This window comes from Trachemys scripta, chromosome 10 (assembly GCF_013100865.1).
Source record: "Trachemys scripta elegans isolate TJP31775 chromosome 10, CAS_Tse_1.0, whole genome shotgun sequence".
NCBI classification, from domain to species: domain Eukaryota; kingdom Metazoa; phylum Chordata; order Testudines; family Emydidae; genus Trachemys; species Trachemys scripta.
In genome coordinates this window covers 66,524,867-66,596,955 of record NC_048307.1, presented here as the reverse complement: position 1 = coordinate 66,596,955, position 72,089 = coordinate 66,524,867, and the positions used below count along the sequence as shown (strand labels likewise).

At 42.2% G+C, this 72,089-nt stretch overlaps 1 protein-coding gene across 2 annotated transcripts; it reads left to right on the top strand.

The window, feature by feature from the left end:
* The first annotated feature begins 18,158 nt into the window (after positions 1-18,158).
* Positions 18,159-49,253, top strand: SLC30A4 (solute carrier family 30 member 4). Of its 2 annotated transcripts, XM_034784500.1 has the most exons (8): positions 18,159-18,472; positions 18,912-19,433; positions 27,005-27,151; positions 39,234-39,387; positions 39,658-39,859; positions 40,162-40,267; positions 44,913-45,047; positions 46,892-49,253. In XM_034784500.1, exons 2-8 carry the CDS (start codon positions 19,037-19,039, stop codon positions 47,044-47,046), a joined length of 1,296 nt encoding a protein of 431 aa, XP_034640391.1. In that variant the 5' UTR covers positions 18,159-18,472; positions 18,912-19,036; the 3' UTR covers positions 47,047-49,253. The 2 variants fall into 2 exon arrangements, 1 of the variants encoding a protein (XP_034640391.1); XR_004647533.1 differs by lacking the exon at positions 40,162-40,267 and having other exon boundaries at positions 46,892-47,025.
* The last annotated feature ends 22,836 nt before the right edge of the window (positions 49,254-72,089 follow it).

Sequence of the window (72,089 nt, the reverse complement as noted above, 5' to 3'; positions counted from 1 at the left end):
TCTCCCATCCATATAACACTGTCTATGCAGAGGGGTTAGGTCAGTATAACTAGAAGTTATACCGATATAGGTCTATAGTGTAGTCCTGGCCTAAGATTTTTCTCCCAACGCACTATTCTCTTCACAAACTTCTATTTGTAATTACCAAAACAAATGCAAACTAAATTTTGAGATTATTATTTGTAGAAAGCAAATTTGCTTGTTCAAAAAAGTAGTATCAGCAAATTGCTATGTCAGGTACAACCATTATGGAATTTGAATAAAGGAAATGAGGAACAGGTGGCTAAATTCGTGGTTGGCCCCAGGGCTAGCTCCACAAAGGGGACTTAGGTCATGGCTACATGGGAGGGGTGGCTGCTAATCGAAAGCTTTTTGATGCACATCAGGTAACTTGCGATACGAAGTTGCACTAATTGTGTTCCCACTGAATGCTTGTTCCATTTGCAATTTGCATCACTTAAACACAAGGTGTTTGCTGCAAACTGAGGGCATTGTATTCTCCAGGGGCATCCCATTGTCCTTTGCTTCAGTGCTGAGCAGTGTGCATCCTCCTGGGACTGTTTTTGCTTTGAACTGTGCAAAGCTAGGCAGGTTCAAATTGAAAAGAAAAATCCCATATCTCTACCATACTACCCCATACTCTGCCCCATACTTCCTTTTTGGGCTGGCTCATGCTATTTTCAAATTGCTGTCAGCCAGTATGGATCCAACAATGCTCCATGTTGCTATGGTGACAAGTGCAAATATGCTGCTTGGTTGGTACTACAACGCTCAGCACTGGATGAATTCTGCATTGGAGTTGGCCTGTTGTACCACTGAGCAGATGATGTGGGAACAGGAAAATATTCTACAGCAGCAGCTCCTCCTGGACAGCAGGAGGATATGCTGCAGTCCTGGCAGCAGGATGAGGCAGGAAACACTGAGCTGTTGGAACAAGAGGACTGGTTCCTGGATCACATATACACCATTCAGCACAGTTGCTGGACCCAAGAAACCAGTGTGGATTGGTGGGAAAGGATTATTCTGGAGCGCTAGGGTGACCACTAGTGGCAAGAGAACTTCAAGATGGGGAGAGCTACCTTTCCTTGAGATCTGTGGAGAACTGACCCCGGGGTTTCAGTGACAGCATAGCAACCTGTGATGCACTATACGCACAGAAAAATGGGTCGCCATTGCCATCTGGAAGCTTCTCCCTCACCCCAAGAACGTTACCAGTCTGTAGCCAACCAGTTTGGCCTGGGGAGGTCAACTATTGGGGCCATTGTCATGCAGATCTGCTATGCCATTGATAAGATGCTGTCTAACTGGGTCACAAGGCTCAGAAGATTGTTGATGGCTTTGCACGGATGGGATTCCCAAACTGTATTGTGGCAACTGATGGACCCCCCCTGCCTATCATTTTCCCCACATATACAGTCAGGGCACTTAATTTATAAACAGAAAGGGTTATTTCTCCATGGTGCTCCAAAGATGGGTTGACTACCATGGCAGGTTTACAAACAAATGCAGGGTGGTCTGTGAAGGTCCACAATGCTAGGAACTTTCAGGACTCAATACTATTTAAACTAATGCAGAAAGGACTGTTTGCTCGCAGGAGCACTATAGACATTAATGGTATGGAGGTTGGTCCAGTTATACTGGGAGACTTGTCTTATCCCCTGATGCCCTGGCTAATGAAGCCATACACCAGTGTCTTGGACAAAAAGAAGGAACATTGTAACTATCACCTGAATAGCTTCAGAAAGGTAGTTAAGTCATTTGGCCATTTGAAAGGCAAATGGCTCTGTTTATGGAATAGGTTGGAAGCAACAGAAAAAAAATGTTCCAACCATTATAACTGCATGTTGTGTTTGCACAATATTTATGAGCGCAAAAGGGAAAACCTTATCAATGGGTGGGAGGCTAGGGTGACCAGACAGCAAGTGTGAAAAATCGGGACAGGGGGTGGGAGGTAATAGGAGCCTATATAAGAAAAATACCCCAAAATCGGGACTGTCCCTATAAAAATCGGGACAGCTGGTCACCCTATGGGAGGCTGAGGTGTGGAGACTTGCTCAGAGGTTTGAGCAGCCAGCAAAGCTCCCATAAAGAACACAAACACATGGGAATGCTGTCAGGGATACCTACTGTTCATATTTTGATGTTCGCTCATGGGCAGGTGGTTGGCGGTGTTGGGATACAGACTTTGCGAGCACTGCAGTGTTGTGTGTGGGTGGTTGAAATTTAACATTCCCTATGTGCTTCTGCAAAACCCTATGAATGATTTCAGTATTATTTAAAGGATTTTCTGTGTTTAATGCAATGATGACTCATAAAATCATTTGCCATACATCCATTATTATGAAAGAATTAAAAAAAAAAGTTAATTAAACCAAAGGAAAAAAAATCTTTGTATTTGGAAGAACGTTTAACAAACCAGTATTCTTAAGTAACCAGCTATACACAACCCTTCAAAATCAAACACAAATCAAAGTGCAACAGTAAGAACATTTCAAATATAACTTTTGGGGGGGGGCATAAAGTTAAAGGTCGTATATGTGGAAAACCCTGTAGAGCACAGATTAGACTCCTCAGCCATCTTAAGTCTCGTCAATGAACTTTTCCCTGGCAGACATCATCCTTGTATCAAGGGATAACTGACGACAGTACATTAGGCAAAGGGAGACTTGAACCCAGTTCTCCCACATCCTGTGGGACTGGTCTAACTCCTGGGGCATGTACACTGGCACCACCACCAATGGCATTTTACATGTGACCTGATCTGTTAGGCAGCCTCTGAGAATGCCTTACTGGATCAGGCCGTGCAGGAGACAGGTGGGGCAATGCCTAATTTGAGAATCCCATTGGGGTTTAGGTGTGAGCTAGGCATCTGGACTGAGATGGCTGTGCACACGCCCAGCCACAGACTTTGAGGTGTCCTAAGAGACTTTATTAGTGGAAACTTAGGCACCCAGAGAATTTAGGCACTTACAAGTTTAGGCGACACTAAGCAAGTGTTAGATCTGGATTTTGGACTTAGGGGCCTAAAGCGGCCCAGACCTAGCTCTGTATACTCTCTGCACAGGGGACATGTCAGAGTGTGTCAGAAGCAGGCAGAGAGCCTTCCAGGAATGGGATGAGTGTGACCTGGGTGTTCCTGTGCCCCAACTGCCTATTCTCCAGCTGTCACAAGACCCATAGGAAACATAGCAGTCATGCACAAATTAAAACGGCCTTGCCAGCTGTCCCTATTGCTGTCCCAACCAACAGGGGACAAAATGTCTCTCAGCAGCTCCAGCATCAGCAGGGTGCAAGCCTCCTTTATCCACTGCCTCCTCTCCCACCCCCATGCTCTGCACCAACACAAGGATGAATTCCATCCAGGGTCACTTCATGGATTGTTTTCATTAAAAAAAAGTCATCTCATGATTCAGAAATATTCTGAACTGTGACTATTCAATTGATAGTGAGCAAAAGCTGCACTATGCAGTTCAAATGACTACATAAGAAATGAAAACGTTCCATTTAGCCTTTTCACACAGTACATATGAATATCTATGGCAGGAGAGTCTTCCAATTCACATCAGGAGAGGCTTGATTTTTTTCCATATGTTAAGGAACCAATGTTATAACAAAATTTGTAGAAGCTTGATTTAATCTCCTGTGATAAAATCACTGGCAATGAACAGGTAAATTTCTCTCTCTGGCACTTAAAACAGCATATGCTTTTGAGAAATTGATGAATTGCTAATTAGAGATTTCAAGTTGTCATAATAAGGTTGGTGCACTTACAAAGTTTCTTGTGGTTTGAAAGCTATTAGCAGTTTCTGCCACATTCTCCATTTTCTGTAATCTTCAAATGGGCGAATTTTTCAAATTTTTTAAAGCTTGACCAATATACCTTGCATTTATACAACACTTTTCAGCTTCAAAGCACTTTACAGGGGACATGTCAGAGTGTGTCAGGAGCAGGCAGAGAGCCTTCCAGGAGTGGGATGAGTGTGACCTGTCCTCATCAATCTAATCAATCACTTATTGGCTTTGAATACGCTATTTGAAACTACTCCTTCCTAATAAGATCCTAGTGACCTGAAGAGTCCTGCCTCTGGCTCCTTTGGAAGGATTAATTCCTTATATCATCATAAAGGATGATCCCGCTTTCTAGAGCTGTCATGAATCTTATGGCAGTACCACGATATGAGTAAAAGTGATACAAAGTTGTTTAACATCAATGTAGAAAGCTGGGAGGAGTGCACAGAATCCTGTTCAATCTGGAGGGAACACCTGGCACTGGATGCAGTTCAGCCTGAAGCAGCTTTGATCCAGAGGATGAAAGCAAAGTGAGAAAGCAGTGTGCCGTAATCTTGAATTCCAACTCAGACAATATATGGAGCTGTAAAACTTGTAACAATCTGTGTTGGTCTCAAATTGGGCTTCTCAGCCATAAGCAGATTCATCAGGACCTGATTAGACCTCTTACATGTATACTATGGTCCAGCGGATCGATGGTTGCTATACACATCCTTATATCTGCAAATCAACCCACAAGTTTTTAAGACCACACAGTACGGATTACCACGAGGCTCAATCAGTACCTATCCAGGGGTGAAAATAACGTAAAGGACGTACCTGTACTCTGGAGTCCTTATGAGGGCCTCTACCGGAAGAGGCAGGACCTTTAAATCCCCAGGCACTTTACATCAGGATTTAAAGAGCCTGGGGCTATGTTAGCAGCAGCCGGGAGCCCCTGGCCCTTTAAATCACCTCCAGAGCCCCACCGCCGCTACCCCAGGGCTCCAGCAGCAGGGCTCGGGTGGTGATTTAAAGGGCCCTGGAGGATAGCAGCAGTGGGAGCCCCAAGTCCTTTAAATTGCCACCTGAGCCCCACTGCTGGAGCCCTGAGGTAGCAGCAGCAGCCAGGGGCTTGGGCAGTGATTTAAAGCGTCCAGGGCTCTGGCTGCCACTACTACCCCGGGCCCTTTAAATCGTCCCCGGAGCCCTGCTGCTGGAGCCCTGGGGTAGCGGCGGCGGGGCTCCAGCAGCAAGTTAAAGGGCCCGGGGCAGTAGCGGCGGCCAAGCCCCTGGCCCTTTAAATCGCTGCCTGAGCCCCAGGCCCCACGAGAATATAGTATTATATAGTATTGCAACTTTTTTTAAATGGAAGGGGCCCCCGAAATTGCTTTGCCCCAGGCCCCCTGAATCCTCTAAGAAGCCCTGGAACCCCACCGCTGCTACCCCAGGTCTCCGGCAGGCTCCGGGGACGATTTAAAGGGCCCAGGGCGGTAGCGGCTACCGGCGCCTCGGACCCTTTAAATTGTTCCTGGAGCCCTGTTGCCGGAGGCCTGAGGAGGCAGCAGTAGTGGCTGCCGCAGCCCTGGATCCTTTAAATAGCCACCAGAGCCCCGCCGCTGCTTCCCCAGGGCTCCGGCAGCAGGGCTCTGGTGGCAATTTAAAGGGCCTGGGGCTCCAGCCACTTTAAATTTCTGCCAGGGGAAGCCGATCTGCCCCTCTGTACCTATCCCACCGATGCCATTCAGGAACTTGCCGAGAGAAAAAGTTGGGTATTTGAATCATAGGATTGGAAGGGACCTCGAGAGGTCATCCAGTCCAGTCCCCTGCACTCATAGCAGGACTAAGTATTATCTAGACCATCCCTGACGGGTGTTTGTCTAACCTGCTCTTTAAAATCTCCAATGATGGAGATTCCACAACCTCCGTAGACAATTTATTCCAGTGAGTGCTTAACCACTCTGACAGTCAGGAAGTTTTTCCTAATGTCCAACCTAAACCTCTCTTGCTGCAATTTAAGCCCATTACTTCTTGCCCTATCCTCAGAGGTTAAGAAAAACAATTTTTCTCCCTCCTCCTTGTAACAACTTTTTATGTACTTGAAAACAGTTATCATGTCCCTCCTCAGTCTTCTTTTCCAGACTAAACACACCCAATTTTTTCAATCTTCCCTCAAAGGTCATGTTTTCTAGACCTTTAATAATTTTTGTTGCTCTTCTCTGGACTCTCTCCAATTTGTCCACATCCTTCCTGAAATGTGGTGCCCAGAACTGGACAAAATACTCCAGTTGAGCCCTAATCAGTGCCGAGTGGAGTGTAATAATTACTTCTCCTGTCTTGCTTACAACACTCCTGCTAGTACATCCCAGAATGATGTTCACTTTTTTTTTGCAAAAGCGTTACACTGTTGATTCATATTTAGCTTGTGGTCCACTATGACACCCAGTACTCCTTCCTAGGCAAAGTACCAAAACAAAGAAGTCATTAAGCACCTCTGCTATTTCCACATTTTCTGTTACTATTTCCCCCCCCTTGTTGAATAATGGACCTACCCTGTCCTTGGTCTTGCTCTTGCTTCTAATGCAGGGGAGGGCAAACTATGGCCCACAGGCCAGATCCGGCCCGTCAGGCTTTCAATCCAGCCTGTGAGATTGCCAGCCCCGTGATGAAGTGGGGCTAAGGCAGGCTCCCTTCCTGCCCTGGCCCCGCACCGTTCCCGGCTGGCACCACTTCCCTGCCAACCCTGGGCGGGGGGGGGCGGAAGAGGGCTCCATGCGCTGCCCTCGCCTGCAGGCACTCCCCCCCTGCAGTTCCCATTGGCCAGACACGGGGAACCGCAGCCAATGGGAGGTTTGGGGGTGGTACCCGCAGGTGAGGGCAGCGTGTAGAGGAGCCGCCTGCCCCACCACACTCCAGGGAGCCACTGCTGGAAATGCTGGCCACTTTTAGGAGCGGCGCGGGATCATGGCAGGCAGGAAGCCTGCCTTAGCCCCACTGTGTGCCGCTGCCACCCTGGAGCCACTTGAGGTAAGCAGTGCTGGGCCAGAGCCTGCACCCTGAGCCCCCTCCTGCACCCTGCACCCCTCCTGCACACCGCCTTGCCCTGAGATCCTTCCTGCACACCGCCCCCCCTCCCACATCCCGCACTCCCTCCCGCACCCCAACCCCCTGCCCAGCTCTACATTCATGGCACTGCATACAATTGCTCCACCCAGATATGGCCGTTTGGCCAAAAAGTTTGCCCACCCCTATTTTAATGTATTGTTCTGTATTCTAATGTAATGTTGCTTAATATTACTTTTATTAACAGCACTGGTGATTAATAATGGTAAAATAGTCTACATATTTGTCTTCACGTACAGATCACTATTAAGAATTGTTATGTCCTCAAATTAAAAACTTTCCCCTTTGTGCTTCAAAAGGAGTCCCAGAAACCTGAAAGACAACACCAGAAATCTCATCCGAAGCCAAGTGAACTATATGATTTAAAAGATTAAACAAACAAGTTAGTTTTACTGCTGTCAAAGATTTACCAAATCATTGTTCCATGGGAAGAATAGGCAAGGCTTTCTTCCAACTAAAACAAAAGCATGAAAGTGAAGTTAAGTGAACCCTACAGCTTGGAATTTAAACTCTTTCTTAGATAAAGTTAACAAGGACAATTACTTGCTGGCTTGATTGTCCAATTCGAAAAGTTGCTACAAGAAATTCAGAATGACAGAGTTAAGGAGTGAATTGAGACAAATTTAGTAAGAGCACTACCATTACTATCTATTCAAGACTGAATTTGAGGATCAGTAAATGTATGCAAAAATACCAACCCCCTTCCCCATGACACACAAAGTTCTTTTCTGTTTCATATTATGAAGGCATTGTCTCAGGTTACATACAACAGTGAAGGATCTTTGTGTGTGTGTGTGTTTTAATACAGTCCACCTCATTCAAATGTTGTAAACATACAGTTAACCTCAAAAGGTGCCTTGTGTAGGGAGACCCTTTTAGCTAAAATGTAGGAAAAATCTTGTTCTTTTCATCTCACTTACTGAAGAGGCATATGACAGATTAAATTAAGTATAATCCTTATTAAAAGTGTGCATACTTGTATAGCTTGGGAACACATTTTGTTCAAACTCTGTAGTACTTATTTTCGAGATAAATAGTTTTTCTAATGTTTAATATGTTTTAATTTAAAGTAGTGAATATAGGCTCCTTCTGATGGCAAAAGTGACCAATTTTCATGGATGTTAACCACTAAGTTAAACAGCTCAATTCTTCTCCTACTGAAATCAGTGAATCCAACTCTCAAAGTCCCTACATTTTACTTTGATTTGACTGGAAATTTTGCCTGAGTGAGGACTGGTGAGTATATAGTGAGCAAAGTCTTCAGGATTTGGCCAATTGGGAGTTTTAACATTGGCTTCAATAGGAAAGAGGAGTTGGCTCTGTGTCTGCCACTAAACATAATGAATTCAGATCCTGTTGTAGATGCAATTTCATTCATAGCTCTTCATGTCTTTCTTCTGTCAATTGTTTTGCTGCATTTTCAACAATTAATTTTGCTATGCAAAAATATTCTGCATTTAAAACAAAACATTTTAAAAACTCATTGCTAAAGAAGCAAAAATATAACACATAGTATTAGGCTTTTATCCTGCAAGTGACTCCACACAATTATCCCCCCTTTGTGATTCATACAGGAATTTCCCTATGCTGAGAGAATTCCTAGGTTTCCAGTTCAGTTGGATTTGTGGCCCTTTTACACCAGCACAGCTAACATGGGTTTGCAAGGAGTCCTGAATCCTAACCTGATCCCTCTTCCAAAAGCCCATGAACAACTGTGTTCCAGCCTGACTCCTGTATTTCATGTCCAGAGGTCTTACATTCCCTCCCTTTGTTCTCCACACAAAATTATGATCTTCCATGTCCCATTTCCCATCCTCTATGCCTCCTGGCCATTCCTGCACCGCCAGATCTTATTACAATCCCAGATTCCCCTCTGTACCACCAGATCCCTGCCCAAGAGTTGTGATACTATGTAAGTATCTCTCTTGATCTACACACACAATTCTTTATATCTCTTACTTCTCCAGCAGGTGTGCAGGGCCTCAGCTGTTAGAACATTGGCATGTTTCAGACTGCTAGCCACACAAATGCTTACATATTTGTCAGTGCAACAACAGAACATTAAGGCAGCTTTTCACCTGCAAAGAAATTTCTGTTCAGATGTTTACATGCATCTACATTACTTATAGATTCTGGGTTTTACTTTATACATAACTATGCACAAATGAATTACAGTAGCTTTCCCAAAAAGGACCGACTGAAAGACTGGAGCAGTCATACACTCCGACTGAAAGACTGGAGCAGTTATCTTGAGCTCTACAGCAAACACGATATTTTCTTTCCTTTGACAAATTGTGTTCTTGGAACTAAATCAGATAAGTCTGGTGGATGATTGTATCTGTACAATCCATGTCTGTTGGATAGAGATAAGGGGAAACCACATGAAATGTAAGACCATGCTTTATTTTAAGGGAAATTTCAGGGACACACCATTTCCCTTAGCATATCATGTATTTTTCTCTCACATGTACATTTCTACTGCCCTCATCTATACAATGCAATTATCATAAGCTTCGATTTAATGTTTAAAATGGTACTTATCAGTTTAACACCTTTGTTTTCTGAAATCAATTAATAAAACATTTATATATATATATATACACACACACACAATTGAAATTAACTTTAATTTAAAGCTCAGACTTAACAGACTCAATATTTAGCAGGTTTCTTCAATCTGCCCAAGTCTGTTCACACAGAGAAAATATTTTTTTTTACTACTGCATTTGAAGTAGAAATGGACATAAGTTCTGCAAGTTAAGAAACTGGGAGAACTAGAAATGGTCTAATGCTCAAATACAATCAGACTCCTGAAGCATGCACACACACTCCACTAATCTCTCCATGCACAATATTGCTTGTACAAACAATCCATATCAAGCCTTTTGTCAAGCTTCAACTCTTCAATAACACTTACAATTTCCTGGAAAAAGTCAGCATTTTTTCTGAGAAAGTAACTGAATCAGATTAAGGTGGTTTTGTTCACTGAAATCAAAATATGAAGTACCCCGGTAATATATACCGCTGAATGAAATCCATTTCCATTTTTTCTGCTTTACCATGATTTGTTTTTAGATAAGATTTACATTTATGACTAAAGAATTTGTCATCAATCCTTTGTTATAATGCATTAATTGAAGAGTAAGTTATGTCAGACTCCAGCACATACATGACCAGATTGTTCTAATTTTAAGACTGTATCATAAAAATAAGTTTTAAGAACATGATGAAAAAATATAAGTAGTATTTAGTCACTAAATATCTCTTCATCATCCCCATCTTCATCATCCTTCAAAATTGTTACTGGGCAATCCTCACCAAATCTATACAAGTAACTTCTAATAGCTGGAAAACTTTAAGATCCTTTCAACTACAGGTATGTAATTAAGCATCTTGTGGGGACATAGTGTTGAATAATGGAAATGTTGAGGTAACAAAATGAAATATCTCCTGTAGTCTGGAAACTCTTGGCAAAGGAGGAAGTGATTGCGGCCAATGGGGGTGGGGGAAATGGCGGGAAGTGGCACAGGCCAAGAGATGTGCTGGCTGCCGCTTCCCGCTGCCCCCATTGGCCTGGGACGGTGAACCACGGCCAGTGGGAGCCGCAATTGGCCAAACCTGTGGACGTGGCAGGTAAACAAACCGGCCCGGCCTGCCAGGATGCTTACCCTGGCGAGCCACGTGCCAAAGGTTACCGACCCCTGATTTATAGGCTGCTAAGCCTGAACGGAAGTTTCCAGAGAGCTCTGGTAACTTTAAAGCCTCCAGCTTAAAACTGCCTGGCCCTGTCAGAAGTTACCATATTTCAAAGCCCCACCCCTTCCCCTGTGTACAGTACTCAATGACCATTTGCAATAAAACATATTAGTGCCCATATGTGGCAAGCATTAGCTCTTTACTTGGTTCATCAATGAACCTTTTCCCTTTCCAGAAGTTTTCTAAATTCTTCCTAGCATTCCCTTATCTGTTAGAAGTGGAAAAACAGAGGCCTGGGTGGAGATAAAATGTGATATTATATATTCAGAAGTAACAGGCGGAGTCTCAAACAAGAGACCATATCCATGATTTTTATTTCAGATGTGCAATTCACTGCAGTCTTAGCATGACACAAAAGGAGAACTTTTTTTTAGCTTTGTGGTTAGGTTTTGTTAAAAGACTAGGTTTCTTCTGGCTGAATTCTACACTGAAAACAAGGTTTAAATCAACAGTTACATTGCTTAGTGCTGCTCTGCAAAGGTTTGATTCAGCCTTCCCTTACTCATGCAATAAATCAGTGAAATAAGGGAACTAAGGGATGTCCCTTACAATAAGGGACAAGTGGTCACCCTAACAATTTCCCATTATTTTTGTTGATTTAACTGTTTTCTACCAATATAATAATAGATAAATTAACTCCTACCACCTTTCTGAAGGAAAAGAAGAAATAACAGGTGGTTTATATATTAAAAAAAGTTCATCCATAAATATCTAGACACTCAGATTTTTGCCATATTAGGAGGGAGGGGGGAAAAAAGTCATCTCAGTAAAAGCTTATATGGTCAGAAATAATAATAATAAAAAAAAACATTTGGAAAGAACCTGGTTTTTACTTTGAAACTCAATCCTATGAGTTTCATATGAAAATAAATTTGTTAGTCTCTAAGGTGCCACAAGTACTCCTGTTCTTCTAAATTTGTTAGTCTTAAGGTGCCACAAGTACTCCTGTTCTTCTTTTTGCGGATACAGACTAACACGGCTGCTACTCTGAAAATTTGTTAGTCTCTAAGGTGCCACAAGTACTCCTGTTCTTCTTTTTGCGGATACAGACTAACACGGCTGCTACTCTGAATCCTATGAGTGACTTTGTTGTTTTTTTTAAACACATTTTTATTTTTCTCCTCCACTTTTCCTGAACAAATTATATTAATAGCATGTTCTGAATACAAAGTAACCTAACTAAAGATGAAACTCAAATATATTCAACAAAAAGATAGATATTACTTTATGTGGTTTTACAAAGTACAGATAAAGTTATTTCTGGAGATACAGCAGTTTAATAGTTTACCCCAGTCCTCTCCCTCTCCATTTTAGAAAATATTACCAGATTCAGAGTGAAAACAAATTAAAGTCAGACAGAATCAGATCTTAAACAAACAAAGTGACATTAATCTGACCCATAGATTGAAACATTTATACACTCACTCTTTCCATTCAGTTATTTTTGTAAACCTGACCTTGGATGCCCCCACTGAAACCAACATACATGCAGTTAAAGGCTGAAATATTTGAGTCAATTTACTGCATTTCCAAAGGATTCACTTTAAATTAGCTGCTATCTTTTCCAAAAGCATTATTGGTTCATCCACATTTACAGCAAGAGTGAGCAAGATCGATTTATATCCTGCCAAGTAGTTATCACTCTTAGCTGGAAACAAGTATTCTGTCTGAAAGTCAAATGGAACTAGGATGGGTCAGCCTTATCACTTCATTGTCCCAAAACAAAGTTGATCATCTTCTGCCTCACTTTTTATAGAGCCACTTTTTTTGTTGTGTTTTGCCACACTTGCAGCTACTGGCCCATACTTTCCCAATCCGCCACACACACTAATAAATTTGTATTCTTTCATTCAAATTGAAAGTAAGTTTTGTTCTTCAAATCTCTATTTCTGCTTTCTGAAGTGTCAATTAGTTGTGCACAGGTTTCCCATTAATCATGTTTTTTAGGCCTGAGAAAACTGGAGAACATGATAAAGCTTATAAAAGGATGAGTTCGTGGGTCAAATTCGTGACTGGCATAGGAAAGAACAACTCCCTTGACTTCAATGGAGTTGCGCCCACCCGTGACAGCAGTGAATTTGAATTACTTTCTACAACTTCTCTTTGCTCCCCTGCAATGCTACTGTAGCTGGTAGTTTTTCTTTCTGAAGAAAGGCCGGTTTCTGACAAAGGTTTTCTTGTTGTCCTTAAATGAGCTGGCATATAGCTCAAAGATCACCTCCTTTTCCAGTCATGTGTTTATTTACAAAAGGCCTGGTTTTATGGCCAATTGGCATTCATTCGCTAATTATCAAAGTTACTAGCTTTGTCTTCCCTAGAAAAAGAATATCATTGAATCATCTGAGAAATATTTTGGAGTTAATGTGTGTTCCCTAGCTCCTTGGGCTAATCTGTCTGTTACCAATTTAAAAAACCAAACCAAAAACCAATATATACACTAGAGTGAAAGGAGTAGCCCCCCTTTTGCAAGACCTGAACACTGTCTACACATCCAATTGTTTATAACCTTTCATGTAGCTATGCAACAAGTGTTAAAAATTACACTATCCTAATTCTGGGCATAGATGCCTGTAGCACACCTCAAGTCTACACACAACATGACTGTTTGTAGTGCACAGGCATTTGCTTCACTATTTGCATTAATCCTGCTCTCAGCAAGGTTAACCACCATGTTGTCCTCCATGTATCAACCCTCACTGATGTAGTGCTAATGTAGACAGCAAGTGTTGCCATTGCAGCTGCATGTTTGGTCGTCCCTGTGCAATCCCAGAATGGTTTGGCAGCTGTCTACAATGTAAGAGAGAATCTCCCTACATCCCAAAGGAAATATGACCAAATCTAAAGGAATAAATAGTCTCCTAGAAAATCTTCACAATCAGGAGTGATCAGCACATAAGAAAGTTGAGGCCTGTGTCTCCATAGACCTGTGACATCACTTGGCTTCCTTCTCGCCTACACCATCAGCTTAATTACTTTGAAGTAAGTACTGTTGAATTTCAAAAATGCTTAGTCAGGAAAGAAAAAAAAAAGCTACTATTAATGGACAGATGGTCAATGGCAAAAATCTCTCTCTCTCCCTGATTACTTTCCTAGTTCATAGGCAGAGCAGTGATTACATAAGTAAGCAGAATGTTACTTTGAGTTCGATTTAAACAAAGAAAATACTGTCCAAAGGGTGGTGATGGCCTTGCCTCCCATGCTCAAAAATGGACTGCTAGAAAACTCATTGGTAAAAAGCTGCACTGAATACAAATGCTTATCTCTAGAAAAATAGTCAAACATTTGGCAATGTTATAGATTGGGTTCAACCCCCTTAAAAATGGATGAGTTTAACAAACACCATTCATTCAGGTTAAAAGTAAGAAAAAATAGCAGGCTCCAAGACAAAGGAACACCTATGGCCTCTCAGGAACTCTAATGATTCAGGCATAGAGGTTTTCCCTGAGTAAGTTTCCACTGGAGGTGTATGTTTAGGTGGGTGGGACAGACAGTACCAGGAGAGAGAAGGAAGAGAGTCAGAAGCAGACACAGCCTGCAAGAACAGTAATGTGGCCCTGAAATAAAGCGGAGAGAAAGATTTCTGGGGGGGTAGAGTGTTGTTGTAAAGGTTGGCTTGGAACAGCGAACAAAAGAGCCATCTCCTGCTATTTGGGGATTCCTACTATGGTCAGAGAAACAGGAATTTGTACATTCTTTGTACATATACAAGATTGCAACAAAAAAATAAATACATAAAATTAAAAAAAAAAAAGCCAGGCTCTATCATCAATTTCTGCTCCTCACTGGAGCACCTGCAGAGCCCCGAACTTTGACTAACTACTCAAGTCAAAAGTGATAACAGTAAAGAGATACCAAGAATTATTTGGTTAGGTCTAGACAGATATGTAGGTGCTTGGGGACAGGGATCTGGAGGTACAGAGGGGAATCTTGTAGTACCTTGAGGTGCAGGAGAGGCCAGGAGGAGATGTTGAGGATGGGAAATGGGTCATAAAAGAGAACTGTAATTTGTGTGGAAAATAGAGGGAGGGTAAGACATGTCTATAGACATGAAATACAGAGATCAGGCGGGACCACGGTTGTTCAAGGGCTGTTAGAAGAGAGATCAAGTTAGGAGGTGGATTCCTGCTGGCCTTCTTACAATGGCTCTATTGGTCTAAAGGGGCCATAAAGCCAGCTGAACTGGTAACCTAGGAATTTTCTCAGCATAGGGAGATTCCTGTATTAATCACAAAGGACGGACCATTGTGTAGAGTCAATTGCTGGGTAAAAGCCTGACATTATATATTTATTTTGCTTCTTCAGCAATGAGTTTATTTTTTAAAATTCTGTTTAAATGCAAAATATTTTTGGATAGCAAAATGAATGGTTGAAAATGCAGCAAAACATTCAACACAGAAGAAAAAGACATGAAGGGCTATGAATAAAATTATGTCTACAACAGGATTTGAACTCACTGCTTTTACTAACAGACACTGAGCCAGTTCCTGATCCTATTGAAGCCAACGTTAAAGCTCCTAGTTGGCAAGATGGAGATGCCTGCGTGAAGTAAAGGGGTTGGAATGGTTCTAGGCCACACCTATTCTTGGCTCCTTGTGCCAGCAGCATGTCAGAGCCTGGTGGTGAAGAGGCTGGAGGGCAAGTGACCAGTATTAAGATATCAGCCTCTGAGTATTGTGCACAACATAATAAATGACAGTTTCAACAACACTGTTATTGGTATTTATACTATACAACTGACATATCAGTACATAACATATTGATGTTCACATTTCTGATTACAAATTAATAGCTTTATTTATCAAACCTTGTACTAGAAGCGAATTCTTCTGTGATGGGTAGCACTTACTTCTTGAGCACCTCCTTGTGGCTGGGTGCTGTACTGCAGTCCTTTTCCCACTCCTGGAGTCCCCGACAGATTGCTAACCGACCTTGGTGAGTTCTTCAGTGGTTTGACCCTCCAGTCAAATCAGAAAGTTCCCAGGCACCCCTTCTGGGACATTAAAGAGTCCAATAAATGGACAGAATATTTGCCCTCGCTAGGGTCTTCAGCCCCAGCTCTGGGCCCTTTAAATTCAGCCCTTTGGTTGGGTTCCCAGCTAAGCCCTGTCCCCTCCCTGAGGTTTATGACACTTCACCTAGAGGTGGCACTGGAACCCAGACCCTCCCACTACTCCAGATACCAAACTAAGGGCCCTATGCACAGCAGCCACGTACTTCTTACTCCAATTCATTGTTGCTCCTTTCCTGGGCCTCTCCCTACCAGACCACTTTTACCTCCAGACCTATGTCAGTGCAAGGATCATCAGATTCTTCTCTACCTCCAGGCCACAGAGGAGCCCCTTTCTTCTCTTCTCTGGTCCCAGAAGAAACAGATCTGCTAACCTCCCCACAGCTCCTTTTATCTGAGCCTGCTGGGCTCTGATTGGCTGCTTCTGTGAGGCCTCTCTAGGCAGGGCTGGAGCACCCTCTTTTGCTGCTCCTTTCCTATCACTTCGCTGCTTCCTGGGGCGGGGGAAGTGGAACTGCGGGACATCCTGTAGGGAGCTGCAAAGGCCAGGTGCACCCCACCACAATTTCCCACATAAACCATTGGTAAAGCTCTAATCAGCTTCAAAGGGAAGAAGCTCAGACCCCTTATTCCTTTAAGGAGAGTCAGGAAAGGGGTGCACATAGCCTTCCCCAAACGTACCAAAACATGAGGATATCACTGTGCCTGATCATATGAACAGGAATGTGAAATAGAATGTAAACAACACTGCCTTTATTGCCATAAATACTAGAAAAAAAGAAACCAGATAAATGCAACAGTCAAGAAATTTTTGACATGATGTCAGACTTCAGTACTGTACACTTTAGTCATCTCGAATAGAACTCTGATATGTGCAAATCTCTCAAGCCTTCTGGGCTTCTTAAAATTCCACACTTAAAATAAAATATAGGCTTTATATATAATTATCCCTTATGTAAAACCTACTTGTGTGCAGATCGTGTCGTAAAGTGGGCTTGCATATAAGTAACTGGTTATATAGCAACAGAAAATATTTTAGTTTTATGTTGTGCCGTTTATAATAAAAATCTTTCAAACCACATTACAAATATGTGAAATATTAATGAGTATGCTTACCCAGAATTGCCATTTTCCTATCCACGTAGTCGCTAACCTTACAGCTGATCAGATAACAAGGAATAAATTGCATAGATGTTTGCAAGATTGGGAGAAACTAGAACCACACTGCTGACTAGCAAGTTCCAGCACTTTCACTAGAAATGAGATTGTACAGTTATCTTTTGGAAGTGCTGGCAACAGGTGCATATTAATTTAACAACAGTATTGTGGGGTTTTAATCTATGTGGGCTTGCAGTAGAAGACACTGATTGTGCAAAGACTTTAGTGCATGTCCAGTGCCTAAAATTAAGCATGTCTTTGAAGGATCCAGGCCCAACATATAAAGAAGCACAACTAGAGAAGCACAACTGTATTTAAAACTATCGCAATAAAATAACATTGCCCTTCTACAAAAACAACAAGGAGTCTGGTGGCACCTTAAAGACTAACAGATTTATTTGGGCATAAGCTTTCGTGGGTAAAAACCTCACTTCTTCAGATGCATAGAGTGAAAGTTACAGATGCAGGCATTATATACTGACACATGCAGAGAAGGGAGTTACTTCACAAGTGGAGAACCAGTGTTGACAGGGCCAATTCAATCAGGGTGGATGTAGTCCACTCCCAATCGATTATAATAGATGAGGAGGTGTCAATTCCAGGAGAGGAAAAGCTGCTTCTGTAATGAGCCAGCCACTCCCAGTCCCTATTCAAGCCCAGATTAATGGTGTTAAATTTGCAAATGAATTTTAGTTCTGCTGTTTCTCTTTGAAATCTGTTTCTGAAGTTTTTTTGTTCAATGATAGTGACTTTTAAATCTGTAATAGAATGACCAGGGAGATTGGAGTGTTCACTTACTGGCTTATGTATGTTACCATTCCTGATGTCCGATTTGTGTCCATTTATTCTTTTGCGGAGGGACTGTCCCGTTTGGCCACTGTACATGGCAGAGGGGCATTGCTGGCACATGATGGCATATATCACATTAGTGGATGTGCAGGTGAATGAGCCCTTGATGGTGTGGCTGATGTGGTTGGGTCCTCTGATGGTGTCGCCAGAGTAGATATGGGGACAGAGTAGGCAACAGATTTGCTACAGGGATTGGTTCCTGGGTTGGTGTTTCTGTGGTGTGGTGTGTAGTTGCCTACCCTAGTCACGAGCCAGCAGCATGTTGACCAAGGTCGCAAGGCAGAGGCCCAGCGGGAGAATCCCCGTGTGTCGCTAGCGCGCGGGGGGCGGGGGGATTGGTACCAAGCGGGGCAGAGCAGAGGCGGCGGCTGCCGCCCGCGCAGACCCCGCGTCCGGAGCCAGGAATGCGAACAACGCGCCCGGCCAGCCCCCGTTCAGTGCCGCTGCGCCGCCCCTCGGCCACGGGTGCCCGCGCACGCGCACTGCGTGACCGGCGAGTCAGCAGCAAGCCTGGTTGTCTCGAAAGCAGGAGAGAGGGAGGGAGAGATGCAGCTCCCCGGAGCGAAGGGGTGACCGCCCGACGCCGGCTTTCCCGGGGGAGGTGCGGTTCCTCCCTACGCGGGGGTTGCATGCTCCGGCGGGAAAGCCCAGCTCGTGGTGGGGGTTGTGGTTCTAAGCTGGCTTTGCCCGGCCCCGGAGCAGAGTGCAGGTATTTCTGGCGAGCTGTTATCACTTACAAGGGACTCCAGAGAATGACCTGAGCCAACCTCCGAAGGATCGGAATTGCATGGGGGCAGCAGCCATACAAAGGTACCGTTCGGTTTCTGTATAGTAGCTTCCCCCCCTGTATATTTCAGCCATATAAACCCGAGAGTCTTGAGCAACAGTTATTCCGCGTTTTGCATAATCTTAAAAAATGACAGTGTAACAACGTGTTACAGTCTATTCTGGGTTTAGAGTCGGTCAGTATCAAACACGTCTTTGCTACTGTAGTCCCGGCTCTGTGTTCAGCTGCATAGCGAGTAGGCCAGTGGGCATGAAAGTGGCTGTTTAAGATGGATTATTTTTGTGCTCCTATTAGCTGTTTGGCATCCTGGAGGGGGGCTGTCCAGTCTAAGGGTTAGTAGAGCTGTCTTGGAAGAGGGCTGGCCTGCTTTAGTAGGATTACCTGGAATAACCTCCCCCCGGTGCCTTTTCACCTGAATTTCTATCCATTGATGAACTGAACGTGTTACTCTGATTTCCTCAGGCTTGGAGGAAATGTTCTGAATGGACGATTAAATGAAGCATTTCTGCCTGCAAGGGGAAGTAGCATGAGAAGAATTTGCTGTAGCTAAAAAGCAACACCCCGCTGGGCTCCTGGCTCCAGCTACTATGGCCCAATCCAGGGTCTGGAATAGCATCAAATCCATGCTGAGAAAGAACGATGACCCCTTGTTCTTGAACGACTCCAGTGCCTTTGATTTTTCAGATGAAGTGGGGGAGGAGGACTTCCCCCGGTTTAACAAGTTGCGAGTTGTGGTTTCTGATGACACTGCGGATGCAGCTCCGGACAGACCTGTCAATGGGGCTCACCTAGGTCTGCAGCCCGATGACGACTCCTTGCTGGACCGGGATATTGCTCTGCGGAGCACACAGACTAGCTCCCCCAGGACGGACCCTTGTAGCAATTGCAGTAAACAGAGGGAACTATCAAAACAGAGGAAGGTGAAAAAACAGCTGACCCTGGCTGCCGTTCTCTATCTCTTCTTTATGATTGGAGAGCTCATAGGTGAGTTGGGCTTGTTTTCTTACTCCGTCAAGGGTTAATGGAAAAATGCCTCGGTGCTTTGTAGGACTTTTTTTTTTATTACACAGTTGTCCTTTAATTATTTGCTAAAGGAGACAGTATATCAGTTACTGAGACGCACAGATTTCAGCAAGTCCAGAGAGTGCCCACAGGACAGAAAGTCAGCCTGCAATTAGCATCTAAGGAAAGAAAGAGTTTAAAGGGACACTGCCAACATTAACTCTTCCCTGGCTGATGTTTATAAGGATCTTAACAACAAGGAAGAAACTGACTATTTGAAATTAACAATTAAATTGTCCATATGCTGTTAAATGAGGAAAAATACAGATTCCCCCCTCCCCTCAACTTGTTTCAATTATTGCCATCTTTTTACTTGTAATTATAGTAGGTGCAACATTTTCAGAGAAATGTAATTTTTTCAAGTTAATGGTTCTCTTTAATAGTAGAAGACCAGTGTCTGTATAAGATTTTAGGGCCTTCAAACCTTGTTATTTATGTTCTTAGTCCCCAAATACAGGAATATAATTTAGTTCTACCATAGAAAGGGGAAAAACTCCTCATGAAACTGAGTTATAGATAAAGATCAATCACTTACAGCTTCCTGTTTTGCTTCTCCCTAATGGACTAACAGTATCTACACTAGTCTAGCTATTTCTGTATCTTAAACCAGGGGTTCTCAACAAAATTTTTGGTGGCCTCAGTATGCGACCACCAACTCTTGCTGGTGGCCGTGCTGACTATTTTTCCTAAAATACTTAATTAACATTAGGAAAAACAAATAAATATGGACATACACACATCTAAATCATTGTAATTTATTTATGTAGGTTTTTTCCAGAGTCAGTAATAAAAATAATTTACAGTTGTCTCTATTCTTTACTGGGCCTAAACAGAATAGAAACACAAATAAGATGATTTGCATGTTCTTGTCTTGTTGTTGTTGTTTCTTTTGCTTTTTTGGTTGCACTTTTTTTTCTTCTAAGACTTGCTAGCTGGTAAATCTTCTGCTGGGTAAGGTGATATTTGTATGTTTGTTAATATCACTTTTCAGACTTACTCAGCCCCGGCAAGCTCTGGGACAAATTAAGCCCTGGATGGGGAGGTGGGCAGGGAGGCAGCAGGGCCCAGGGATGATGGCGGGGCTGGTGAGCCTGGGGCCGGAGCCTGAATCCAGAGCCTGCCACCACATGGACGGAGCCCGCAGCCCTGTGGCCAAAGCCTGCCCCCTCAACCCCAGGGAATGTGGGTAATTCACCAGCTGCCTGCTCCTCCAGCATTTGTGTCTCTGGAGGGGGCCTTGGGAGAGGGACCACTGCTTTGCATGCCCCCCCTTTCCCCTCCAGCCCAGGAGGCTGTGGCCGCAAGAAAAGGCCCTGGTGGCTGAATGCAGCCACTGTGGCCACATTTGAGAAACGCTGTCATAATAAGCAACATGAAAGTCTCTATAGTATATTGCTTAAAAGCAACAACTGAAAATTCCAGTATACTGTTAATAGTTGGGAGAAACTATGTTGATTTTTCACTACAAAATTACTCCTGTTATGGATTCATTCAAAACAGTAACAAACTCATTTTCCAAGTTCAATTTTTATTTATCTCTGACAAGCTTTTTTGATATCAAAGCATGTTATCGCCTGCAGTTCAGGTTCAAGAGAAACCAAAACAGCGTGATACAGCAATCTGTAAATCTAGAAACACATGGCTGTATATTACAGTGGCGCAGCAGCTCCAGTATAGTTAAGGTTAAGGCCAGCTTTCTGTTTAAAGCTTGACTATTCTAAGTGCTCTAATATCTGGACAGTTACTTGGATTCACTTACAGTGAAAAGACACAGTGCAAGTAAGAGACAGGTGCTGCCTGCACCTGCCCTGTGCTCAAACACTGAGCCTGTTCCCCCAACAGAATACCACCCAATTCTATATTGAAATGATGCAGACTGGAACCTCAAGGTACACATGCACCTCCTTCCATTGATAACATACATGGGGTGATTCAGACCCAGATCTCTGAATATCACAGTCACAGCTCTATGACACTCCTCAAACTAATCACCAGATCTCTTGGTATCACAAACACACCTCTACCAACCTGCTCCACCTGCTGCGTCCACCATTCACTACAGCTACACCTACAACTCTGAAAGAAACTAGAATGCATGCAGATAATTCCCAGTGGCTATTGCCAGCTCCAGGCAGAGTTAAGGTTGTGTGGGCATCTACCTTAATTCTGTATTTTCTGGTTTTCAGAAGTCTGAGTTTTGCTGAACTTGAGATTTTGGAAGGGCACGAGCTATCATTAGGCATCTTTAACTCTGCATTAATGAAGGGTTTTTTTTTGCCATTTATTCTTGGAGAGCTTATTGTGATATAACCATGAAAGAAACTCTAAAGTTGAGAGTCACATGGCTGTAGACACAAAGTTATTAAAAACGACATCACCAATATTTAATCATTATTAAGAAGCATAGTATTTACCTTCTAATCACTATTCACTTTTCATTTAAATAGCACAATGTACTACCATGTCTTTTGGAGTTGTTCATGCCATTTAAGTGCCTACTTGGTGCCATTTAAACTCTTGAAGAACACAAAGTATTTCTGCCATCCACGTCCCCCTGACTTGTTCTAGTGCCACTTTGTTTTCAAAAGTGGGGAATGTTATGATGTCAGTGCATCAATGTATCTATCAGTCATTAGACTTTCAGATGCGCTGAACTGGGTTTTAACTTGTGACCGCACAACTTCTTGTAAATACTATTTCGTAAATATTGTAATTTCAATACACAACTGTAAATCTGGAAGCATGAATTAGATATAATTTAAATTCACTAGTAAAAGGGAAAGCTAAAAACTTTTGAAAGTACAGAAACTGATGGCTCAAGGGACAGGTAATAAATAGTATAGCGCAGTGGTTCTCAAACTTTCGTACTGGTGATCCCTTTCACATAGCAAGCCTCTGAGTGCACCCCCCCTTATAAATTAAAAACACATATTTAACACCATTATAAATCCTGGAGGCAAAGTGGGGTTTGGGGTGGAGGCTGACAGCTCGCAACCCCCCATATAATAATCTTGTGACCCCCTGAGGGGTCCTGACCCCCAGTTTGAGAACCCCAGTATAGAGAACTTGCTGCCATTTGTTCACCATTCAAATTCATTTCAGTACTGACAAAGTCTGCTGGCTGTTCAATGGCTTCTGTGAAATGAATTAGTGGTCTCAGGAGAGTTGTTCACATCATTAAACTTGCTTCCCTCTCATCCCGTGAGGTGGTCTCCCAGAGGAGGTTAGTGTTACTTTGGGGAGCCAGAAGTTAGTACAAGATGGGCAATGGCAGTGCCTGAACTATGGATAAATAAAGGGCTTAATTTCTGACAATCTGGTACCTGTCAAGAGTATTAAATTCATTATTTAAAAAAAAAAAAGGTTGGAAATTGCTGTGCCATTTTTTCCATGATCAGCATAGCCATGGCTTTCAGGAACATTTTATCTGTATCCTGAAGTTTTAGCTAAAACAGAGGTCCCGAAAGTGTAGGGTGCCCCCCCCGTAGAGACATGCAGAGGAACACTGGGAGGGCGCGGCAGGGCCAGGCCAGTACCCAGGGGGAGCAGGAAGGGAGCATAACCCAGCTCCTCCCCACCCCCTGCTCTGCTCCAGTCCTGCCCCTAGCCACGTCCCAAGCTTCCGGCCCTGCACCTGACCCTGTCCCCAGGCTCAGTGTAGGTCTACGCCTGGCCCCTGCCCCAGTCTTGGCACCTGTCTGTGGCTCTGTTCCCAGCCCAGGGACAAGACTAAGGGGAAGGACAGGGATGAGAGTGGAGTTGCAGCTGGCCATGGGCCCAGCTGCTGGCCCCCACCACAGCCCAGCTGCAGCTCCGCTTCTGCCCTCGCTCCCAACCTCGGACCCTGGCTCAGACCCACTCCCGGCCTGAGACCTACCCACAGATGTGGCCCCAGCCTTGGCCCTTACCGTTGTCTGTGTCCCCTATCCCCAGCCATGGCCCCACTCTGGGCCCCAGCTCTGGGGATGGCAGGGGAGGCACACAGGTGTAAGAGGGGTGTGACCCTCAAAAGTTTGAGGATCACTGAGCTAAAAACAACATTTTAAAAGCAGGAAGATTAAACTTTCCTTGATTTAGCTTTCTAAAAATAAAAGTGTAGAAGATGGTGGTGGTAAAGCAGCTTCATTTTATACAGTGGAAATTGTAATTAATGTGCCATAACAACTACCTTTTGTTGACCTTATACCTTTGAATAATGACTTTATCTGCACTACATCTGTGGTGTATTTGACAACGCCATTGTTCAAACTAAAAATATATATATACTTTACCAAGCTTCTCAGGGAAAAACTAGGAGAAAGTCCATTTGTCAGACATACAGTAGATACTTGACATTTGTTATCTACTCCACTTAGTTTAATTAGAGGCCTTATCTCAGGAGCACATGGTAATGGCAAGCAGTGACCTTGCCCTTTAGCTTCTGCTTCAATGGTTGGTTAGTCATTGATAAGACTGCCACAGTCCATGAACTAATTATGGATGAAGCTCTTAACTTTGAACATACACCTCTATCCCGATATAACGTGACCCGATTTAACACAAATTCTGATATAACGCGGTAAAGCAGTGCTGGGGGGTGAGTGGGGGGGGGCAGGGCTGCGCACTCCGGCGGATCAAAGCAAGTTTGATATAACGCGGTTTCACCTATAACGCGGTAAGACTTTTTGGCTCCCGAGGACAGCATTATATCGAGGTAAAGGTGTATTAGAAAGACCTGGTTGAATGACAACCTGCCCTGTCAGTTGGTTCTGCTTTTTCTGACTGTGTTTGTGGTTCAGCATGATTGAAAGGTGAATTTGGCAGAGTCTGATCTCAGGTGTAGAAAATGCCTCATCACAAGGACAGATTGATGTAGTATGAGACTCCCGGGATAAAATGAATTTGGGAATTTTGGCTCTGTACCAATCTCACTACTCAATGGAATTCCTGGCTGAGCTTGTTGAGCCTGCTACCGGAGTCACTGACTGACACCCAGATCCTCAAAGGCATTTAGATGCCCAGCTCCCATTGATTTAACCTTTGAGGATCTGAGTCTGAAATTTCTTCACGGGGGTGACTTCAGTATCATTCACCGTGCCTCTTGTGGATTTGTTTGAGACTTCCCGGCTTCTAAGTGGTGTCTGACTCAGTTTATGCTCATGTGTACACCACACATCTGATTTAGAGACAGAACTGGAAATAGGGTGGATTTAAAATAAAACTACACCTTAATCATGATCAGATCATCATTGCTTTTTGCTTGAGATCAGCACTTTTCTAAGCTCTGTCAAGGTGGGGGATCTTTCCAACTAAGGTACTTAAATGGCCCCCATCTTCATAGTAGCTGAGTACCTCACAATCTTTTGATTTATTTATCCTCACCTCCCTTGTGGGAAGTATTATCCCCATTTTATAGATGGTGCACTAAGGCATAGAGACACTAAGTGACTTTCCCAAAGACCCCAAGAGTCTGTGGCAGAGCAGGAAATTGAACCTGGGTCTCCCAAGTTCCAGGCTAGTCCCCTGAACAATCGGCCTAATTACCTTAACCAAACTTCCTCTCCTGATCTGTTTCTGTGGCCCATCCTCTGGGCCTCAAGTTTCAGAATATTCTGAGGAAATTTAGTCATCTGGGGAGCTTTGTATTTGATCCTATAGGGTATTATAACTGTCTGTTTTCTGTGACCTTTGACACACTGGGATTGTGATCAGATTTGCCTTTGCAGCACCCCCTTGTGGCCCATCAGGGCACGACTCACCCAGCTGCATGTCTCTGTAGGTCTGTTCACTCTCTTCTGCAGGGGTTGATGTAGCAGTGCTTTAGCCATCTGGCCAAGGCACACATCAGTCCTTTTGGGATGTTAAGGTCCAAACAAAGTCAGGAAAAACCACAACTCAAAACCAGGCTCATCCAGTGAACCTTCAGCAGGATCTCACCCATATGTTTAGAGCTCATCTTCAAACAATCAGTATTCCAGCCAGTCTCCCACGGTCTGGTTGTTCCTTCTGCCAGGAGGCTCAACAAACCAGCAAGCTATCTCAGGCTATGTCTACACTACAGCTATTGTTGGCATAATTTATGTGGCTCAGGGTGGGGGTTTGAATAAATCACCCTCCTGAGCGACATAAGTTACACCAACATAAGCGCTGGTGTGGACGGTGATATGTCAGCGGGAGAGCTTCTCCCGCCAACATAGCTTCTGCTGCTCGCGGGGGCTGAAGTAGTTAAGCTGACAGGAGAGCTCTCTCCCATCGGCGTAGAGCAGTTACATTACAGCCTCAGAGGAATTTGTCTGATAAAATGATGAGCAACCTGTGTGGGAGGGAAGCTAGATTGGAAGTTGGATCTCCAACTTAAGTATAGAATGATCAATACCACCACCAACTATAATGTACGCTATCTGTGCGTCCGTGTATTTGTAGGTAAGTATAGATTTTTGTTGTTTTTGTTGCTCAGGCAATCAACCAATTTGTAAGCTTTCCTTTGCTATACCTGGCCCCTAATGGTCTGTCCAATAGGATCCTCAGGTTTTCCTGTAATGCAAATTTTTAATATTACACGAAGACCAGGCAGTGAGAAATGATGGAAACAAACGAGCTCGTATCTGAGATATTTCATTTCTAAAACTGGAGATTCAGGCCTGCAAGGGGGCATTTTATATTTGGTGGAAGCTGCAGGTTCAAGGACAATTTCAGGCTGCTCCCAGAGCAGTGGGGAAACCTGACCCATTGCTGAACTGACACTGAAGACGTAGTCTCTTTTGAGTGCCTGTGTAGAACTCCCATTAGCATTGTGTATGAAAGGAAGACTACATCTTTATTAGGTTAACCCCTTCCATGCATCTATTACAGATATTGACATCTGCTTCAGGGCAAATTGATCATTTTGACCTTCTCATCTGAGGAAATTTATCTCAGCACAGCCCACAGTTATGACAAGGGAGTTAAATTACATAGAAATGAAAAGAAATATTTCAGAATGAAGGGGTTGGCAATGGCTGCTGAGACAGGGAACAATGAGGCTTAAGATTTAATGTTAAAAAAAGGAGGACAGGCTGAATTTCTTTGCCATATAGTCATTGGAGCTCTGCCCATGTTTCAAAATGTCAAAAAACTTTGCAGTCTTGGCTTAATAAATTAATCAGCTGATTAAACACACACAAAATAACAAAGAAAAGACACTAAGCTACTTTAGGCCTGATCCTGCAGAACCTTATTCAAGCAAGTGGTCTCACTGACTTCAGTGAGACCACTTGCGTGAGTAAAGCTTGGAGGACTGAGCTTTTTCCACTTACCTAATCGGTTTAAGTATTTATACTGTATTTATCACCATGGTAGCTTTAAAAAATAGCATGGCACATTGATTGCAATGGGAAAAACCACCAGCTCCATTACCACACTTCATTACTTGCTCAATGCACCATTCTGAATACACTTTGTTGTAAACTACACCCAAAGGATGTTTTGCAGAGTGGTTCATATCACATGCCCTAACTTTTCCAATTCCATTTCAGGTGGATATGTTGCTAATAGTCTAGCAATCATGATGGATGCACTTCATATGCTAACTGACCTCAGTGGTATTCTTTTGACTCTGCTTGCTTTGTGGCTGTCTGCAAAATCTCCCACAAAAAAGTTCACCTTTGGATTTCACCGCTTAGGTACGTAACTGCCAGAGTTTACTGTTATAGCAGTGTTGTAAATGATAACTATGAGGAAAGTTTAACTGCAGAGCTGTAGTGTAGAGCATTAAATAACTATCAGAAATGAGGTTATGTAAATCTAGAAATTTTAGGGGCCTGATTCTTATTTACATGAAGGGCCCTTTACAATGCTCTGTCCATAGCAGGCGGCAGAGAGATGGCTATGCTGGTTTTATGACACCTGGGAATTTCCCTAGGCAGAGTGGCACAAAAATGACCGACAGGGGCCCATGATTTGACTTGGTCCCCGCAGCCCAAGGTTGTGTTACATTGGTAGCCCTTCCTGGGAGAGGTTCCACTGCTCCTACCTGTGCTGTAGCTATTTGTAGGTTCAAATAGGAGACTACGTTGTTCTTGGCTGTCAGACCGTAATCTTTCATGAGAACTAGCATCACTGAAAAGTTTAATAAAATACCCAAAGTGGCAGGCATGTCTTTTTTTCCCTTTCTTTATTACTTTGCTGTGAATTCAGATGAGTGATGTGGAGAAGGCTCTATTTCTGTTGGTAGTATTTTTTTAATAACTGTGCATTAGAGGCCTATTTAGGAAACTCATGCCACAGTGATTATTTCATGTTAAATTATGTAGGAAAAGTACAGCCTTTTCCTTGCAAATAACTCAGCATAGTGATTCATCATCACCTGAATAAGAATCTTCCAGTCTAAAGACTTGTCTACAGAGAGTATGTTGAACATATATGGCTATAGAAATAGCAGCATTGATGTATAAAGCCTTCAGTTAGGTCTTCACTTCAAAGAATGTATTCTTAACATGGGGTAACTAACCCCAGTTAGCTGACTCAGGGTAAAATTGCAGCAGAGACAAGGCAATTTTTAACTTGGGTGAGCAGCTCAAGTTAAAGCCTGTAGGGGAGTCTAGAGTTGAATTTGAGATGCTAACACAAGTTAAAAGCTGAGTTGTTATGTCTTGGCTACTATTCGAATCTGGGCTAGCTAACCCAGCTTAAGAATGCTTTTCCCCCCCAGTGATCACGTAACCTTGGTGGAGACACACTGCACTTGCAGGGATGCTATTAACTCCAGATTGAAACTCAGGTAGACTAAGGCCTGGTCTACACTGGGGGGAGGATCGATCTAAGTTACGCAACTTCAGCTATGTGAATAATGTAGCTGAAGTCAGCGTACTTAGATCGACTTACCCGTAGGGTGACCAGACAGCAAGTGTGAAAAATCGGGACGGGGTTGGGGGGTAATAGGAGCCTATATAAGAAAACACCCCAAATATCAGGACAGTCCCTATAAAATCGGGACATCTGGTCACCCTAACTTACCGTGGTGTCTTCACTGAGGTAAATTGATAGCTGATGCTCTCCCGTCGACTCCGCCTGTGCCTCTTGCCCTGGTGGAGTCCTGGAGTTGATGGGAGAGTGCTCAGTGATCAATTTATCGCGTCTAGACTAGATGCAATAAATCGACCCCCGCTGGATTGATCGCTGCCCGTTGATCCAGCGGGTAATGTAGACAAGCCCTAAGGCCTGAAAGGATTAAAGGAAAATCCAGAAGGATTTAACATCACTTCTCTTTTAATCCCAACCTGGTTTCCATGGAACTTGATGGCAAAACCCTGTTTACTTCAAAAAAAGAACAGGAGTACTTGTGGCACCTTAGAGACTAACAAATTTATTAGAGCATAAGCTTTCGTGGACTACAGCCCACTTCTTCGGATGGTATGCATCCGAAGAAGTGGGCTGTAGTCCACGAAAGCTTATGCTCTAATAAATTTGTTAGTCTCTAAGGTGCCACAAGTACTCCTGTTCTTTTTGCGGATACAGACTAACACGGCTGCTACTCTGAAACCTGTTTACTTCAGTGGGAACAGAACCTTGTGTGGAAATGGAATCTGGCAAATTCAGAGTTAAGTTTTTAGTGCTTGACTTAGCTCTTAGGAATGAAAGTTTATTTGGCTTTCTGTCAAGCTGGTTCTGATGAGTGGGTGATTTTACAGATTGTATTCTAAATGCTGCTTGTTGCTCCCAAGACATGGGNTTATGCTCTCTGTATGTGTGTATATATATCTCCTCAATATTTATTCCACTCTGTATGCATCCGAAGAAGTGGGCTGTAGTCCACGAAAGCTTATGCTCTAATAAATTTGTTAGTCTCTAAGGTGCCACAAGTACTCCTGTTCTTTTTGCGGATACAGACTAACACGGCTGCTACTCTGAAACCTGTTTACTTCAGTGGGAACAGAACCTTGTGTGGAAATGGAATCTGGCAAATTCAGAGTTAAGTTTTTAGTGCTTGACTTAGCTCTTAGGAATGAAAGTTTATTTGGCTTTCTGTCAAGCTGGTTCTGATGAGTGGGTGATTTTACAGATTGTATTCTAAATGCTGCTTGTTGCTCCCAAGACATGGGCCTTGCCTAAGGAATCTAACAAGGGTAGGACAGGAAATTTCTCCTACAAGCCAGTGACAAGGCTCAGAGTGGATGTGCAGCCACTCCATTGTCCATAGCAATAGTGGCTGTCCAAGCAATTAGGACCCCTGTGCACCCCTCAGTTCTGAAAGATTAAGTTTAAGATGATGAAGTCTATTGAGCCAAATAGACTACTCTGCTGGCCCATCACAACCCCAATCATTATATCAACGTTATCTGTATTGCAGAAGCACCTGGAGGAGCCCCATGTGCTTGGTGTGGTACACACACACAGTGTGGTAACAGGCAATCACTGTCCTAAAGTGCTTACAATCAGTGGGCCAGACTTACTTACGCTGAGTAGTACTGTGATGGGGTGAGACTCACCGGCACAGCACCTCCTGCTGGTTGTCCAGGGAATTAGCTCTTTTCCAGCTCCGGAGCACCCTCTGCCAGCTGATGTCTCACCTGCCGCTGGCCCCCGTGTCCTTCCCAGTACCCTTTGCCCAGGGGTTCTGCCCACTGCAGCAACCCACAATCTGGGTCTCCCCACCCAGGGGAACCCCTAACTCCCACCTTGCCTCAGTGGCTACTGCCAGGCACCATCTAGCCCCTGCTCACTGGGTGGACTGCAATCTGTAAACCACTCATCATTGGCAAGGGGGTTGGACCAGCTGCTTCTGCCTATTCCTGGGCCACCCCTCTGCAGCCCTAGTACCCTTGTGGGCCCTTAACTCAGCCTACAGCTTAGGTAGGCTGGAGCTCCCCAGCTCCCTCTGCCCTTCCTCAGTACTGTGCCACCCTCCTCAGCTTCCCAGGCAGCCAGGGCCTTCTCTCTCAAGAGGCTAGAGAGAGCAGGGCTGGCGCAACCCATTAGACGACTTAGGCAGTCACCTAGGGCGCTACAATTTGGGGGGCGGCGACCGCGGCGGTATTTTGGCGGCGGGACCTTCTGCTGCCTCTGTGGGGGGCGGCATTTCAGGGCAGGACCTTCTGTCGCCTAGGACAGCAGAAAAGCTGGCGGCACTCCTGAGAGAGAGAGAGAGTTTCAGTCTCTGCCCTCAGCCCTCTTGTAGGGCCAGCTGTGGCCTGGGACATGGCCCAACTGTGGCTGCTTCCCCCAATCATTTTGCCACCACAGCCCTCTCCAGGGCTGCTTTAACCCTTTAGGGCCAGAGCGGGGTGACCACCCCACTACAGGTACCTTACTTCATGAGTAGTCCTATTGACTTCAGAGGGGTTCCTTTGGAAAATAAGGCACCACTCACTGTGAGTGATAGTCGCCACAATCTAGCCCTAAATACACGAGGCACACAAAAAGAGTGTGAGAAAGGAAGTGTTGGCCTGTTTTACAGAGGAGGACGTGATACACAGAGAGGTTAAATAACTTGCTCAAGATCATACAGAAAGTCTGTGGAAGAGCTGTGTCTCAGTCCAGTGTAGTCTTGCCAGGTATCTGGTTTTTCACCGCAATGCCCGGTCGAAAAGGGACCCTGGCTGCTCTGATCAGCTGACCAGGCCACTAGAAGTCCAGTTGGTGGCACAGCGGGGTTAAGGCAGGCTCCCTGCCTGCTCTGTCTCCGTGCAGCTCTCAGAAGCAGCCAGCACATCCAGCTCCTAGGCTCAGGGGCGGCCATGGGGACTCCACATGCTGCCTTCGCCCTGAGTGCTGGCTCCACAGCTTCCATTGGCAGAGAATTGCGGCCAATGGGAGTTGCGGGGATGACGCCTGTGGGGATGGGTAGTGCACAGAGCCCACTGGCCCCTCTGCCTAGGAGATGGACATGCCAGCCACTTCTGGGAGCTGCCTGAGGTAAGTGCTGCCTGGCCAGAGCCCACACCCCAAACCCCCTGCCCCAGCTCTGAGCCCCTTCCCACACCCAAACTCTCTCCCAGAGCCCAAAACCCATCCCACATCCCAACCCCCTGCCCCAGCCCTGAGCCCCCTCCTGCACCCAAACTCCCTCCCGGAGCCTGCACCCCACACCCCCTGCCCCAGCCTGGAGCCCCCTCACACCCCAAACCCCTCATCCCCAGCCCCATCCCAGAGCCACAACCCCAGCCGAAGCCCGCACCCTCCCTGCACTCCAACCGCCTGCCCCAGCTCTGAGCCCCCTCCTTGATTTCTAGCCCCACCCCAGAGCCCACACCCCCAGCCGGAACTCTCACCCCCACCTCCTGCCCCAGCCCGGTGAAAGTGAGAAAGGGTGGGGGAAAGTGGGGAAGGGGCCTCGGAGAAAGGGCAGGGGTGGGGCCTCTGGGAAGTGGTGGGGCAGGGGTTGGGGCAAGAGTGTTCAGTTTTGACTGATTAGAAAGTTGGCAACCTAGTCCAGTGCCTTAACCACAATACTATCTTTCCTCTCTACTCCATGCTACTGGGAGAATCACAGAGAAGAATCACAGAGAACTCTCCTGTGTGCATGGGTTTTCCTATACAACCTTTATTTCCCTGTGCAGCAGCAATTCTGTTGTGTTGAGGACCTTCCAGGACCACAAAGAGGAAAGGAGACAACATTTGCCCTAGTATGTGCTACATATTCTTGAGTTCTAATTCTGACTCTGATATGATTCTTTCTGTGGTCTTGAGCAAATTACTTAACCTCTCCCTATTTTAGGCATCTGTAAAGTATAAGAATTATTTACCAGCCTCAGGTGTTGGGAGGATTAATTAGTTCATGGTTGTACATAACCATGAAGATGAAAAGTGCTTTTTATGTTGTAACTGTATTAATTAATAATGTATGATTGCAGGTCTTGAATTGTAAACATTTTAACAGGAACTTTAACTTTTTATGCTTTATGAAATATCAGACTTTACTATTTCTGCTTTACTGTGGTTTAAAATACATGCTTTTACAATGAATTCCAAAGTCTATTTTAGCTCAGTACTTACATAATGTAATGAAGTTTACAATTCATATTTCAGATTTTATAGCAGTAGGTAGCAGATTCATTAGCTTCATCACCTAACCTTACAGCCCTATGCCATTAATTAGTCACTCAAGCAATACTGCGTAATACGATACAGTAGCAAGGCTCATTGGGGTTCTAACAAGAAAGGGTTTGCCAGCATTTCCATTAGAATCATTTCTTTCAAGAGTTTTTAATTTTGTTGTATGAGTTACCTTTACACTGAAACATGACCTTTCAGGTTTGTCCCAGAGCACTTTTTGGGCAATATGAATACACACAGAAGTCTCTTGGGTACTGTTTTGAGTTATTAAGCCTCATTTAAAAAAAAAGTAAAATTTGTTCAGAGCTTTTGTATGCATTTAGAGCTCAAAAACTAATGTGTATATAGAAAATGACCTGAGACCAACCTAAGACAAGAATGAAGGGTCAGAGAAGTTCATTTTAAAAAAATGGAAAGCTATTTTTTTTTAACCATTTTCTTGAAAATATTTGACAATCCTGGAAACTTTCACTAAAATTGCTCTGGGCTCAGCAGAAGACTTGCATCTCATTGGGATTTTTTTGCACTAGCAACAAATATTTGAGAGTTTATGTAGCGGAAGAACAATTGTGGCTCAGGGATTTTTCCACAGCTTTTCCATGGGAGCTTAGTTGGCTCTAACTCAATTATTCTACTTTCAGCTTATGTAATGCTTCTCATTCAAGGATTTCAAAGCACTTTACAAACATTAATTCAAGGAACCTCACAGTACCTCTATGAGTGATCTAAGTATAGTTTTCATTTTACTGCTGGGGGCACGTAAGAGGTTAACATATACAGTACAAGGATTTACTTGCTTAATCTGAGGCACTCAAATTTGATCATTCTGTCCTAAGTGCCCAATGCCACACAAATCAGTTGTAGAGCTGGTAATGGAACAAGAAATTCCCCAGCTCTTCATGATACATTCTCCTAAAAGTCTTATACATGTAACCCTTCTGCCCATCTAAGTTGGCAGCAACAAGGGCCGGGTTCTGTATCTAGGGGTTCCGTTTCAATAACGTAATGCAAAACCAGCTCGAGCTCCCACCCAGTGACCTGGGACAATTACATACCACCCCCTGGGCGCCTCTAAGAGGCAATACTTCCCCTCTCGCAAACACGGAGTCTGAGTGTAGCAGAAAATGTTTAATAACATGAGGTAAACGACGTCAGCATTAAATTGGAAAAACACCACAAACAGGATTCATAACACAAACCATGAGCAAAAGACCCACCCCAGCAAATTGGGCTGTGTCCTTTCCCTTTGGTTCTTGAATCCAGCAACCCAAAAATCACCCAGAGTCCCCAAAGTCAAACACCCCCAAAGTCTCTTGGGTCCAGCAACCACCCAAAGTCCCAAAAGTCCAACAACCCCCAAAGTCTCTGTCTCTGGTCAGTGCAGCCCCAGAGTAAAAGGGGGGCACGCAGGGTGTTAAGGGGGACCTTACGTGATCCAAGGCCGGCTGGCCGTCTCTCCATGGGGTTCCGCCGCAGCCTTCACCACGAGCCAGTCCACTTCCTGCTGTCCCACGAACTGCTCTGCTCTACGAGCTGCTCCGCTCCGCTCACCGACCTGTGAGCCGCTCCAGCCGTCTCCGCAAATGGCTCCGCTCACCGACCAGTGAGTCACTCCAACTGTCCCCGCAAACGGCTCCGCTTGCTGTTCCTTGGGCCACTCCAACCGTCCCTGCAAGGCTCCGCGCCGCTCGCTGCTCCGCCAGCCACTTAGCAATATAGCTTCAGGCTCCCCCACTATTTAACACAGCTCTTAATAACTTTAGCTCTTTTGTGATTTCAGCTCTTATTGATTTCAGCTCATAGTAGGGGAAGCACCAGTGCTGGTGCACCATTGGCCGAAAGAGAATTCAGCTTAGCAGCCTGTAACTAGACTCCTAATGGAGTCAAAGTTAGCTCTGACATTCAACAGTGGAGAAAGGAGATGGTGGAATTGGTGTTTCAAGCCCTCAAAGGGGGGCCATACTATCAGGTACAAATACCTGTCCCCATCCTCTCCCCATTCACTGGGTTATGGAACCCATGTCCCTTATCTAGCGAGTGCTACTTAGGTGATGGTGAGACACTGTGTCATAAGACACTGTTTCATTGTCCTTGATTCACATAATCAGGGTAACAACACTTTATTCCTCCTGCCCCAATAACAGAGAAAATGGGGATCCCACCCCATCCAAAGTAACCACTATCAGTTGCTGTTGTTTCATGCCAGGCGGGTGGGTGTGCCTATGCAAACAAGATCAGCCCCTGGAGTTCTTTTCCACTCTCGCCATAATTCACCACCAGATGTCAGGGTAGAGCTCATCCTGACTCTGCTTATATACATTAAGAACCTTGTTATCAAATAATTTAACCCCACCATTAGTCTGAATTTCATGAAAGATATTATATAGAGAGAGCAGTGAATAATAAAAATCCAGCAAAAGAGAGTGAGCTTCATGGATTCGGAATAGAAAGGACCCTTTTCAAAAAAGCTGAAAATATGCATTCAAGCCATCTCATGGCTTCTTAAACTGATGCACTCTGCACTTATTTTTTTAGCTCTGTACATACATCCGAAGATGTGGGTATTCACCCACGAAAGCTCATGCTCCTATACGTCTGTTAGTCTATAAGGTGCCACAGGACTCTTTGCTGCTTTTACAGATCCAGACTAACACGGCTACCCCTTTGTTATTTTTTTAGGTTACCTCTATAGATATTAACGTTGGCAACATTACAAATACAATTAACAGTATTTCTATAACCACCAGGGTGCTTACCCTGGCGAGCCGCGTGCCAAAAGTTGCCGACTCCTGGGTTACACCTTTAAAACCAAAAGTACTTCAGTTTATCCATGATTTAAGTGGAAATGTCCCTTTTCAGCTAACTGATTTAACCATAGATAGAGAATTTGACAACTCTCCATTGCTGGTGAGATTATGTCAATAGTTACAGAATTGATTGATCCATTTAGACAGTGCTTGGTTAATTTAATGAGAAATGAAGGATTGCAGCCAGATCAAATTTACATTGCTAGCAAGAAAGGGATCTCATTATAATCTGTTGCCAGGAAAAGCACTGGTTTCAGGCAGCTACAGAGAAAATTGCTTTGAATTAAAACAAAAATAATAAGTACTCTGCTGGTGTATGGTAATGGAATGTGATTCATATGCCAACATTTCACATGACTGACGAATCTATGAAACTATGTTGTTTTAAGGACATCAACATGAATAATTTGTTTCATAAAGAACTCCAGAAATTGCATAGATAACTCCAGGATTTTTTAAGATGAGTATCTTTCTGAAATCATCTGAGATCATGATGGCTGCCTCTCAGAGCCTGGTTAGAGCTTTATAATACTGATTCTTATCCAGGCAGTGATAAACTGAACAGCTGAGTGCGTTGGTGTGAGTTTCTTCCTCTCAACCTGATTTTAAAATTCAGCCTATGGACCAAGTGATTCTGGTGACATCAAAAGCTCTTTCAGAGGACACTTTTTACTATCGTGTTGAATGAGTAAAATGAAGACAATTCCTTGGTAGAAACAATACATTCTGCACCCATCAAAGAAACATTGTACATGCTGACAGATCTAAGACATGGGGAGAACCGAGGCAGCTGTCAAATGCCAACACAGAACAACACTGTTGAAGTATATTATGCATCTGAGGATAGAATTTTGCTCCAGCTGTGAAAGAATCCATAGCAACATGTGTGGAACACAAAGAAATAGCAGCTACACGTCTACATCTCGAAGAACAAATGAATATCAACTCTGATCTTTGAGGTGTTGATACAGAAAGATAGAGGCTCTGGTAATTGACTGACAATGAGATTTTATCAGCAGTCCTGAATGACATTTTTAATTATTACAAATAATAATGATACAAATCATGCATACAGTCCTGCAGATTTATATGCATTATAGGCTGGTCTGGTGGCACCATCTCTTAAGATTTTCCCAACACTACCCATTATAAGACCCCGTTTTCAGTTACTTATGAAACTTTGCCAGACTTGACCAGTTTTCCATGCCAGGGATCTGCCTCAGGCTGAATATTTTGCAGTAAATAAAGCCTGTGGCCATACACTGAACAATGAGGAGAAAACAAAATACTGAATAGCTGATTATTAAGTGAACACCATCCATCCTGTGCACTGAATTAGGCAGAGGTCCTGTGGAAAAAAAATTGCATATGATCATGTCATTAAAGATTGTATTATAATGCATACAAATAAGGATGGCAAATTAAGATTGCACAGGCAACTTAATTCCCCAACTTCTGAGTGCTTGACTTTGCAACCTTAATAATGTTCTTTTAACCTAGTTATTTTGTGTGTAACATTAAGCTATCTTTACTGACAGTCCAAGCTCCTTGAGCAGGTAATAACATTACAAATGAACATAAGAATGGCCATACCGGGTCAGACCAAAGGTCCATCTAGCCCAGTATCCATCTACCGACAGTGGCCAATGCCAGGTGCCCCAGAGAGAGTGGACCTAACAGGCAATGGTCAAGTGATCTCTCTCCTGCCATCCATCTCCATCCCCTGAAAAACAGAGGCTAGGGACAAAGAAGAGGACAAAATTATAACAAAATTCCAAGAAATTGTGAAGCAGTGGATTGCTTCCAATAATATGTAATCTGGCTAGAGTTAAATTGTCCATCTCCCCCACAGTTTCAACCAGTTTTTAAGAAACAGTTTCTAACTTTGCTGTAAAAACTGTTTTGCTAATATAGTTATGCAAACCTGTGTGGATGGGGCTTAGAATGTTCAGCTGTTGTTGAGACCAAGCAATTATGTTAAAGCAAACATATTTTAATAACCATTTTTAAATCCCGTTTCCTAATGTGGGAAAAATTGTCGTACAGATGGTGCCAAAGTAACACAGGTTGTTTACAGTTTCTGTTATCAGGGAATCAGGAGGAACAAAAAAAACCCCAAAACAAAACAACAACAACAAAAGAATGTAAAGAACAAGCCTCTCTCATTGAGTTCTTCATGCTGTAGTTACAGTACCATGCAGATATTCTAAGAACTGCCTATGTGGAGCTTATAAAATGCAGATTCTAAGATAATCAGCTCCGTGTTTTATAGGCTAGTTGAATTACAGTACCTACACACTAATTGCTCCTCCTCCGAGGAAGTCCCCCAGGCAGTTACACCAGTGAGGTTCCTCTGTGCAAGGCTCTGTGTAGGAGCATGCAGACACCCTATGTGGCAGAATGCTGAGCGGACTCCTCCATTGGATAGATCCTTCCATCCTCTTTCCTTCCTGGGAAAGAAAGATGCATCAGGACCCACTGAAGCAGTCTCTGTGGAGTGGCTGCAGACACACTTCATAGCTTCAGTGTGCAAGGAGATTTTTCTCTCTACATCCGTCCAGTGCCTGGCTACTTGGGCTGGCTATTGCAGCTACAGCATGGTAGACTTCCAATATGGTTAAACAGTTTGGGCTTACAATTTAGACAGGAAAGAACTGTGTCCCTAAATGATGCTACAGCCTTCAACAGCTTTTGATTCCTTCCTCCCTAGTCCCCATCAAGGCCCTATGCGCCAAGCCCTGCTGCTCACACGCAGTATTTGGGATGTGAATTTGCATAAAACAGAAATCTCTAAAGGGTCCCCAAACCCTAAGGAATGGGCCTTTCAGTAACTTATATATATTAGAGCAAATTTATTTTAAAAGTTGGAAATGCTACTTCAAAATCTTGCATGATATTTGTTGTTTGGGATTGGGGCCTGATGCTCCACTTTCTTGCATCCTGTGTGTCATTAACACTTTCGTAAAGCGGCTGTATAATGTTACCAGATCAGCATAGCAGTGTTTTACACCCGCTTTCTACAGGCATAATCATTACAAAAGCTGCCAGGCACTGCAGAATCAGGCCCTTTGATTCATGTGTTTGTTCATTTTTTTAATTTTCTTTTGATTTAGAGTAAATGAAAAGCACTCATATACAAACTCTGTAGGCCCTGCCAGTTATTTAAAATTACAATACCAAAATGCAATACAATCAAGGTTAACGATACTCTTATCTCTCTGAAAAGTAGAGATTCGTTAGCCATTAGGTAACAGCATATCATAGGAAATACAGCAGATTCGTTTAACACTTTATAACAAGACTGTACAATAAATAATATATACACAGCTCTCAAGTGTTTTGCTCCCAGTATGTATTCTGATTTTGTACTGTGCTGCAGTGATTATCATCTTCTTTTGTCTTTGTCTCTATCTAAAGCACAAAACTATGCATATAGAAATCTTTAAAACTATACAGCACCAATTAATAGTTCATGCAAAATATTCAGGTTGATAGAGTGTACATTTAAAAAGTAACTGTGTCTAGTTTACAAACAGGTCAGACTTACGGTTTCAGAGCTCCTACCTTTGCCACATTGGATCAGGCCTTTATCTGCAACTGCATTAGGCACAGCTTCCAATTAGCTTGGGAATCTCCTGAACCTACCTAGACATTTTGACCTAAACAGAGGAAATATATTTCCAGGAACAAAGCTGACATGAGAGAGTGTATTACCTGATTAGCACAAATTGTTCTGTTTGCTGACTGTATCTTCTGAATTTGACTTGATTCACAACATATTTTAAGGCATGAGAATCTACTGAAAATCAATTATTGCCTGGTAAAAAACGACAAATGAAATTTTAAATAGGCTATAGTAGATCTATAAGTCACTCTTGTAATGTTGTTCCCTTTTTGTTTGCAGAGGTGTTGTCAGCCCTTGTTAGTGTATTGCTGGTATATATCCTAATGGTGGTGTTCTTATATGAAGCTGTTCAAAGAACTATCCATATGGACTATGAAATTAATGGAGATATAATGCTCATTACAGCAGCTGTTGGCGTTGCAGTAAACTTGATGTAAGCTTTGTTTCCCTACATTGATATTCCTTGTATCCATTTACAAAATATAATATATAGATGAATTCATTCACAGTCTGTAATATTTATTTTGATTGAATCAGTCTCAATCACTTGGGAATTTTATTTGTATGCTAGCGTGGTTTGTTGGGTCTCTTCATGCTCCCAAAATGAGACATGCAGTAGTAATGAATGTAATATTTTTCTCCATCCTTTGGTCATAATAGTTATAAATCGCCTCACTCTTATTCCTTTTCCTTTCATTTTCAGAATGGGATTTCTACTGAATCAGTCAGGTCACCTTCATTCCCATTCACACTCCCAAGTACCTGCATCAAACACTCCTAACACAGCCCACGGGCATACCCAGGGACACAGCAGCCTTGCAGTGAGAGCAGCATTTGTACATGCCCTGGGGGACTTGGTACAGAGTATTGGTGTGCTTGTAGCTGCATACATCATACGTTTCAAGGTAGGACGTTGCTAGTCTTTTGTGACTGTGGACATTTCTTATGTTAACTCCTATACTAGATTAAAGGACCTTTTTTATAAGATAAAGAAATATTCAGTGTTAGTTGTTGTTTTTTAGTAATATAAGTTCATCCAAAATGAGTAAAGATTAGACCGCTACCATGCACATATTTTCTAAATATTCTTCAACAGAATATAAAATAAAGTGAGAGGTAAAAGTGGCTGAATCTTACTGGACCAAGTCTTTTTTGAATCTTTACAAGAAGCCTATTTCCTTACATACTCTTAATCTGTACCTTGCAGCCAGAATACAAGATTGCTGACCCTATATGTACTTACATATTCTCAATACTTGTGGTTTTTACAACAGTCCGAATCATACGGGACACAGGCGTTATTATACTGGAAGGTAAGATCTGTATGAATTCTGTGATACTCTTATTTAATTTTACATGTCAGCTAGCAGTCAAAGTTACATTTTGTGGTAATGGCTATTCTTTGTTATTTCTCTGTTGTACAAAATGTTCACTCAGTATATTTAAATCATATTGAATAAGTGATCACAGACATCATGGTCCAGATTCTTGGATGGGTTACAACCATTTACATGGCACCACAAGCAGAACCTGGCCACAGAGCCAACTTATCCAGCCATCAGAGGATTGCCCCAGTGTAGGGGGATTATTAGTGGCACAGAGGTGTCTTAATGGCCCTATGCTTTCCCTGCTGCTATATAGGGGGCATGGCTGTGGCTTCCCTTTGCCCCACTTTTGTTTAAGCCGTTGGGGTCACTGGGAGCTGGTATAACTTAGAGCAGTCTTCAGGCTACTTTAACTTATGCCAAATTGCTAGGTGTCTGCCTGGCACACAGCTTGCCCAGAATTTGGAAGGCAAAATTGAAATTTGCAGCACCTATTCATGCTCCCTCCTCCAGCCCCAATCCTGTACTATATGCTTCTCTGCCATAGCCAAGCATCTGACTTCACATTTTACTTCAACTTGAAAATTAAATGCTTACAAAACACAAAGAGACAAACCTGGATCAAAAAGCTGTACACACAGGCTGTGTCTACACTAACCCTTCCCCCCCTCAAATTTCCCACCATGGTTATTGCACCATTGGTGCAGTTCTACTGGTGATAGCAACAGTGGAAGCACAGGTGTAGATTGGTCATTGCTTTTTAACTATTATGTCTTCTTAGTCTGTGCAGAGCTGATCTAGACAACATGGTGGTTAAAATGTCAGCAGCCTCCAGTGCATTGTTTTAACTAGCAGTCCGACTGTTACTACCCCTAGTGGAAATGCAACTATGGTATCGGTGAGGGAAGTATTAGGGAGAAAAGGCTAATGCAAACATGGCTGTAAAGTTGCTGGGTATCTGACACTCTGCTTTGTTGAATTATGGTTCAAGTCAAAAACTCTGAACAGGGCCTCACCAATCTTGATTGTCAAATGTTTTTTCTTCCTTAATAAATAAATAAAATAATAAAAGGTTCATCGAGAGGGCAAAAATGGTGAACTGTGCCTACAATTAAGACGTCTCAATTAGTTCCAGGTTAGTGGTGTTGAGATTTAGCCAAAGAAAATAGATAAGACAACTAACATGTATATCAGATTTTACTTTTGAATTCTAATTGTTCGTGTAGGCTGCCTGACTGTGATGAATATATGTCTGAATTAACTATATTATTACAAGTGATGAAAGGTACTTTTTAGATCTCGTGTACTTTTGGGAACTTTTTGCACTCCATTTTAGCAACTCCAAAAAGGTAGATATGAATTTGTATTGGTTTGTTCTATCAGAGACCATTGCTAAACATCAGAGTCTGTGGGGCTGGGTAGGTTTTCAAAATACATTTAACCTAAGCCACACTGTTAAAGTGGGAATATTAAATTTAAAACATATGTGGTTACCTAATATTAGCAGCTAGATTCTATTTTTTAATATAGATTTAAAAGTTGGCGGAGCGGTCTAGTGGCAGCACAATGTGCGGGATTAGAGTTTAGGCCCAGGCTCCTTGGGGCAAGAAATGCAGCAGAAACAGCCATCAGGCACTTACTTATTTAACAAGTAAGCAACTTTGCAACAGCCTTCACCAGAAAGGTCAATGGAGAGTTACTCACTCTAGAGCTGCTCTTTGCATTTAATAAATGTGAGACAGTCTCAGGGCACGTCTACGCTACGGGGCTAAGTTGACCAAAGTTACGCAACCACAGCCACGTGAATAATGTAGCTGGAGTCGACGTACCTTAGGTCGACCTTTTGCGGTGTCTACACCGTGCTGTGTCAATGGGAAAAACTCTCTTGTCAACTACCTTATGCTTCTCGTTCCAGTGGAGTACTAGAGTCGACAGGAGAGGGATCGGCGGTCAATTTAACGGGTCTTCACTAGACCCGCTAAATCGACCCCTGATGGATGGATCACTGCACATTGATCCCGGGTAAGTGGAGACAAGCCCTTAGATACTGAGCTCTCAAAAGAAGAGATACTGGAACAGGATCGGCAACCTTTGGCACGCAGCTAGTCAAGGTAAACTCCTGGCGGGCCAGGCCAGTTTGCTTACCTGCCGCGTCCACAGGTTTGGCCGATCGCAACTCCCACTGGCCACGGTTCACTGTTCCAGGCCAATGGGGGCTGCGGGAAGCCGTGGCCAGCACATCCCTCAGCCTGCAGCCCCTTCCTGCAGGCCCCATTGGCCTGGGAGGGCGAATCGCGGCCAATGGGAGCCGCAATCGGCTGAACTTGTAGACGCTGAGGGCAAACAAACTGGTCTGGCCCGCCAGGGGCTTACCCTGACGGGCCGCATGCGAAAGGTTGCCAATCACTGTACTGGAACAAACTAGTTATTTAAGTTGCGACAAGACACCAGTTCCAGAGATAATTCATATAGGAATCCTGAAGGAACTTAAGAATGAAGTGGCTGCATTGCTAAATATATATAATTAAAATCAGCTACTGTACCATAAGACCGGAGGGTAGCTATATTATACGTATATTTTAAAAAGGTGCTAGGGATGGTTATGGGCATTATTTTAATAATAAGATTATTGGTTGGAAAAATATAAAAATAGCATTAGAAAAATATAGAGTTATAACCATCTACAGTAGACAAACCTGGTAGGGACAAAACTACGTCTTGTATAAAAGAAAATCATGTTTCTCTAACATAGTTCTTTTGAGAGCGTCAACAAAATAGTGGATTACTTCTACATATTGATGGGTTCTCAATTAATTACAACCCTTGAATTGAAAGACAGAGGAGTCAATGGAAATAGATCAATGAAAATATTGCTCAATCCTTGTCATCCTATTTGTAAAAAGAAAGCAGAAATAGAAAAGGTTCAGAGAAGAGGAACAAAAATGAATGAGATCCATCAAAAAACTGGTCACACTTTATATTAAGCTTCCATTTATAGTTTATGAAGTATTAATACTCGATTAATAGATGTTTTACTAAATGGTTAAATTGGTTGTTATAAAGTCCAACAGATCAAAAGTTTTTTGTAATCATGTCTTATAATCATCTCTAACACCGTCTATACTCCTCATGTCTATAACATGTAGAGCTGGTTAAATTTCCCAGTGGAAAATATAATTTTTGTCAAAATTGAAAGCTTTCATGAGAAATTGTTCATTCTGGCAATTTTTACAATTTTCTAGTTGTGAGAATCATATTGAAGAATTTGTTTCAAGTTGAAGTTTTGAAATGAAGCAATGCTTTTTCTTTCAAAAGGTGAATTTGAAACATTTTTTCATTTTAAAGGGTTATTTGAAAATAAAAGTTGTCATTTCAAGAGGAAAAAATGTTTCAACACGTTGAATCATTTTGATCAAAAATGCCAACATTTTCATGTTGACATTTCCAGTTTGAAATTTTTGGAATTGTTCATTCCATGTATTTTTTTAAAATATTTTGATTTTCCATTCTGATTCCAAACAGAAACAAAATTTTGAAATGTCGAGACTTTCCATGAGACAAAAATTCCAGTTTCTGACTAGTAACGTGTTCATAGAATGTTAGTAATCATTTATTAACCTTTATAAATTATTTACGAATGGAATCTTAATATAAAGTGTGACCAAAAAGCTACCATAGTAGGTTAAAAAGGCAAAGAGTATTTAGAAAGGCTATTAATGTGTGGCATGTTGGATCTGTAAATTATTTAGTGACTGGTGTAGGAAGGTCATTTGGTGCTTCTATTCTTTTCCCCCATGACATGATGAAATTAAAAGGCAGCAAATTTCAAAAACCGATAAAAGGAAATACTTTTTATACAACATATAATTAACCTGTGAAACTCACGGTCTCAATAAGATCTTGTGGCAAAGAACGTATTAGGATTTTTAAAAAAGGATTAGAAAGTTACATGAATAATATCTGCAGTTACATTAGCTAGAATAAATATTTATAAGTGATATCAATCCTCATGCTTCCAGATGTAAACATCCACCGACTTCTTGGGTTGGGAAGAAACTTTCCCCCAGAGGCATGTTATTGCATAATTGTCCACCATGAGGGGGTTTTACACCTTCCTTTGAAGTATCTGGTGCACAGCACTGTCACATGAAGGATTCAGAGAGGGTTGGGACAGTTACATGGAAAACAAGAATATCCAGACTAATGACAGTAAACACAAAAAATGAGTTTTGGAAGGGATGTGCTTCAAGATCTAAGCCAGTCTCTAGCTAGCAGGAGGTAGAATGAGACTGTCAGGGATGACTGACTATTCCATAGATGCCTGCCATCGGGTTTCTTACATTTTCCTCTGAAGCAACTGGTCAAGGCAATTCTTGGAGACAGGATTCTGGACTGGATGGACCCAGGTCTGAGCCAATAGGGCAGTTCCGATGTTACTGGACTGGAAGGATTACTGTCCTGATTCAATGTGGCAATTCCTATGTTCTTTGCTGATAATTTAGATACCACTAGACACTTTAAATGTTACAAGAACTGTTTGTTTGTCTTCTTGTGACCTGTCATAATATTTTACTTTGAAAGTCAGTGTGTATTAATTAGAAACAATTAATTTCCCCTCATTCTTATACTGTAGGGGTTCCAAAGCATTTGAATGTGGACCGAATTAAAGAAGACTTAATGAAAATTGAAGATGTTTATTCAATAGAAGATTTGAATGTTTGGTCTCTCACAGCAGGAAAAACTACTGCCATAGTCCACTTGCAATTAGGTAAGTAACTACATAGTATACAGGTGGGGAGGGATAGCCTCCTAAACCCAGGGTTGTGAGTTCAATCCTTGAGGGGGCCACTTAGGGATCTGGGGCAAAATCACTACTTGGTCCTGCTAGTGAAGGCAGGGGGCTGGACTCAATGACCTTTCAAGGTCCCTTCCAGTTCTAGGAGATAGGATATATCCATTATTAAATACCTACAATGATACAGCTATAGATAAGCTTTAGCTGCAGAAAGAACTTTGACTCTGTCTTTATGTTTCTGATTAAATTGAGCTGTGATGTATGCATTTTGGGAACAAGGCTTTTAACTATCCTTTGCATAGAAAATGGCTTGCTTATAAAATACATAAAACTTCTCCTATCATGGGTATATTATAGAGAACTGTGCAAGAAAACTCACTGCTGGAAAGATCAGGAGCAAATACCGTTTGATCAGATTCATTAAAAAGGAAAAAGTTGATGCTTTGCACAGATTGTTTGCTGGCACAAAAAAACGCAGTTTTCCCACAGTAGGCGGTAAAACAACATAAGATGCTTTGTATAAAAAAATCAATACAGACCTCTCTAGGGGCTTCGTGCTACCCTCCCAAGTCTGATATTGCACCCAGGGAAAAAAATAGTGGGTGCTCAGCACCCACCAGCCATATCTGTTTGGCAGCACCCCCGATTAGCTGATTGGAGGGGCTGCCAAACAGCTGTTTGGTAGCTGGGGGAGGGGTGTGGGGGAGGTGGAGAGCAGCAAGTAGGCAGGCGCCTCGGGGAGGGGGCAGAACAGAGGCAGGAAGAGGCAGAGCAAGGGGGGGCACAGGGGAGTGGGTGGAGCCTTGGGGCAGAGCAGGGATGGAGCACCCCCAGGGAAAAGAAAAACTCAACGCCGCGGCCTATGTGCAACACTGTTGTAAGCCTATGAGCAGAAATTCAGTGCCTGGCCAGAACAGCCTGATGCTGGTACAGGTTTGCTAGGTCTCGGAGTGGCTGGTAAGACCGTATGCTGTGCCTGTGTTTTTCCAATGGTGAGGTTGCAAGTGAAAGTCAACACTAGAGACAGAAGCTGCATTTTGTATCTTTGCTGTTCTGTTCTCTCCCCTTTTGTGTGTGTTTGTCTTGTTTTGACTTTAGGAAACGGGTTCAGACTTTACAACAAGAGCAATGACAGCTCCAGCCCATCTTAACTAACTTCTTTTCCTCAAAAAGGACAGTTCTTACCCTCTTTGAAACTATCTTAAAGACTGTCAAACAAGGGCCTTTTTCCTTCTAAAAACTTTATCCAGCTAAAGGGGAAGGGGACAAGGGATGTTGTTAAAATGAACACCTTACTTAATATTTTACCTTTCAAATGCTTTAACTATTTTTCTTATTTTTGGTGTCTTTCATAAAAAAGTTTAAAGGATTTTTAAGGGAGTGTTTCCCATGATACTAAGCAGGCTGAGGTCTCTATATACCAAACCGTGAAGCTTGTTTAAATCTGTTTAATGTTGGACAGTGACTGGGCTATGTTAACACCATTACTTGTTGGGCCCATATATTTCAGCTAAATTGAAACAGCAGATATCTGTCCAATACGACACATGAGGGTTTATGTTTAGCAGCTATGTAAAATGTAATGTAATGTATTTATCATATTAATCCCTTTTTGTATTGTCCATAGAAAGCATAGACAAAAAATCTTGATCTTTTTTGGCTGACTATCAGATTCTTATTTTTATCAGCGTTAAGGATCTGAGTGCAGGATCAGGGCTGAAGGGCACACGATAATGGGGCAATCATGCCAGCTGTAATGCCTAGATTGTCAGATTTTTGAAGGATGACATGTATTGATAATTTTCTTCCTTTTCCAGTTCCAGGAAGTTCACGTAAATGGGAGGAAGTTCAGTCCAAGGCCAGACACTTGCTGCTGAACACATTTGGAATTTATAAATGCTCTGTTCAGCTTCAGAGTTACAAGCATGAAGTAAACAAAACCTGTGCAAGTTGTCAGAGTTCCAGTGCCTAATTTCATACATTTTGGGAACTGCTGCCTTATTCTTTATCTTGTAGTCAAAGACTAAAGAGCAATAAATGAAAAACTAACATGATTGAATGGAATCCCTTATGTGTGGAGTTGTACCAGTATTTGATGCCAGAGGGAGAACTGGTACTGCAAAAAGTGCAGGAGGTACCCTACAGATAAATGTATTTGCTCTCTCTCGCTCTGACCAATTTATTGTCAGTTCGATATGATTTTCAGACAAAGATGTTTCCACAATATTGTTTACAGGTTGTGATATGGCTCTGCAGATACCTCATCAATTACACTTCAATATTGTCCTTTGTCAATTGTGTACCACTAATGTACCTGTGTTCCAAATGGAGCATAAAGAATTCAGTATTTGACTTAAAAACTTTTTAAAAGTTGATTACGTCAGGGGTCCATAACACTTAAAGATCCCTAAAGTAGTTATACAGTATTTTTGTAATACAGTTTTTAATATGTTATCTTGGAAGGTGGTGCATACAGTGCTAGCTAAACCATTTGATAAACTGTCTTCAGAAAATTGCCAAATATAGAATTTACTGCACCCATACCAGACATTTAGATTTAATGCAGGCATTCAAAGGTCCAAATCAAGAGGTCCTTACCCAGGCAAAATTTCCATTGTCTAATTAGAGACGTCAGAACTGGACCCAAAATATTTTAAGTGATCAGTTATCTTTCATGTATTTTAGTATGGCATGTATACCTTAGAAGCACTTATTTATTTAATAAAGTTTTGACTCTTAAGATGATTTTATTATTAATGAAATTGAATGTGTAAAACTTTTTAACTTGATTCAAGGGCCAATTAATTAGCATTCATTCTAATTAGAATTAATAAATGTGCTGTAGGAAACATTTTTCATGAAATTGTGAAAAGAAAATTATAGAAACTATGTTAACTATGAAGATACTGTCAAATAATCAGACATGCAACACACATAGATATTCTAACAGGAAAGTAGAGAGGAGAGATTTCAGATATATTCCCCAAACTTAGAATTTTAATAATCTGTTAATTTCATTTTTGCATTTCCTTTAGAGAAATACATTCTGTGCATGATGTATGATGTCCAGGTTCCCATGGAACTGAGTCTCACAGGCTCTCCATAAATCCTCTGCACTTTGACTTTATAAGGGGCAAATTTAAACTCAGTCTCTCTGATCTGCCTGTGGTTACAGCCACCATGTATCCTCCTCACTGAAGGCCGGAAGAATATAGACTGCAAAAGATGAAAAGAAAACCAGAATTTGGCCTCAGATCTCTGTTGCACTTTGATCTCTATCCAGAACTTCCACTGACATCAATAATAGTTCTGTGCATGTATCAGAAAAGATAACTTTTGCCCTACATTGACAGCTTTGCTGTTCAGCTGTAAATACCAAGGCAACCTACTGTTTTAAGACCTGCTACTGTTTCATATTTAATTTCATCAAACTGATTTGTAGCTGCAATTAGGATTAAAACATGGCTTGTTTGCTTTCTCTTGAGGTAGGGAATCAGATGATAAAATTTCAGAGATACTAATTAACAGCACAGTATTAGTTTGGACAAAGTGCACATAACACTGGATTACGTTTGTATTTCTTCCAACAAAGAGGGGGAATCCGACAATACAGTATGCCAGCACCTACAGCTCAGAGGTAGAGTACCAGTGTCTTTGGGAAGCTAATGCTTCAGTACATACAGTATATCACCAGTAAAGCCATATCACAATTTATGAAAAATTGTGTATCCTTTCCATAAGAACTTTCTGAAAACCAGGTATTTTGCACATACTGGCTATTCAAGTAGGATTTTATGAAGTTGCGGTTTACAGTCAATGTAGTTAGAAGTTGGAGTATGATAAACTTGTATTGTATTTGGAGTTTTTTATTGTAATGATATACTATACATTTGTTTAACTGAAAAAAGCAGAAATATGTTGCTTTACTGTGGGATTTATTAAATCAGTTATTAAACTACACATTGCTGTCTTATAAAATATTTATTCATACTGCTGGCTCTAGCCTATTTCTTTTGATTCCCCTTGCAGTTATGTTTTGTAGTATTCCTTACATGAAGTCGTAGGTGAACTCAGTTTTGAGGTACTATATTTAGATCACTGGCTCACTTCCTTATACAGGGTTGTCATAACTATAAAGGGAAGGGTAACAGCTATCCTGTGTACAGTACTATAAAATCCCTCCTGGCAAGAGACTCCAAAATCCTTTTCCCTGTAAAGGGTTAAGAAGCTCAGGTAACCTGGCTGGCATCTGACCCAAAGGACCAATAAGGGGACAAGATACTTTCAAATCTTGGGGGGGTGGGGGGCGGAAGGCTTTTGTTTGTGCTCTTTGTTTGGGTTGTTCGTTCGCTCTTGGGACTGAGAGGGAGCAGACATCAATCCAGGTTCTCCACATCTTTCTAAACAAGTCTCTCCTATTTCAAACTTGTAAGTAAATAGCCAGGCAAGGCGTCTTAGTTTTACTTTGTTTTCTCAACTTGTAAATGTACCTTTTACTAGAGTGTTTATCTTTGTTTGCTGTACTTTGAACCTAAGACTAGAGGGGAGTCCTCTGAGCTCTTTAAGTTTGATTACCCTGTAAAGTTATTTTCCATACTGATTTTACAGAGATGATTTTTACCTTTTTTCTTTAATTAAAAGCCTTCTTTTTAAGAACCTGATTGATTTTTCCTTGTTTTTAGATCCAAGGGGGTTGGATCTGTATTCACCAGGAGTTGGTGAAAGGAAGGAGGGGGAATGGTTAATTTCTCCTTGTTTTAGATCCCAGGGGGTTGGATCTGTATTCACCAGGAGTTGGTGAAAGGAAAGAGGGGGAATGGTTAATTTCTCCTTGTTTTAGATCCAAGGGGGTTGGATCTGTATTCACCAGGAGTTGGTGGGAGAAAGGGGGGATGGTTAATTTCTCCTTGTTTTAAGATCCAAGGGGTTTGGATCTGTATTCACCAGGGAATTGGTGAAGGTCTCTCAAGGCTACCCAGGGAAGGGAATTAGTTTTGGGATGGAGGCAGCGGACCAGACCTAAGCTGGTAGTTAAGCTTAGAAGTTTTCATGCAGGCCCCCATATTTATACCCTAAAGTTCAAAGTGGGGATACAGCCTTGACAAGGGTCATCACCAGTCTTTTGTCTTCCACCATGTAGTGCTTATGCTTTTAAAAACACACACATTAAAGGTTGTTCTGTTATCCACACTTTCTTTTAAGTACCTAGCAAGACGATTCTTGGAACACTGTATTTAGTTCTGGGCCTCTTGTTAGCAGAGCAATATAGAAAAAAATGGAAGGAGTGATAGGGGAATGAGCGACAGGGGATGGATCACTTGATGATTACCTGTTCTGTTCATTCCCTCTGGGGTACCTGTCACTGGCCATTGTCGGAAGACAGGATACTGGGCTAGATGGACCTTTGGTCCTACCCAGTAGGGCCATTCTTATGTTTTTATGTTCTTAAAAGAGCAACAAAAGGCTAGAATGTTGATTCCATTGTCCCATCTCAGGGAAACTCTCAAATATAAATTCCTGTAGCTCCTTCTAACTAAACTCAACTATAATAACTGAGTAGGGATCACTAGATGAAAATTTAGATTTGATTGTCCTACCTCCAGATCTCTACTTTGTCCTTACAAAATACTCAGGGTGAAGGGCTTTCTCTTTTATCCCTTTGTATTTCACTCGAGAGAGCAGTGTATTGAGGGCAGCCCATTATTAGCCTTCAATAATGTAGTTATCCTAAGGTAATAGCAACAAATCTATCATTGTATTCCTATTTTTAATGCTCAGAACAATGGAATAAATTAAGCACAATAAAGGTATAAAAAACATCAGAGTAGGAATGTATATTACAGAAGGTAACTGGGATGTTCCCTGGAGATACCCAGGACTGGAGGGTACCTTGCTACCACGTGCCCTTAGCATGAGGAAGATCTGTCTGTTTCTGCCAGGGGTCAGTTCCCTGACAACCTTGGCTGCAGGCAGCTCATGTGCTCCTTTCTCAGCCCATCCAGGCTCCGCTCTCTCTTTACAGATTAACAATCGGTACACTCCAGCCCCCTCTCCCCCCCAAGCATCCCTTTGGGGTGCCCAGCCCCTGTTCCACTGGACACACAGAATTCACAGATGCACACACGAGCTTATCCATTTCACCTCAAGACACAGCTCTGCTTCACACACAGCACTTGGATTTATTTAGAGAGAAAACAAGGATAAGTTTATCTAACAAAGAGCAGAGATCCAAATGTTAGCAAAACAGATCTACTGGAAACAAAGGGTTCATAAAAGATACAGTCGCTTTAAGCATTCTAGAACTTAAACATAATGAACAAGAGGCCTTCTTGTCTAATAAGGTACTGATTACCCCGACGTCTTTGCACAGCGTTTTTCAATCTGGATGCGTAAGGCCCTCCTTTCAAACCCACTGGTAGCTTGTCTGTTTTCTCTCCAGATGAAGGAGGCCTGGGCATCTTTCTGCATCCTAGATAAATTAGATCAGTCTTTTGTTCTTTACCTGTATACAGGGTTCCCTCTTTTCTGTTAATTTCTCTCTTGAAATCCCTATAATCTCTTCATTAGCATTTAACACAATAAGCAAATTGACTTCAGTTGCAGGACACAATGGTCAGCTAGGGAGATAATGTCTTCCACAACTAGGGTGATCAGACAGCAATTGTGAAAAATCGGGATGGGGGTGGGGGGTAATAGGAGCCTATATAAGAAAAAGACCCAAAAAGCAGGATTGTCCCTATAAAATCGTGACGTCTGGTCACTGTATTCCACAACCTGTCTTAAGGCATGCTACCTCTAGGTGACCGGCCTTTAAATTCAAGGCCTTAAGAACATAATTTCCAGTATATATCCACCTATCTCCCTACACATACATTTGCACAAAGTATGTATCTGCACACACATTTCACAAAGATTATGATGACCAGTGTGACACAGGCTTTCAGTTAGGATGACCAGATATCCCGATTTTATAGGGAAAGTCCCGATTTTGGGGTCTTTTTCTTATATAGACTCTGTGATGGGTTGGGTCACAGAAACCCCCTTGGGAACTGCCAACTGATGTGCCAAGACTACTTCTGCCCCTGCTTTCCTGCCCTGGCAGATTAGGACTCCAGCACCCTGTCTTGTTGAGCCAGACACACCAGTCTGCTCCAACCCAGACCCAGGATCTGAACCATATGCCCCAAAGCTGCAGACTTAACTGAAAGCAACTTACAGAAGTGTTCCTGTCTTTAACACTCAGATGCCCAATTCCCAATGGGGTCTAAACCCAAATAAATCTGTTTTACCCTGTATAAAGCTTATACAGGGTAAATTAATAAATTGTTTGCCCTCTATAACACTGATAGAGAGATATGCACAGCTGTCATCCCGTCCCTCCCCCCCCCTCCAGGTATTAATACATACTCTGGGTTAATTAATAAGTAAAAAGTGATTTTATTAAATACAGAAAGTAGGATCTAAGTCATGGGTTGGCAACCTTTCAGAAGTGCTGTGCCGAGTCTTCATTTATTCACTCTAATTTAAGATTTCGTGTGCCAGTAATACATTTTAATGTTTTTAGAAGGTCTCTTTCTATCAGTCTATAATACATAACTAAACTATTGTTGTATATAAAGTAAATAAGGTTTTTAAAATGTTTAAGAAGCTTCATTTAAAATTAAATTAAAATGCAGAGCCCCCCGGACCGGTGACCAGGCCCTGGGCAGTGTGAATGCCACTGAAAATCAGCTCGCGTGCCACCTTTGGCACACGTGCCATAGGTTGCCTACCCCTGAGCCAAGTGGTTCCAAGTAGTAACAGACAGAACAAAGTGAATTACAAAGTGAAATAAAATAAAACGCAAATATAAGCCTAATACAGTAATGCAACTGAGTAGATAAAATCTCACCTTCAGAGATGTTTCAATAAGTCTCTTTCACAGACTGGACACTTTCCTAATCTGAGCACAGTCCTTTCCCCTGGATCAGCCCTTGTTCCAGCTCAGGTGGTCGCTAGGGGATTCCTCATGATGGCTCCTCCTTTGTTCTGTTCCACCCACTTATATATCTTTTGCATAAAGTGGGAATCCTTTGTCCCTCTCTGGGTTCCCCCCTCATTCTCAATGGAAAAGCACCAGGTTAGAGATGGATTCCAGTTCAGGTGACATGATCACATGTCACTGTAAGACTTCATTACTCACTTGCCAGCACACACATATACAGGGAGACTTACAAATAAACCAGAGCCATCTGCAGACAATTGTCTGGTTAATGGGAGTCATCAAGATTCCAAACCACTGTTAATGGCCTACATTTTGCATAATTACAATAGGCCCTCAGATTTATTTTTCATATTTCTAGTTTCAGATACAGGAGTGATACATTTATACAAATGGGATGACCACACCCAGTAGATTATAAGCTTTGTAATGATACCTTACAAGAGACCTTTTGCATGAAGCATATTTCAGTTACATTATATTTAAACTCAGCATATTTTCATAAAATCATATAGAGTGCAATGTTACAGGTTCCTATTACCCCCCCCCCCATCCGATCCCGGTTTTTCACATTTGCTGTCTGGTCACCCTTCTTTCAGTAGACACCTTACATCACACTCTAGTGAACTAGGATGGAAATACCAGACTCTGGGTATCCCTGAAATCCCTATGCACCCCTGTGCCCTCTGCCAGCTGGCATCAAGAAGTTCTTGGGTCACAATAACATTTTGTATATAAGAAAAGCCATAGAAAATAATGTTAAAAAAACTTGTTTAATTTGCAAACCAAAACTGTCACGAGCATGAACAGACACACAGGGCCTGACTATCATTTACACAATTCTGGCACTGTGACGGGGGCCATACGTTGGATCTGAATTATATTTATACCCACTGTAAGATCTCGTTACACTGCCATGGTAATGTAAAGGAACCTTATTGTAAATAAGAATCAGCCCCGGAATCTCTCAATCCAAGAGACCAGTATACTTACAAAGAACGACTGGATATCCCAATGATTACTTCTAGTGCTATCACAGGAAGCTTTGTACAGCATTAGCCTCCACAACGTTGCATGCAAAATCCTTCCACCACCACAGTGAGTGGAAACACATCTGTTCAGCATGAAGCCAGTCGCTTGCCAAACCCCATGTCAGTTAGACAAGTTTAGAGCCTCCGGAGTCTGCATCCCTATTTTCTGGGGTGATGCTGGGAGGTTACTAGCCTAGTACATAGCTAAAATTCTATTATGGTATTGTACGGGGAGACTTTGGCAAACCAGTAAAGTGCCTAAAACCACTATGGCTTATTGTTAAAAAGCAACCTAGTCAGCAAGCTGTAAATTGGCCAGTCAGCAAACTCAGCTTGACCAAGGCAGGAGGGGAGGGGGTTTTGGGGTGCCACAGAAGGGGCAGCTTGACCCCACGTCCTTCCTGATAAGAATTGTGTTGAAGTTGCTGATACATGCATTTTAAAAGAGCAGGAATGTCTATTGGGATCTCAGAGCTGCAGACTCTGGAAAAACCCATGCCTGGTTAATCAATAATCAGAAGGAACCTCTTGCTTGAAACTGCTTACTTGACAAGTTTTCTTTAAGGGACATGTCATTGTATTACTAATGTATAAATAACGGGGGGAAAAGCTTGAGATAGGTGGGACTCGTTTGGCGACTGGTCTCTCCCTCTGGATGCATCTCGTGTTCCCCAGTGGCAGACGGGCTGCCACTGTGCCACTCGAAAGCCACACTCAGCTTTGGTAATTATCAAGGGTTGGGGGTGTTTTACTAACTTGTTGCAGACGTGTGTAAGTGCTTGAGACTAGTAAAGTTTAGCTTTAAGTGAAAGCACTCGTGTGTTGTCCTGTTTGTGCCAGCCATCTATCGGTCGGACGGCCATGTCTCCCCTGATTTATTTCCCGACACCTCCTCGCACAGAGTAAAGTTACCAAGAGCTCTGGGTTGAAAGAACCCCCTGGGTAACAGTATTACATATATCTATATCCTTGTATAGTGGACATGCCAGAAGATTTATTACTGCATGAATCTCGCTGCTTTCCTTCTTGGGAGTACGATACAAAACCATGGGAAGGTTATTCCATCTGTTGGGCTGGAGTAACCCTTGTCTGACACCACCAACCAACCTATACGCTTGTCCAACATCCTGCCAGCTAATGAATAAAGTGGGACATGACATTAGCAAGATCTTGTCATATTTTTGTGACGTTAGGTAAGAGTGGCCATTCCTATCACTGAAAGTCTGTTTCACCTATCTTTTAGTGCCAGCTTTAGGGCAAAATTCGCTCAGATCTGCACTGTGGGTGCCTTATTCACACAATATTTATCTCTGTTACATATCCTGCACTTACTCCTTATGCAGAAGTTCCACATGTGAAGCTAGTGCAAATGCAAAAAATGCTCTCCCGTGCAGATTGGAGAAAGGCGTGTCCTTAAAGCACAACTTCCTCTTTAACAAATACATTTTACTTCAAATGCAGAAGGAACAGATGTAAACCTTCATTCAACAGGGCATAAACCAACCTCTAACTGCCTAGCATTGGGGAAAAAACTTCGCCTATGGGCTGGTTATTCCAAACTGTTCATTCCTTCCTCTGAGCATAAATACTACTCTAGTAGGGGCCCACTGTGTGATCCAGGAACTCCCATGTTCCTGTGGAGAAGAATGAGAACACTGATGTCTCTCTCCTATGAAACTCATGATTTATTCCAGGGTCTTTCCTATCCTAAGAAAGAAATGGAGAGAAATCTATCATTTTCACCAAAGTGATGGTGGTTTCACTGCCAAGTCTAAAGAAAGCATACAGTGTTGTAGCCCTGTTGGTCCCAGGATATTAGAGAAACAAGGTGGGTAAGGTAGTATCTTTTATTGGACCAGAGCTCTGTGTAAGCTCGAAAGATTGTCTCTCACCAACACAAGTTGTCCCAATAAAAGATATTACCTCACCCACCTTGTCTCTCTGTCTAAAGAAAAGTATTTAACAAAGTTATACGCCCCATACACACCCTCATGTTATTGGGTTAGCAAAATCAGTATTAAAAACTATGGGCCCGAATCTCCTCTCACAGTTTTACTTCAGTATAGTTCCACTCACGCAAAGTCACTCCTGATTTACAGTAGCATGACTGAGAAATTAACCAGGCTGGTATCCTAACATGAAAGACAATCTAATGTAGACTGGGCCTTTTGCTCAGCCATCAGGCTGTCTCTCTTGTTTGTAACAACTCTTTTATTGAAAGAGCTTCTTGGCAGTTAAATTATCTTTTAAACAGTTCTGCAAGCGGTACTGGATGGATCAGAGGGTTGGTCATAGAATACAGAACCTTTAATGCCTGGGTCACCAGTTCAAAGCCAGTCAGTAGTAACCAAAGGTTGCTATTAGGGCTGTCAAGTGATTAAAAAAATTAATCAACAATAGAATACCATTTATTTTAAATATTTTTTGAGGTTTACTACATTTTCAAATATATTAATTTCAATTACAACACAGAATACAAAGTGTACAGTGCTCACTTTATATTTATTTTTTATTTCAAATATTTGCACAGTAAAAAACAAAAAATGTATTTTTCAATTCACCTCACACAAGTACTGTAGTGCAATCTCTTTATCATGAAAGTTGAACTTAGAAATGTAGAATTATGTACAAAAAAACCTGCATTGAAAATAAAATAATGTAAAACTTTAGAGCCTACAAGTCCACTCAGTCCTACTTCTTGGTCAGCCAATCACTCAGACAAACAAGGTTGGTTACAATTTGCAAGAGATAATGCTGCCTGCTTCTTGTTTACAATGTCATCTGAAAGTGAGACCAGGTGTTCGCATGGCACTGTTATAGCTGGCATTGCAAGATATTTACGTGCCAGATGCGCTAAAGATTCATATGTCCCTTCATGCTTCAACCACCGTTCCAGAGGACATGCTTCCATGCTGATAATGGGTTCTGCTTGATAACGATTCAAAGCAGTGCGGACTGACGCATGTTCATTCTCACCATCTGAGTCACATGCAACCAGCAGAAGGTTGATTTTCTTTTTTGGTGGTTTGGGTTCTGTAGTTTCCGCATCAGAGTGTTGCTCTTTTAAGACTTCTAAAAGCATGTTCCACACCTCGTCCCTCTCAGATTTTGGATGGCACTTCAGATTCTTAAACCCTGGGTCGAGTGCTGTAGCTATTTTTAGAAATCTCACATTGGTATCTTCTTTGAGTTTTGTCAAATCTGCTGTGAAAGTATTCTTAAAACGAACATGTGCTGGGTCATCATCCGAGACTGCTGTAACATGAAATATATGCAGAATGTGGGTAAAACAGAGCAGGAGACATACAATTCTCCCCCAAGGAGTACAATCATAAATTTAATTGACGCATTATTTTTTTAATGAGTCCTCTGGAATGGTGGCCGAAGCATGGAAGGGGAATACGAATGTTTAGCATATCTGGCATGCAATACCTTGCAACGCCGGCTACAAAAGTGCCATGTGAACACCTGTTCTCACTTTCTGGTGACATTGTAAATAAGGGCTTGTCTACACTGGCAATTAACAGCGCTGCAACTTTCTCGCTCGGGGGTGTGTGAAAAAACACCTCCCCGAGCGCAGCAAGTTGCAGCGCTGTAAAGCGCCAGTGTAAACAGTGCCCCTGCACTGTGAGCCAGGCCCCTTGTTGAGGTAGTTTTTTTAGAGTGCTGGGAGAGCAACCACACAAGGCATGTGCTGCTGTAGCAGTGCTTTAGCATTGCCCATGTAGACTAGCCCTAAGAAGCAGGCAGCAGTATCTCCCATCAATGTAAACAAACTTGTTTGTCTTAGTGATTGGCAGAATAAGAAGTAGGACTGAGTGGACTTGTAGGCGCTAAAGTTTTACACTGTTTTGTTTTGAGTGCAGTTATGTAATGATAGCAGTGAACCAGAGTCTGCATCATTCACCTCACACAGGCTTCTAATTGGCACTTATGCTGAATGTCTCAGCATCAAGGACAAGAACTGACTGGGCACAGAGACAGAAATAACCTCTCATCCTCAGAACACAATGAGGCATATTGGCAGAAGCTTGTGTGCAGGCTGCATTGCTGCTGTCTATGCTGTACCTTTCCTGGAAATAAAGGGCTTCGCTAGGCATGGCTGTATCCTGGTAACTTTCATGAGTATGATGTTCTATCAGAATTCTTTGAAGGGGTCAACAAACGTGGACAAGGGTAATCCAGTGGATATAGTGTACTTAGACTTTCAGAAAGCCTTTGACAAGGTCCCTCACCAAAGGTTATTAAGCAAAGTAAGCAGTTAAGGGATAAGAGAGAAGGTCCTCTCATGGATCAGTAACTGATTAAAAGCTAGGAAACAAAGGGTAGGAATAAATAGTCAATTTTCACAATGGAAAGAGGTAAATAGCAGGAACCCACAAGGATCTGTACTGGGACCAGTTCTGTTCAACATATTCATAAATAATCTGGAAAAAGGGGTAAACAGTGAGATGGCAAAATTTGCATATGATTCAAAATTACTCAAGATAGTTAAGTCCAAAGCAGACTGCAAAGAGTTACAAAGGGATCTCACAAAACAGGATGACTGAGCAAAAAAATGGTAGATGAAATTCAATGTTGATAAATGCACAGTAATGCACATTGGAAAACATAATCCCAACTATAAATACAAAATGATGGGGTCTAAATTAGCTGTTACCACTCAAGAAACAGATCTTGGATAGTTTGGATTGTGGATAGTTCTCTGAAAACATCTGCTCAATGTGCAGCAGCAGTCAAAAAAGCTAACAGAATGTTAAGAGCCATTAGGAAAGGGATAGATAACAAGACAGAAAATATCATAATGCCTCTAAATCTATGCATGCAGATCTCATTGCCCCATCTCAGAAAAGATATATTGGAATTGGAAAAGGGACAGCGAAGGGCAACAAAAGGATTAGGAGTATGGAACAGCTTCCCTATGAGGAGAGGGACTGGGACTTTTCAGCTAGGAAAAGAGATGACTAAGGGGGTATATGATAGAGGTCTATAAAATCTTGACTGGTGTGGAGAAAGAAATGTATTCCTTCACATAACATGAGAACGAGGGGTTGCCCAATTAAATTAATAAGCAGCAAGTTTTAAACAAACAAAAAGGAAGTATTTCTTCAGACAACATACAGCCAACCTGTAGAACTCTTTGCTAAAGGACGTTGTGAAGCCCAAAACCATAACAGGGTTTAAAAAAGAACCAGATAAGTTCATGGAGGATAGGTCCACCAATGGCTATTAGTCAGGATAGGCAGGGATGCAACACCATGTTCCAAGTGTCCCTAGCCTGTTTGCCAGAAGCTGGGTGTGGATGACAGGGGATGGATCACTTGATGATTGCCTGATCTGTTTATTCCCTCTGAAGCATTGGCCAATACTGGAAGACAGGATACTGGGCTAGATGGACCATTGGTCTAACCCAGTATGGCTGTTCTGGTGTTCTTATGTTCTGATGTTCTTGTGCCAGCAATGCCCCTCTGCCATGTACATTGGCCAAACTGGACAGTCTCTACGTAAAAGGATAAATGGACACAAATCAGACATCAGGGATGGTAACATACAAAAGCCAGTAGGAGAACACTTCAGTTTTCCTGGACACTCAATAGATTTAAAACATTTCATCAAAAAACTTCAAAAACAGACTTCAAAGAGAAACTGCTGAGCTACAATTCATTTGCAAACTTAACACCATCAATTTGGGCTTGAATAGGCACCTCCTCATCAATTATTGGAAGTGGACTACACCCACCCTGACTAAATTGGCCTTCAACATTGGTTCTCCACTTGTAAGATAACTCCCTTCTCTTCATGTGCCTATATATATTTATGCCCATATCTGTATTTTCACTCCATGGATTTGAAGAAGTGTGTTTTTTACCCATGAAAGCTTATGCCCTAATAACTCTGTTACTCTTTAAGGTGCCACCGGACTCCTCATTGTTTTTGTGGATACAGATTAACATGGCTACCCCTCTGATACTTGATGTTCTTATGACATTCATACCCAAATACTTAAAGAACCTATTACATAAATGAAGATGGATTGATGACCTGTGAGACATGCCATAGATCTTGTTTTAAAAGAGATTAATTTACCTTGGTTTGCAATCAATTCTGGGAAGTTATTTCCTGCAGATGTTTTATGCCTGAGTCAGTTAATCATTGTTTATTTTCACAACAGATTACCTGAAACCTCTTCTGGGTGTGTCTCACCTCCTCCTTGGCAGTGGTTAACACCTACTTTGTTATGTCTTTATGTTTGTTCAGCTTGCTATAAAAGCTTCTCAGAAACAGGTGATCTTTCTTTATGCTAGTCTGTTCGGTTCTTCCCTTTAAGAGTATATCATCCTGGGCCCTGATTCTCATGGGCATTAAGGCTCCTTCACACCACTCTGGCATTGTAAATGAAGACACCCACTTTAAGGCCCCTACACACTGCCAGAATGGTGTAAATGAGAATTGGGCCCCCGGATCTAAATCCCGATTCTTCTTCCTGCAAAGCTTTTCTAGAATCCCATCTTTACAGTCTGGAGGGCTAAAATGCTTGTCCGGGTCCTTGTCAGCGCCATCTTGATGACTGCACCCTCCTCCACCCATCCCCCCTCCACCTAGACAAAGTGGAGCTACCAAGATCATCCTGCACCCTATGGTCCTGCTACTGGCTCCTCATTCTTCACCGCATCAAGTTCAGGCTTCTTGTTTCACCTTCACGGCTGAAGGCCCTGCATAACTTGTCCCCTCTCTGCTTATCTGACCTCTTTTGTATCACACCCCGATCTCCTCTTCACCAGAGATGCCAGCCTGGAGACCTGTTTGTCTGCTCCTTCTGCTGCTGCTCCTGCACTTTCTCTTGTGTTGCGTAGAAAACTCCCTTTCTGAGCTAGTCTGGAGACCGCTTCACCCTCCCCATTCAACCTCCTGACCCCCAACTCGCTTCCTCTATGAGATCTACAAGAAACTAATCATCTAGGGGAAGATGGTCAAAGGCACAAAGAGGACTGAGATACCCAACTCCCCTAGAAAGTCAAGAGCATATTGCAGCACTATAGACCTTTGAAAGTCTCCTTCCTGTTTACTGCTCTAAAGCAAATCCCCAGAAAGCAGTTTTCCCAGAGCACGCAAAAGCCTTTACTGAGCCACTCAGTAAACTTACTAAAATTGCGTGCGCCCCCTACTGTCTTTTTGCTCTCATTGCACCATGTCTGAATCTAGCTAGTACACTCCTCAGTATGGGACTCATAGATACTTATTTATATTGGGAGGGGTCTATCACACTTCTGGGAGCTGCTAAAAATAATAAACAAACAAACAATGACCCTTTCTCCTTTGTTATGTATATAGCAATGAGCAATATACCCTCTAGAACAGTGGTTCTCAAACTTTTTTTTCCCCACGGACCACTTGAAAATTGCTGAGGGTCTCAGCTAGGGTGACTAGACAGCAAGTGTGAAAAATGGGGACAGCGGGTGGGGGTAATAGGCACTTATATAAGACAAAGACCCAAATATCAGGACTGTCCCTGTAAAATCAGGAATCTGGTCACCCTAGTCTCAGCGGACCACTTAATGGTCTTTCCAAATGTTGTTTGTACCGTTAGCTATTGTAAAGAGCTTTGGATAAAAGCACTATATAAAAAAACCCTTCATAATAATTAAAGTTGTTTTGTTCTACAAATAAAAGCACACAACTCATATTTTAATATCAGTAGTCTTACCTTTCTAATGTGATGGATGTGCCCTCTCTCACAGAGCTGAGGCTGGGAAGGAGTGGGGGGGTCTCTCCCTTTCTCCCCCACCACAGCAGCCACAGAGCTGAGGCTGGGAAGGAGGGCTGTCTCTCCCTGGCAGCCGCAGCCCTGGAGCTGGGGAAAGTCGCCTCTTTCTCTGGCCACCGCAGCCCTGCACATCCCAAATTCCCCCACCCCCTTTTTTCACTCCACTGCCCCCTCCCACCTACCCCCTCTTCCCCCCAAGGCCACCACCTCACCTTACATGTGCGTTTTCTCCAGGGTCCAGGCACCTAATTAGTGGAGTTATGTCTGCGGGACTCCACTAATTAGGTGGGTGGCCCTTCATTCTCTTGTGTGCGGCTGCCCAGGCACGCTCCTTAGAGGGAACAATCCACAGACCACCTGAAGGGAGCTCACAGACCACTGGTGGTCTGCAGACCACAGTTTGAGAACCTCTGCTCTATAAAGAGGGGCCCAGTTCAACAATCACTGCCAGTCTGGATCTCAGATTTACATCTCACCCTAGAGAGCACTTCTTTCCCGTTCTCTGGCCAGTTACTATATTTTTGCTTTTTCTCCATCCTGTTCTGTTCAGCACTCCAATGAGAGGGCAAGAGAACGCAGGCAGTTTGCTCTTTTGAAAACAGCTGGTGATAGCTGTATAAGACAAAGTTACTTAAGTGCTTACTGAAACAGCTACTATGTGGCTTCTAAGTAAGCTTAGTAAAATAGGCTACTTGTGATTATAAAATGGCTTAAGGGCCAGATCCTGTTCCCATTGAAAAATCAGTGGACAACCACCCAGGGACAGAGCAAGTGCTGGCCCTATGCAAGCAATATAATCAGTTCAAAACTATAGCAATTGGAGCACACTCTCTTTTTTTTTTTTTTTTTTTTTTTTTTTGTAATGGAGATATCCTATCTCCTAGAACTGGAAGGGATCTTGAAAGGTCATCAAGTCCAGCCCCTGCCTTCACTAGCAGGACCAATTACTGATTTTGCCCCAGATGGCTCCCTCAAGGATTGAACTCTCAACCCTAGGTTTAGCAGGCCAATGCTCAAACCACTGAGCTATCCCTCTTTATAACTACGTCATAGTTCTCTTAATATTGAGGGCAATGAATGCATGGAATACGATGACACATTAACTCATGTTGGAGCCTGTTTTGGCAGCCATTTCACATAACTCCACAGTCTAGTATTTCATGCATGCTGCATCAATGGAGCATGTTGACTAGGTAGGGTGTGTAGAAGCAGATCAATATGAACAGAAGCAGCCAAATAACAAATGGATTAAAAAGCTCTTCTACAACAGTTACCCTGCAAGAAACTCACCCACACGCAAGCCTCTTGTAGCACTGCTGTGTTTGGACACTTTCAAGATATAATTAATAAAGCTCCAAAGAAACTGATGTGATGTAAGCAATTAAAAGGACCTGGCTAATTACACTATAGTTAAGGCTGCAAAACTGTCATGGAGGTCATGGAAGTCACGGATTCCGTCACTTTCCAGGACTTCTGCAGCTGCTAGGTGCAACTGACCCCAGGGCTGCCCGAGCAGCTCAGGTGGCCCCAGGGCCAGCCACTCCATCCCTTCCCCGCAACAGTGGCAGTCCTGGGCCATGCCCTGCCAGCAATAGTGGGAGTCCTGGGCCACCACCCACCAGCAGCAGCACAGCAGTCCTGGGCCAGTGGGGACGCCCCTCCCCCCACCAGCAGAAGCATGGTGGCCCTGGACCAGTGGGGCTGCCCCCCCACCAGCAGCAGCAGCAGTCCTGGGCCACCCCCCACCATCAGCAGTACAGCAGTCCCAGGTCAGCGGGGCCACCCCCCGCCAACAGTAGCTGCTAGAGTTACCAATTTTGGTTGGACGTATTCCGGGAGGTTTTATCACATGACATAAATCTTTAACTAAACATTAATCTTTAATTCCTGGAGACTCCAGGACAATCCTGGAGGGTTGACAGCCCTAACAACGGCAGCGGTGGTCCTGGGCCATCCCCCTGCCCCCAGCAGCGGCGTTCCCAGGCCGCACCCCCAGCACCAGCGAGTGCCCCAGAGGCCCCCCCCCCAGAGCAGCAGCTGCACCCCCAGAACACCAAAGATTTAGTCAGGGGTGTATAGTAGAAGTCATGGACAGGTCATGGGGCCATGAATTTTTTTTTATTATCCATGACCTGTCCATGACTTTTACTAAAAATGCCCATGACTAAATCTTAGCCTTAATTATAGTAATTCATCTTTTAAAATCTGATGGTGCTTCTGTGTAAAATATCATCAGTAAGAAATCTCCATGATAAAATAGACCCTACAGGAAATTCCTCTCTATTTTGTGGATATTATTCCTTTTCCTCCCTCCCTCCATGCCATTGAAATCATAGTTCTGAAGTAAAGCCCAACTGGACTTAAATATCAGTTGTGAACTTAGAAGAAAAACCCCCGAAGAGCCAGATCACGTCTCTTCTGTGTTTACCAGTAGATGGTGCCCTAATCCAGAGTTTTTAAAAAAAGGTGTGTACTGGGTGTAACCATGATGAATCACTTCCCCATTCATTAAAGAAAATGTTCTCATTTCAAATTTTAAGGGTGGATTAAGTTGTAAGTCTTAATCCAACAGGGATATTTTGTTATGACATTTCAGTCATACTGACTGTACTTTAACTTGGATTAAATTAGTATTGTGGCAAACATGACACTGAATTGCTAACCAGAAGTAGGAAGGATTAGGTTTACATATTCATAAACACAACTGTAAAGAGTCTTCCTCCAGTCCCAAGTACACTAATGAAAATGGTGTGGGTAGGAATAAATTGTGGCTACGGGTAATTGAAATACAATGATAAATGTATTTGTGTAAATGACAACTTGCTTTGGTCTGAGTCATCTGTGTGGAAGTAATTGTTGTTGCTATGTGATGTTAAATTCATATTATGTATTCCTAGCACAGTATAGCCTTTCATTTGAAACATCCCAATTTTTCTTCATTTAGAAGAAACTGACAACATACGGATCTGAAAAGACACATCTAGAGAAGCATTTTGAGTGATAATTCTGCTCTGAGTTAAACAAACAACTCCACTGACTGGCCTGGAGTCCCTGTGGATTTACATTGATACTATGAATCTGTCTTCTGCTAGTCTGTAGTCACAGACTGTACCTACAAAAGCAAAATAAAAGGTCAGACTGGGAGGTTTGAAAGACTCAAAACCACAGCTTACTTCCTGTAAAATGTTCTTTCATTTCTTTGCTTCAGTTTCAAGAGATTAAGCAATCCTGTATTTTACAATAGTGGGGAAATCTAAGCTTTTATAGAAACACACCCCTCATTTAGAAAGATTAAATTGCGATATCAGACAGAAGGATTGGTCATGTAATGCTATGGTGATGTCTTTCATTTATGAACTGGGCAGAACAAACAAACAGTTGTTTTGACTTGCTAAATGTCTGTGACTCCATATAGTCCATCATCTTCTATTTTACATTATAACAAACATACAACAGAGAATTAAATAAACTCGCAAGATTTCTTGAAATTCATTTCATCTAGTGTTGCTGCAAAGTAAGTTTCATTTTCTAGACAGCTGTACATGAGGACAATACTGCAAAATACCACAGAATGTCATCTGCACGAACTGTGTTTGCAATGCAGAAATGAAACGAAACACCATACACAGCAGTCTACCCTCCATATTTATTGCAATCAACTTCTAAAGGTTGTCTCACAGTAATAGAACTAATATACTCAGCTATAGCAGTTTCCAGGTGCATTATAAGAAGTGGAATCTTGACTGTTCTGTCCTGGGGCCTGGAATTGCTGTTGGCAGGCCTGACCTTGCCCTTAGCATTTATGCTTCTCTGCTGCTTCTTTCTTGCACTGACAGCTGAATTTAACCTCCTACTTCTCTCTGTTCCTTTTACCCACATAAACATTTACATTCTTCTGCTGGTATAAGATGTGTATGTGAGAAAGACTGAGAGAAAGAGCTGGGGACAGTGCAGATAAAATTGGTTCACTGGGAGGGCAAGATACCAACTGAACAACATTAGACTCCAGCATGTTAGTATGCATTGCAGCCTGGCATGAACATCTTAATATTTCTGGGCCAAATTTTACCATCTTTAATCGAAGGCAATGAGAGTTTTGTTTAATGACTGCAACATCTGGCCTGGTATTACTAATCATTTGTGGAGTCCAGATCAAGTCAATGGACAGCAGCTCTGATCAGTGCTGTGATGTTGGTTATATTGCCATCTTTCACTTGACTTGGTCAAAACACAAACTAAATTTATGCCCTATCCACTTATGCCAGACCATGCTCCTTTATGGTAACCAAGGAACTAGAGGACTGTCACTATCTGTGCCCCTTATGCCCCCGGCCTTGGGCCTCCATTTGATTGACTAGATCCTTGCTTGGGAGGATAGAAAAAACAAGTCACCAGGCCCTTTAGCTTTTGATTTTAGTTGAGCCCTAATTCTCCACTTTGTTATATATCCATTCTCACCAATATAACCCTTCTAGTTTCAGCAGAGCCACACTGGGATAAAAGTGGAGTAAGGGAATGGAAGATCAGATCCCTAAATTACCTTTCACTGGTTCTACATTCTGCATATGAGCTTTTATTAAAACTCACCTCATTGAGAGACTTTATTTCCCCCAACTTTGAAACACCTCCAAATTACTTCATCACATGTCCATCTCTAATCATGTTAATCCCTCACCCGTTAGTCTCTGCTGAACTATGCTCATCATGTCTGTGGTGTAGTAAAAGATACACACTGAATAGAGCTTTAAAAGTGGACAGGAAGGTCAAATTCTGCTGTCCTTTGTTGAGCAAAACTCCCATTGACTTCAGTAGGAGTTTTGTTTGTTTTAGGACTGCAGGATTTGGCTCATAGAACCATACAGGAGGGAGTGTCTCTGTCTCTCTCCTAGACAGGTTTTTACATTATTTCTATTTCTTAACAGCTAGACCAACAGGAACTTAAAAGTGACTCCTTGTTTTGCATATTGCAATAGGTTTCACTTCAAGTTAACGCACATGTAAATGCTTGAATAGGAAGACATCAAAATCCTAGAATTCCTCTGTATTTTTCTAAAAAAAAATTTAAAGTATCAGTATGAGATTTGTGACACTAACTCAGTGTGCTCACTGAAATAAATGGGAAAACTGCCAAAGACTCACCTTATCCTTTTAAGTGTAGTATTATATTTCATTTATAATAAGTATCCGTAAGCGTTTGGTACAAATGTGAAATACAGAAATAACTGACTATGATTTTCCTTCGTATTTCTGTTGCTGCTGTTATCAAGGCAGAGGCTGCAGTCTTTTACCAAGCCAAATGCTCTCTGGGGATTTTTCTGACAATAACACAAGCTTCCAGCAAAACAGAAGGGAGTATTGCATCATTATAGGGAATATTCTTACATATAAACTGTTGAGAAGAGCCCTCCCCAAGTCAGGTACTTGTAGTAAATCAGTGCCTCACTACAGCATAACCATGTTTTGCTTTGGCAAGCTGATAAGAGTTTTTTGTTACTGACAGAGCTTAAAATGCTTTTTTGTGTTTACTTCCTTGTTTGTACACTAGCATTATCAACTGTGAGAATAGTGTTTGGTAGTTACCAGCTCTTGCAGATCCAGGAGATGGAAAGAGAAGAAAAAAGGCTCTCTTTGCAATCCTGCTGAAATACATTACACAAAATGGGTGTAAATTATTACTCTTCTGATTTAATAGTAGTATTTTACACTCACTTTGCACTCATGTAAGTGATTATACATGGGTAATGGAGAATCTAGCCCACTGACATCAATGGAGCTACGTTTATCTACAAGAGCTGAGGATCTGGCCCAGAGATCTTAATCCACCTATTGATTACTGTCTTAGGACAGGTTACACAATTACAGAAAACATTTCAGCTCTTATTGCCTATAGGAGATAAGCAGCAATAATCCCCTCCTCCATTTTGAACATTTGCTACCTTTTAAAATGAAATGAGATACATGCCTGCACTAACAGGTAAACATTGCACCATGGCCTGAGGAGGCTCCAGTGAACCATCTGAAGAATTAATTCTACAGCTGAGACTCCTCTACCAAGAATGGAAATCACCAGAAGCACCTCAACCAATCTCAGCAGTCAGGATGGTGCACAGGGAGAGTTCATTTAAATGTTTCTCCCCAATCCCAAATATGTTTATTGGAATTAAGAAGTGACAAATATTAGATTCTCAAAAACCATGCCTCCGCAATTGAAAAAGAAGTTTAGACACATTTATTTTTAAGTAGTAAGTATTTGAGATGCTGTGGTTTTCCAAGTCCCCAGCTAATCAAGTCGCATCCAGAAACTCCTGCCTGATTTCTCCATCTTGCACAATTCAATATTGTTTGTGAAGATGAACCAAATCTGATAACAATTCAGCACTTTGATTCTATAGGCATTTCTCAATTAAAAGTCTGCTTACCCCAAAACACTGAAATAAGCAAGGGTTTGCATAACAGCTCCTGCTATTCACATGCAGCATGGATAAAAACCACGATTAAATAAATAAATAAATAAAAATAAACCTATTTAAAATTACATCTGAAATAACAACCTATTTTAAGGCCTAAACTTATTACAATATATTAAAATAATTGAAGTTGAATAAAAAAATATTAAATAGTATATGTTTGCTGTTAACATTTTAAAGAAGTCAAACCACTGAACTGGTGGAAGTCAGTGATTAGGCATCTGGAACCAGAGTCTGTTGAAATGCTCAACCAGCTTAGTTTTGACAGCAGAAGCCTCTTCTGCAGGTGCAGAAAGAATATTTCCTTAATTTCAGTTTATTCAATTAGTTCAGTTCAATAACAAGTTCATTCAAAAGAAACGTATTGTCAGCTGAAAAAGCAGAAATGCTTGTTTCCCTCTTCCAATCTGTAAATGAAAACTAGGTATAAGAGGACAAGATCTATCAGTTCTCAAATCCTGAAGGACATGGTAACCAGAAACAATCAGTTCAATTCACTACCTACAGATAATGCTGCCTTTGTTTAATAAATCAGTTAGTTTTAACTGTTTAACTGTTTTGATAAACATATTTTGATAAACTTTTTTCTCTTATGTATCCAGCACATTTAAGGTAGTTTTATTTAATCTAATAAAATCTAATAAAAAGAAATTTAAAATGCTGTTTTTGTGCATTATAATTTAATTCCAATTTTCATCCAAATAGATCTTGACATAAATCCTACTAAAAAAATTAAATCATCTAGTAAATAAGAAATGCATCATTCAATATTTTCAAACATAATAGAAAAAATGTAAAAATAAGAATCTGAATAAGTGTATGTTAAGTTATATAATTGCTTAAATAAGTGTGTATGTGTATATATAGTATATCCTATATAAAAAGTATATTTTACCATCAATTTTGTGCAGCACTCCTCATTCACATAAACAGGGAGTTCTGCTTTAAAACCATTGCCACAATATGGCTCCAATTTAAGAACCTTAATCTACGGCTCTTGCTTTAGCAAATTCGAGAGTGACATTAATCAGAGTTTGTGTTGAGAAAAGAGTTGGAACCTAAGGAAATATCATTTGCAGAATTAGTGTAAAAAGAAAAGGAAGAACACAAGGAAAAAATGATGTTTTCCAGCTCTTCTTTGGCAGGACATCAGGGTCTGCAAAGCAATAAGGATGTGCTTTGCAGCCTATAAGACTGGCAGTGTTGGAGGACTCCATCGTTACTGCACTGAATTGCTGGATCAGCTCTGGCCTTTGGGGTTGGGGATGTGGAAAATGTACAATTTCCTTTGCAGTTTTACTGTCAGGAAACTAAACAGGTCAATCAAATTTCACTAGTAAAAACAGGGCTTGGTCAAACTGCAGGATCCTATGGTAGAAGCAGATAAGGAGCAGACTTTCATACAACATCATTGGTAAAGATATGGCTTCTGGTTGTCTTCAGCCACACAATCAGGAAATAGCTAGCATTGGACAGGTGCCGGGTCCCTGAGATTTCCCTGACACTATTTAGGAAGGCAGCAAGCCAGTCCCTGGTATAAAAAAGGTTGAGAAACACTGCAAACACAGAGAAGCAAAGCTGCAGAGAACCTTCAGGATTTCTGCTATTTACCCAAAGAATAACATTTAACAATAATGTTGGGACGATGAAGTACGGAACAACACAGAAACGATATAGTTTTCCAAAATATATTTATATGGAAACCTGCCGACTTCATGGTCTTCTTTGAGCTTGCTTGCTAATGGAACTGGGGTCACATCCTTACTTTTTCTTGGGATGCAACTGATCTAACTGGAATCCATTTCAGTTTCACTCTATGCTATAATCAGGACACCAGCAGGCTCTCTGTCTTGTAATTCAGTTGGAGAACCATCTTTATTTATTGAATAAATTAAAAAAATTAAAATAAATTAAAACCAAATCTTGTAGTTCTTACTCGCCCTCAGTAAGTCATATGTCCCATTTAAATCAATGGAACTTTTGTCTGAGTGAGGACTGTCTGGTTTATCTCTACAATCTAAAGCTAAATAGATTAAAGGTGGAAATTACAAAGGTACAAACACACAGCATGCTACAGGTTAAAAAACCAAACATATCACTCTGTCTTTTCCCAACAATCTTTCTTGTTGCTGGAAAGTTAATCACTGCTTAAAAATATAGTGAATCTGTGCCTTTTTCAATCATCTCCTTGGGATTTTCTTGCAGAAAGCAGTTATGAGATTCACTAAAACACAGAGCAATTACCTTTCTTAGCCCTTTGATCCAAGGGACTGCTGGGGGCTTAATCAATCCCAAAAGTTGGAGCAGCCTCGGGGCATCTCTAGTATGCACCCACAGATAATAGTCCCTAAAGAACTCTTTCACCACCCAGGATCACAAGAGTGCATAACACTCTGTCCTTGTCCCTTTTCCTCCCACTCTGTCTTGGTAGGTCCTATATGTCAAGAAAGGCCAGGTGGGGTTGGTGTAAACTTACTTAGTTGAGCTTTGCTTGAAGAATCCTCCTTAGCTGTTGTCTTAATGCAGCTCTCAGTCCCTTTTGTTGTGCAAGGGGGACTTGAGGGATGCCAAAGAGCTGGCCCTAACGCTATAAAGAGAGACTGCATCTCAATTAACTGCAGCAAGCAAACACACACATATTAGGAGGACATTTAATAATATCAAATTCTTCAGTTTTTGAGTGAATGTAGTGCTTGTAAAAAGTTTTGGCCTGGCAGCTCTGGAGATCAAAATCCTCTGTTTATCTATAGACCAAGTGCAACATGGGCTGCGGTAGTGCAGGTTTCACCATGTGGCCCGTTGAAATTGTTTCATCTTTGATCTGGAGGGGAAATGGTGCCTCAGACTCCATGCCCATTCACTCCTTGGAATTTTTCTGTGTGCACCAGTTATAGTGCCAGTTACAATAGTGGTGGTTTTGAGATGCAAGATAACTTTCAACCATTGTTGTGCCTGTTGTGGACTCAGCACCCGGGAGGTAAATGGTTACCTAGCCCAACTCCAGTGCTTTGATGTGTCCAGTTCTTCGTAGATTTATTTTCCTTTCTATTTGAATGATTTTTGTAGGCCATATTGTTGTATTGAAACACTCCCCATATGGCAGCAGAATGCTGTAAATTAGAAATCTCACATTGGAATATGAATTAAAAATGCACTGAATAGCAATGCCATATTTATAAAGCTTTCTTGGGAAACATCCAACAACAAGGTACTGCCAGAATCAATCAATGAATCATTCCCATTACTGCTGTTTGTACTCTACAATTAGTCTTAGGCAAAAAGCCTGTTTTATTAAATGAGTCAAATGATAACTGTAGGATGAACAGCTTGTTTCAATGATTGCATCACCCACCTTGCAAGTTATTTACTTCAAAAACCACAAGCACAAAAGAAATAGCTATGATAATAGAATACTGGTTAGTAGCACCTTGCTGTAGAAAAGCACAGCTGTTCTGGCAGGAAGTCGAAGATAACACCAGGGAAGTGCTGACATGCATAAGTGGGTATATAAATCTTATATACTTTGGATTAGGGTGGCAACAACCCATTGTAAAAGTATCAGAGAAATGACACGCAATAAACACCAGATCCTCCATTTTGTTCCATTGCCTCTCAAAGAACGACACCAATTTATACCAGCTGAGAAACTGGCTGACTGAGTGACTAAATATTTATCAGAAATTTAAATATAAGGGTTTTAAAATCCAAACAAAGTGTATTCTCTGGTAAGAACACAGCTCTAACCTATACATCTTTAACCCAAACAAAAAG

Excerpts from the sequence above, each read along its gene's own strand:
- SLC30A4 (XM_034784500.1), top strand. The coding sequence starts at position 19,037 with ATGGCCCAATCCAGGGTCTGGAATAGCATCAAATCCATGCTGAGAAAG. Across the intron at positions 39,388-39,657 it reads GGCGTTGCAGTAAACTTGAT|AATGGGATTTCTACTGAATC; the intron begins GTAAGCTTTGTT and ends TTTCATTTTCAG. Across the intron at positions 39,860-40,161 it reads CATACATCATACGTTTCAAG|CCAGAATACAAGATTGCTGA; the intron begins GTAGGACGTTGC and ends TGTACCTTGCAG.